General features: G+C 32.7%; 4 protein-coding genes, 2 non-coding genes and 1 pseudogene across 6 annotated transcripts; 2 read left to right on the forward strand and 5 right to left on the reverse strand.

Moving 5' to 3' along the window:
• Nucleotides 1–3254: 3254 nt before the first annotated feature.
• On the reverse strand, nucleotides 3255–3996 carry LOC115227922 (2',5'-phosphodiesterase 12-like). The gene is made up of 2 exons (XM_029798627.1): nucleotides 3699–3996; nucleotides 3255–3668 (listed from the first exon to the last, which is right to left on the reverse strand). Exons 1-2 carry the CDS (start codon nucleotides 3936–3938, stop codon nucleotides 3255–3257), a joined length of 654 nt encoding a protein of 217 aa, XP_029654487.1. The 5' UTR covers nucleotides 3939–3996.
• A 5124-nt stretch (nucleotides 3997–9120) lies between these two features.
• On the reverse strand, nucleotides 9121–9897 carry LOC118761115 (protein FAM98A-like). Its single transcript, XM_036498787.1, has 2 exons — nucleotides 9711–9897; nucleotides 9121–9680 (listed from the first exon to the last, which is right to left on the reverse strand). Exons 1-2 carry the CDS (start codon nucleotides 9861–9863, stop codon nucleotides 9171–9173), a joined length of 663 nt encoding a protein of 220 aa, XP_036354680.1. The 5' UTR covers nucleotides 9864–9897; the 3' UTR covers nucleotides 9121–9170.
• A 10540-nt stretch (nucleotides 9898–20437) lies between these two features.
• On the reverse strand, nucleotides 20438–21802 carry LOC115227924 (craniofacial development protein 2-like). Its single transcript, XM_029798628.1, has one exon. It carries the CDS (start codon nucleotides 21800–21802, stop codon nucleotides 20438–20440), a length of 1365 nt encoding a protein of 454 aa, XP_029654488.1.
• Nucleotides 21803–28228: 6426 nt separating this feature from the next.
• On the reverse strand, nucleotides 28229–30482 carry LOC115227925 (annotated as a pseudogene).
• A 1402-nt stretch (nucleotides 30483–31884) lies between these two features.
• LOC115227947 lies at nucleotides 31885–31953 on the forward strand. Its single transcript, XR_003883178.1, has one exon. It is a non-coding gene; the product is annotated as a small nucleolar RNA SNORD36 (small nucleolar RNA).
• An 18571-nt stretch (nucleotides 31954–50524) lies between these two features.
• LOC115227926 lies at nucleotides 50525–51607 on the reverse strand. Its single transcript, XM_029798630.1, has one exon. The coding sequence runs from the start codon at nucleotides 51605–51607 to the stop codon at nucleotides 50525–50527; it is 1083 nt and encodes a 360-aa protein (XP_029654490.1).
• Nucleotides 51608–55467: 3860 nt separating this feature from the next.
• Trnal-aag lies at nucleotides 55468–55548 on the forward strand. Its single transcript has one exon. It is a non-coding gene; the product is annotated as a tRNA-Leu (tRNA).
• Nucleotides 55549–72089: the final 16541 nt, after the last annotated feature.

Genomic DNA, 72089 nt, shown 5'->3' on the forward strand with positions numbered 1-72089 from the left:
TTCTACTTCTTCTGAATTTGTTATATGTCCAATTAAGGAAATAAAGTTGAATAATTTGTCCTTTCACAATTTCTGAAATACACGACATCCAACAACAACAAAAATGACAACAATTTCAAATTTTGAGAATAAAAGACTCAATAATTAAAAAAACCGAGTTTTTTTTGCGCATTTTAAAATTAAATTCAAGATATCTCTATGAAAAATAAAAAAATACTTAAAATTAAAAACATACTCGATTTACATTTCAAAATGATACTAAATTAAAAAAAAATAATATAAAATTTATATTGAAAAATTCGAAAAATAAGAAAACCGGATTTTTTTTGCGCCCACTGTATGTTTTTTAAGGTCAGTTATCAATAATTCGATGGCTAAGATAATAGAAGCGACAATATTAACAGGTAAATATAAAGTTGATTATGTTTATATCGCAACGAATTTCAATTATTTATGATGAATGACCGTTTAGATTTAAAGGCTGAAACTTCCGTAGGAAATCAGTTTTGCGATGACAATAAACTAGCCACAGCGACAGTCGTTAAAGATAGTTGGCTTAGTTTTAGAGAGCGAGTGCTTTTTCAATGTTCAAGGGTAGGTAGAAGAGAAAATTTATTCATATATGCCAAAGAAGGACGAACAACAAACATCGTTTATCAACAGCCATTAGAATAGAGCTACATCAAACTAAGTCGTTTAATATATTTACATAAACTTATAATTGTTTAATGAAACAGTCCCTCCGCAAATTATAAATAAATATTTTTTCAAACTCGTTTTTCAAACAAATATTATTAGTGATTAAAGACAAATATTAAATAACATTTTTATGCCTTTTTATAATTCGGGACAAATCCATATTGAGGAGGAGGCCCATCACCCATTGTAACAGAATTATTAACCACCCCCGGATAAGGAGGACAAGAATCATAAACATACAACGAATCAGCAGGCGGAGCACTAGGAAAAACCCCATACGGCACAAAATTATAAATCGACTCTCCAATTGGTGGAGAATACTGATATTCATAGGCTGAATTGTACCCCCCATACATGCCAGGACTATAAACTGGAGGTCCTTCAGGATCAAGACCAGGGTACAAAGAATAATCAACATTTCTGGCCACTAATTATACAAAGATCAAAGAATACCGCTTTGTGAAGCAATTCTTAAAGCCCTTGCTAAATCTATGGCCCCTCCATGTTTGAAAGTCAATTTAAAGCTCATGGAAATTGGCGGGTTTTGTTGTCCAAGTCTTAACCACGTTTTTCCTTTGATATAATTGGCACCAAATATTGGCTGTTCGATAGAAACGTTTTTTAAGTGGAAAAATGGAATAGAAAGTGTTCTTAAATCGTTTTTTGGATTAGAATGACGAAAAATTATCTTTAATTAATAAATTTTATTACTCTGTGTGAGGTGAGGTAAATTTCTCCGTCGAGGGGGTTGTTAAAATAGTGGAGATAACTTCCATGTGTGATGAACTTGCCTTGTACTCCACTGCTGTAGAGGAGTTGTCTAGTTATTGGCTGTTGGAGTAGTAATACCGCTCATCCCTGAATAAAATGACGCCCTGTTCATGAAAACAGTCATTAATTGACATCACAACAAACAAATTTAATTTTGATATATTTATTTGCTAAATAAATGATTTTTATATTACAAAATAAAATAAGTTTCTTTTTTCTTTAAATTTTAGTCAACAGTTATTTTCCTAAATAATTCTGAACAACCAAGAAAATCCAATAAAAATTCATTTTTCTGACGACTAAAAAATATTTTTAATTTCTATGACCAAAAATATACTTCGTAATCAAATCAAAGCCTCTTTCGGATGCGAAAACACGATAGTCCAGATCTATTATCCATAGCTAAATCTTCAGCCGAAGAACGTGTAAAGTAGACATGAATGATTTACCACATGTCGATTCTTTGATATGAACAACGCCTTAATTTGTGTCTTTAATTTATAACAATATTTCCGAGCACATTAAGATACTGTCTGTAGGAACATAATCAAAGTTATAATCTCACACGTGTAACAAGCGAGGCAATCTTCTGAACCATTTTAGTCCAGCCACTTTTGTTATGGGCGGGAGGCAGTGGGGAATCCAGGTCGTCTTGTTTTGTAATTTTTTACCAAAGGAATTGAGATTCTCTCCCAAAACTCCCGGGAGAATAAATCTCGATCTTCCACGGTATTTTTCGCTATACTCCATGAAGTATTTGTGCATTGAGAGATTAGCGGGAATGACTGGGTTCAGTCTCAAAATATGCCTGAATAGTTTCCAACGATCTGCCACAATTTCTGCAGACAGAGGTGTAGTGTTTATAGAGTGACTGATAATTGAAGTTCGTGTAGAAGGCGCAGCTGCTTGCTGTGGAAGGTGTCTATAATTTTTAGCTCAGTATTCGAGATTTCCCATTTCGAGGAATTGTAAAGTAGGACAGATTTCACAAAGGCGTTGTAAAGCCTTGACCTGAGTTGCTGATTGACAGGCCGGGTTTGGAGCCATGTTTTACGTATTCTGTGCTGCGGTACTCAGAAATTTTCTACGGGTAATGTTTTCACTGTCTCAAAGCAGAGAGCCGAGTTTCTTCACATTCCTCCAAGTTTCACCAATTTGTGTGTTTATGCGTTTGATCTCAGTTAATTCGGTTTTAGAAGTGTTGATTATGAGGAACCACTTGTTAAGTGTCCTTGGAGAATTGTTTAGAAGATCGATTAGAGCATCTTTGTTGTCCAAAATAAAGTCAAAATCGTGGGAAAATTTCAGTGATAGAGTCATCGTAGAAAGTTCTCAGATCTTTCAGGGCGACTTCCAGATAGATGACAAACAGTAGAAGCGAGAGATAATCTCCTTGGGGCGTGAGTCCGAGCACATTATATATGAAATTACAAAAATATTCCCAAAAGTCCACACCCATCGTTCTCCTTTCACTATTTTTCTAATTTCGAAGTTGTTTTATTTATCGTCTACAATGGTAGAATTTTGGATATTTTTGAACCCTTTCATTTAAAATTTTAGCATAGTGAGACATATTTTTGAAACCATATTTGTAATCTACAATTTTTTAAACCAATTTTCCTGTATATATCTTTGACACTTTCTATAATCTTAAGAAGGTCCATGTATATTTTTGCAAATGTAAAGACAATCCCATCACAAGTAAATATAATCTGTACAAAAATTTTACTTACATAAAATATACGCCTAGTAGAGAAAACATTAAAGATTTAATTTTCCAAGCATCATTTAATTAAATCATGTTTTGCCGAGAAATCGGCAACCAAAGAAATATGGTCTGAAGGGAAACAAACACTTGGTAGGGCAACATTTTCCTTGACAACTTCGTCATCCGGAAGAGATAGATATGAATCCACTTTGAGCTTATTTTTATCATAGAAAATGTAGTCGATACATCCCGAGAATTTAGAAACAAAATGAGTATAATCGGGTGTTCCAACAGCAGAAGCCAAACTCAAATAATGACTGAGATCCATTCCCGCCATTCTGTCAACGTGTGTAGTCTTGTGTCCCCCAGTTCCACTAACTTCCCAAGAAGAATCATTATATCTGATAAACTCTCCAACTGCAAAACGATAGGCACCCGAATCCGGAAGACTGTTGAAATCACCACACAAAATCGGAATCGAATCAAACCCCTAATTTGCAAAAAACTTAAAAACAAAAACCCGAGAGTTTAGTTCATTCAGAACTGCGGTCATTTCGTTAATACAAATTGTTGTCTGAAGTAATCTAATTCCATCTGCGAAAGGATGGCTGTAAAGATGTGTATTTCCGATGCACAAAGCTCGAGGCTGTTTTCCATAAATTGAGTTATTAAAGCCCAGAACAGTGCATTGCATCACATTTTTTCTTGAGAAAAACAATTTGAATATTTCAGGGGAAGAAGATTCTAACATTCGTCGCATTTGTTCATAATGATAAGAATGTTGGCCAACTTGGGAAAAATGAACACAAAATTCAGTAATTACACTAAAAAATCAAAATATAATACACTCACTGGAATTTATCTTGTCTAAAAATTGTAGTTAAATTAAACTGCGAAGATCTCCGATATTTCCTCTCCGGATAAACCGACTCCAATGAACCGAGACCTATCTCCATATCATCCTCTTGCAGACATATTATATCAGCATTGTGACCTACCAAAATACACAACAAAAATAAAAACCAATAATTTCTTCGTTTAAAACAACTCTTCTATATTTCGGGTCCAAATATTCTGGTTTGCAGTACACGTACAAATCATTTTTTGCATAGGAATCGACCGTGCATGAGGCAGCCAGTACATTGTAACTTACAAACCGAAAAGATCTTTAAATATTTGTATTGATTAAATGTTAAATAATTATAAAAATAATCAATAAATAAATATTGATTTTTAAATTAAATATAAATAAAAAATAACTCACAATTCACTACTATTGGTCTTGTTGGGCATCTTTGTGCACGTTTTGAGAGTCCTAATGGGCAATTGAGGCGACTCTTCCAAAATCCCTCCTCCCACATGTTCAAATCCATGAATATTTTCACTACAAGGAATAATAACCGCCCTCAATTCATGTCCGACATATTCTTTCCCCAGTAATATACTTTTCGAACCATTTCCGACCAGTTTAAAAGCCTTTTCCGTAATATTGGACGTGGACATGGAATATAAAATATCCTTCTTTCTGGGGTGTCTGCTGACATACCACTGGATTGAATATTCAGAGCAATTCAAGAGAGAAATCAACGGATAAATACTAAACCCACAAAAAAGTGAATTCGGAAGTTGAAAATTTTGAATTTCTGGTAAATTTTCGATAATTTTGTAGCATTCTTTATTAATCGACAAGGAACGGCCATCTCTGAAAGCCTGAGAATAAAATTTAATATTAAAATACCAAAAATGTGGATATTTCTGAGCCTAAAATGTTTCCGCATTTTTCTTTGATGAGGACTTTAATTTCGGAGGGCGAATTCTGGTCGAAATTGTTGAAACTTTGGAGGCGGGAGGACATTGAGGAAAGAGTGTGATTCAAAGGAGCTGAGGTTAGTGGATTAAATGTGAATATTCTGCAATGGCCGGTGGAAATTCGGGAATATTTGAATTTTATGAGAAGTTTGTTGGAATTTGATTGTTTCATGACAGAACATATTCTTTCTGTTATTGTCAGTGAGTGCCTCAGGGAGTCAACTATGGACATCTTCGCCTTTGAGGCAACAATTAGATTGAGTACAACAGCGGATAACTGGAGACTTATTTTAATATTATTTGATTTTTGAATTAAAATGATTTTTATAGTGTATAATTTAAATATTAAATAAGAGAAAATTATTTTTCTGACTTGATTTTTATATAGTAAATTTTCGATTGAAAATATTGCAATAAACAGTTACAGTAATTAGTAGGCCAATCATAGAATTAATTTGAAAAAACAAAAATTGAAGTGTTAAAATTCAACTAAGTTCATTTAAAAATACAAAATTTAACTAAAATATAGACCTAAAACAGACAAAAATTTTTAGAAAAATAAATTATAAAGAATCTTAAAAAATGTCCACATTGCAAAATCTCCAAAGACAGTCGACTAGTTGGCAACTCAAGGCAAAAAAATGCTTAATTTTGATTACACAAGGCACACAACGAAACTGTTAAAGTCGTAAAAATGCACATATGCAGAAATTTTAGATTCAAAAAATCAATTACCAACGATCATGCTGAAATACGAGTATATAGTACTATTCGCGACCCACGCTGGCGACCATAAGTTTGAAGGTGATTTAAGAAATGGTTTAAACCGGAAAAAAATTCATTTTAAGAAATGGTTTTTTTTAGCGTCATTTTAGAAAAAAAATATGTTTCTCTCAAAAGATGTTAGCATGAAAAAAACGACTCAATTTATCATTATTAATGATCGGTATATTTGCGACTCCTAACTCAAGTCTTTATCTAAAGGACGAGAATAACCAAAAACACAAATTGGTCATTTGTCTGGACAATGAAATCGAGATGAGGACACTAGCATTCGCCATTCACCAAGAATCCCACTGAAAAGCTTAAAGAAAAAGTAAGTGAATTCTATTTCACTGAAACGTCTAATCATCGAACAAAATTATAAAAGACTGCGAAATTTGTAAAATTGCCCTACCATTGAAAGTACTTGAAAAAAATATACCTAGGTGTCGGATTCTAATTACCATGTAATGCAGGAAAACCCAATGAAGATTATTATAGGCGGATCTTATTGATGTTAGAGAAGATATAAAGAGTTTAACGATGGATCTAATTGGATACTGACAATTATTGACATCTACAGCAAATTTGTTGTCTCCAATGTTTAAAATTAAAACTGCTTCTGGTAATAAGACTTGAAATTTAATTGAAGAAGTGGTGAATAAAATTCCAAAAATTGTTTATCAAATTGGATATTGTCAGATCTTGCAAACGGACAACGGGTTGGAATTCAAAAGCCAAACTTATGGCTCAACTATGCGAAGAATAAATTGAAATAAATTAGGTGTAATTGAGCGCTTTAACTAAAAGTAACTTTTTTCTGATAATACGACAAACCACTCGGCGATTAATGAGACCCCTTCAAAAGTTTAGGGGTATTTGGAATTGACACGTGATTCATGAAATACCAGGTTTAATCTTATTTATTTTAGATGAAAATAACGAGGCATCGTTTGTCTAGATGAACTTAATGGAAATTTACGATGTATTTATTTTAGAAACGAATAATAAAAGATTGTGGGACGAATTTGTCATTGAAGCTACACAGATTTGAATCCCCATATGAAGAAAAGGGAAAAGTAAAAAATATAATGTCTAAATACAGATTAATGGTTAGTTGTCTTTCCTAACAAACATTTAGTTCGAATTACGAAATAGTTACTATGAATAAGATAAAAAATGTTAAGTTTTTTGATTTTTAGCAATTATCTTTAGTCAGTAATAGTGTCAAACTACGTAGGTCGCCCTGTCAATCTTGTCAACAATGAAGGTCGCTCTGGTCGCCAGCGTGATTCCTATCAAATCAAAAATTCAATATAACAAGCCGGAGATTTTCCTATACGACAAAAAATAAACCAGATATGGCTAATAGAGATTGGAGTGACTTATTTAGATAATTTAAAAGCAGTTAGTTGAAGTTGAAAAACTTCATAAATGTGATATTCCGGCAAGTGAATTATAAATAATTTACAATAAAATAAAAGAACATATGTGACATGGGCAGTTGGATACGTACGAGCGACCAGTTACATTTTACCTTGAAAAATTTTAATTTAACCTTGAACAAGTCATCCTAATTTAATCATTAAAGATTAATGTATTTTAACAAAAAGATTAAAATTAATCATTTTTTCAGTCTTTCCATCGGTACTGTCCATATCTCTCCTTTAGCATATTTTATCTATTATCTAAAAATGATTGATTTACCTCGAGTCGATTATTTTATAAAATGTTAATTATTAAGCGGCCGGATAGAATGGAGACTCAAATTTATCCAACCGCAACGAAGGGTTTGTTCCATAATCTTTTTGAACTCGAACCTATCTATAATTTTTTATCTAAACTTTATCCAAAATCCATTTGTAATTATTATTTAAGACTGAAAACTTTTTAGATCTACAAAATCTAGCTGAAACCTTTCATTCGGAGAAGTATTTTAATTAAAATGACAGTCAACTTAATTCCAACAAAATTTTTAACGTCCATATAAGAATAAATATCATGTTTGGTCAACAAAATAATTGTTTATAACAAATCAAAGTAAGGAAACAAACAACTAAAGAATAAGTTTGCAGAGTCTGGCACTGGATTTTCTCTGAAGAGCATCCTCATTGGGCTACCCATAAGCACGTAATCATACCTCATAGGATATCTTAATCTCTGGTGGAATGCCGAGCATTTCCTTGAGCTGCATACTGAATATATATAAAATAAAACAACCCGATATTTTTGACGATTTCTACCGACTTTTGGCAGCTTGTCCACAAAGTCAATTTGTTGGCTTGACGTCGGACATTCATGGTGATTCCGTTAATGCTGTCCGTCAGTTCGTCAAACGAGTCCCGAATAAGTTCCATGGTCTTAAATCACACCGTGAAATCACCAGCAATTCCCAGAGCTTGTCGCTCTTTGTGTTGTCGGTGTCCTTACTGACGATGATACTCCAGAAGCCCCCCTTTGAGTTGGCGCTGTGTTCCCACAATGGAGGGATCCCTGTCTAATCTTATCACAGTACTAAGATTGCCTTGAAAAGACAAATATCACTTCCCAATGTCATTTCCGACACCCGTTTTAGATTGTTAAATGCCCTAACAGGTCATCAGGTTAGCCAACATCCAATATTCCTCGACCGACTCAAAAGTGCAGAGAATTTTCATTCGGTCTTTGTAGTCCATGCGGCGATCTGCGTCTATTAACCAGAATGTCCAGCTCGTGTTAAGTTTGTGATAATCTTCAGAATCAGACTACCATTAAGGGACCACAGCACACCATTCAAAAACACGATGACAATTAATTTAGGTCAAATTTAACATGGCCTTTAATTTTTTATTTCTACACAATGTTAAGAATAATGATTAAAATATTGATTATACAACCAACGGATTAATTGAAGGTTAAACCTGTTGTTCATTAATCATGTGATTATAACTGAGATTTTGGACTGAACAAAAGACATACTTTACATACTTGTCTTTCATTTTTTATTTCATTTTTTCTATGTAAACAAAATATAGTCTATCGTTTCTAGCTGATTAAATTTCGGAAAAGGAATAAATCGGAAAGGTTAAATTCAAAATACGAATCTGAATCCATATAAAAATCTAAACTCTGTTAGAGAAAATGAATCGAAAGACTTTTTTGACAATTTTGTTGTAAACTGATAATTTTAAGTCCATTAAACTGAATCGAGACATCACCATAATGAAATTAAAAAATTATGGCTATAATTGGTTCATAAAATAAGTCAGAATAAAACCAAGTGTTAATCATAGTTTTAAGCTAAAATGTGAAAGAACTGCTAAAAAAAGAAATAACGAATTATTATTGACACGAATAAGTTCTATCTTCGTCGACTTGGACCTGACCACCCACCATAACCACCTGCAGAGTCACTACCTCCATAAAAATCTAAAAAAGAATATTAAAAACAACTTTTCTTATTGTTAGATCTTTGTTTTCCAAATGAAGGGTCTCGGGGATCTCCAGAATTGTCAGAATTACGGTTCCTAGAAGGCCGAAACTCAGCATAAATTGGTTCCCGGCTCTGAAAATTAAGAGATTGCTGCTGATAATATTCTTGTTGATATCTCCTTTGGGGATGCCCATGATCTTGTCTTTTATATTGATTTCTTGGTTCCTTAAGCTGATTTTGCTGTTGAGAAAAAGTCTCAGGGGTTGGTGGATGACTGGTCTCCCACATCCTTCCACCTCTATCCGGCACGTCATTAATTTGAACTTTATTGACATCACATTGTACTCTATCCACCCCAAAACTGACCCTTTCATAAGCCAATAATTCTAAAAATAACGTAATTAGTCTACTTTTTGTTGATGAAAGTAAATCTGGAATTCCAATTTTAGAATTATAACATTTTTCTTCCACAAGAGTCCTTAGTGGCTCTACAAAAGCATCAATTTCGTTATTTTTTGACTAAAGTCGAATTTTAAATAAATCAATAACTTTTATGTTCGGAGATTGCAACATGGAGTCTATAGTGAAGTCCAGTCTTTTTAGAAGCAGTTCTTTTCTATTTTGATAGTCCATTTGAAGAAGTTTAGTCAATCTTCTTACTGTCTTCCATTGTTTTTTATTCATGTTACTCCGAATTAACATTTCATTCACAAATGGATTTGATTCGGATATATTCAGGACATTTTTCAACTTGAAATTAAAACAAATTAAAAACATTTTCAGTTAAAAACTCAAAAAACTCTTCTGTGGGGAGTTTTATGGGTGGATTGGTTATTCCTAATAATTCACAGATAAATTTTAGTTCAGAAATATAATCATCGTCGCACTTTTAATGTATGAATTGAGAATTACTGGTTTAGAGCTATTTTCGGTTTTAAATTGAGTTAATTTAACAGCTTCAAGTTCGTGACATAAATATTCTTAATAATTAAAATATATAATTTAACCACATATTTGAAAAGGATTATTTTTTATGTTTTTAATAACACTTTGACAATTCCACTCCACTTCGTATGGACAACCTAATAAATAAACATTAATTAAATACCAAATTCGTTAAGAAAAACTCCCAACTTTTCATAAAAAGTGTTAAATTGATCTATAAATTATTAAAGTGGTAAACCATATTTAGAATGTTTAAAATCGAGATTATAATTTTTTGATAAATTTTCGACAAGCCAAAAAATGGTATTTATAAAATTTTGATCTTTAGGTATCAGGGAGACGTCAATATTATCGAATTCAGAGAGTTTGTTATAACTTAAATGTTACATTTATTTTACTAACTTCAATAACTCTAAACAATCACGTACAACATGCATAACGATATAACTAAATTTTAATTATATTTTAAATTTCAATATAATGATAAAGTATTTAAACTATCTTTAAATGTATTTTTATTGTCAAAGATTGCATTTATGACAAGATTCTATTTATTATGAAGAATTATTTTATACTAAAGAAAAACAGTAAATTTGAATTACAAACTAGACTTGTAGTAAAAAAATGCTTTAAATTAAACAATATTAGAACAAATAAACTAAAAATAAGCAAATTATTATAGCACTATCGGAAAATCATAAATTTAATTAAGTTATCCTTGTGCCACAGCCAGTATCTTCACACACATCCGTTTCCATGCCCCCCCTGTTCTTTGCTATAGTACGTAATGAATCGAGATCGTCCCCACTTTTCAGTCTTTTGTTTACTCTTTAAGTCTTCGTTTAACGCGGTAGGTAGAGTGACTCTAGGTCTTTTACGGAAAGCTTCTTTGGATTGGCAAAATAGTTTTCCATGGAGATATTCGGCGGAGCGAGGTGTCCAGTCTGTGCCCAAAAAGTCTCCATCTGGATTCAGGAATAAAAAAATACGTATGTAGATGGTAGAGCACAGTCTAAAACATTAATTTGATTTCTTTGTTTCCAAGTTTGATATTTTTCAATTTTCCTTTACATTAAAGAACAAAAATAGTTTGAAATTAGTTAATTTAAATTTCCGAAATGAAAAATTATAATTAAATAAATCTTTTAGGAATTCTTCTTGATTTATCTAATAAAACATTAGAAAATTAAATATAAAATTACATATATTGAATTAATTGATGATTCTGCAATTCCAAAATAGAGTTCATGTATCGAACTAAAGTTCCTCTCCAAAAGAACAAGGTGGTTAATAATAACAGACCCAAGACTATAGAAATTATTATCATCAATGTCATCTTCCAAGGACTCATGAGGCAATGATTTTTGGTTATTGAACCAGAAATGTCCGGCAATTTTTAAATTGAAGGAGTAAACGTCAATTCATTCTCAGATAAATGAACTATTAAATCAACCAAAGTTAATTTATGGAAAAAATCTACTGTAATAAAAACAATTTATAATACCTATGATTCTAAAATTGAATACAACAATAACCCACGAATCTTTTTGTTTTTTGATATGTATTATTTTAGAATTGATTTGGTCAATTTTTATCCGTGTGTGATTCCTTGTCGCATTTTACTTTAAAGATGTAACCTAGAACGAAAACAGTAGTATATCTAAAATCCAAAATCGTTAATAACGAATAAAATTTTTTTTATCTGTAAAATATTTTTTCAAGAAGGAGACCTGGATATGATACATCTTGAAATAAGTAGACATAACACTGGTTCTCATATTTTATGTTTTTATCTATTAAATCCTGGTCATTAAAGTGCTGTAAAATGAAAACCATCAATTTTTACATTTTTGTTATCAACATTAAATTCATTTGAGTTTAAACGAGTAACAAGTGAAATAGATGGAATCTCACTAACAAGCCTCTCTTTAAAATCAAAGGTTTGATGTAATAAATTTGAGGTATAAATAAAAAAACAACCGTAATATAAATAAAAAGACAGTTAAACTAATAAATGGCCTCACGAGAGACCCGGCCAGCCTCGCGAATGGCGAAGCCGTTCCCTCGGATCACAGCAATTGACAGGCTCTTATTAGAGAACTAATATTTATATAATTAAATTTAAACACTAATTTGATTCAAATGAAAAACTAATAAATTTTCAATTTTCAAATATTTTAGTCGATTTATGTGTTCTATTACTCCATTTAGATGTTTCATTTTTATCAATCACTTTGCAAATCATATAACACTTATGAGAATCTCTATAAATTTCTTTGATAAAACGAATAATTTGAATTTATCAGGTAATTATGAACTTCGTATCAATAAAACATTGTATTTTAAAAACCAAGGTTAATATATTTATAACATAAAATAATTTTCATAAAAAACTATGCTTAAGATGAAACTCAAACACAGAATACAATAAATCTTGCAATAAAGAAGAAGAATTTTTCGAAGAATGAAAAAAATGAGATTTTAAATGACCTAGAAATTAATCATTTACCTAAAGTAATATGATTTATAAATTGCAATATAATAGAGATTTAACAAATTGGCCGAATTTTCTCAAGTTTATAATCACTCCAAAGAAAAATTACAAAATAAAAATTTTAGTGAATTTGATTTCCCCAAATCATTTAATTGGGTTTATAAAAGTGTTGTCACAAGAGTTAAAAACCAAAGGGAATGTCAAGCCTGTTATGTATTCGGAGCAGTTAATAAATAATTATCAATTTTAAGTTAGGATCTTTGGAAGGACAATATGCATTGAAATATGGAAAATTGGTTAGCTTTAGTGAACAGAATGTAATTGATTGTATTGGATATGATGGTTGTGCGAGTGGGTTAGAAGAAGATGTTTTTAATTATATCATAAGAAATGGTGGGATAAACACCGAAGAGCAATATCCCTACGAATCTAAAGTTCGTTGTCGTATTTATAATTAGAGTAATTTTTGTAGATATAGAAAAAATCCTTTAAAAGTAGTAAAATATGTAACAATAACAAATAAATCTGAATACGAAATGATGAAAACTTTGGTAAACATTGGTCCAATCACTGCTGCAATTAATGGTAGAAGTAAGTCTTTTTACTTTTACCGAACAGGTAGGGATGAATATATAATATGTAGGAGTTCATGACAATCCTAACTGCAGTCAAGAATTCACGCATTCAGTGACTGTTGTTGGATATGGCGTCGAAAATAATAACGACTATTGGCTCATTAAAAATAGGTTAAAGCATTAAAAATATTTAGTTGGGGTATTTATTTCGGAAATAAAGGTTATATAAAAATGTCAAGAAATAAAAATAACCAATGCGGAATTGGGTTATTCTTAATCTATCCTGTTCTCGGTTAATTAATTTGGTTAGAACTTTAGCATAAATAATTTTTTAATCGTTAAATTTCAGAAAATAAAACTCTTAATTATACCTAAATGATAAATTTATATTAAAATTTTAAATAATTTATTTCATTAATTGACAATGGTTGTTATTTTCATTAATCTATTCCTAGTTTAAAACCTATGATTTGGACACCAGTCACGAAGATATAATAGTTAGATTATTTTAAACAAATAATTAGCATGATGTTCAAGTTAATATTACAAGTACTCGTATGGCAACTTGTTCTTCTGACTATTCGGTTAAAATTTATTCATTAAAGGAAGGAAAAGACCCTACTCTATACTCAGATCTGAGAAAGTAATGAACATGTGTAATCAATTAGACATCGTGGCCCAGTTTATAAACTATCCTGGTCCCACCCGAAATTTGGGTCTCTTCTTGCAAGTTGCAGTTTTGATCATAAAGTGATCATTTGGGCTGAAGAAAATGGTGAATGGACTTGTTTGAAAAGTTTTGAGCTCGATTTCCCGGGTGTTTTATTTTTTATATTTTGTAAGTAAATTCCGTGATTTGGGGACCTTATATTCACGGATGTTGTCTTGCGGCTGTCTGTTCTGACGGAACAGTGTCTGTTTTTGATTTGAAGGACAACAATGACTGGAAGGCCGTCCATTTCAACAGCGAACAGGGAGGCTGTATGGCTGTAAGTTGGTCCAGTCCATATTCCTATGAAAAAACGAATAAAGTCGTTATTTTACGTAAACTTGCAACTGCTGGATATGACGGAACTGTAAAGATTTGGAGGTTGAATTATTTTATTTTATTTTTAGTCACGGAGAAGATGGGAGATGGAATTTTGAGGTTTCTTTAATGTGCGAAAGTGGGGTTATTGTGCGTGATGTGGCATGGTCTTCTATTATTGGAATGTCGTTTAATATGATTGCTGCATGTTCGGTTGGTTTGGATTGCATTTTTTAGGGACGTGTTGTTTATATATTTAAGTATACTAATAAGTGGGATTCTTATATTTTGATGGAAGCAGAGGATGTTGTTTGGAGTGTTTCCTGGTCTTTCTTTTCGGCGGATTTGGCTATTTCAATTGGTGATAATAAAGTTGAGGTTTGGAGAGAAGTTAATGGGAATTGGATACGTTCTGATTCTGTTTGATTTCATTGAAAAATATTGTTTTGCTGTTCTTACACATATTCTCGATTTTATGATACAAATATGTTTTGCTAGAAAGAAACGTAGAGTCATTCTTTAAAGAATTTCCCTGAGAAACAACAGCCAAGGATTTTAAAGGTGCGTAGTCAGTCTGAACTAAGTAAATTATTATAAATGCAATTTTCATATTTTATCAAATAGAGTATTTATTGGTTGAAAAGTCTTTTCACATGAGTTTATTATATCACATGGGTTACACTCACTGCCCATTTTCGACCTCGGATTAAAACTCTGATTATTGAATTTCTATTTTTATGGTGAAAAAATTAAATCTATTGCTTAATAGGTAGAGTTTGAGTTTTTTAATATCTATTCATGGAGGGTATATGAATGAATAAGAAATAAATTTAAAAGCCCGAATGTTCATAAAAAAGAATAAACGGTCTTCTTCATTTTTCGTACAAGCTCATGGTAGAACCAAAAAACCTACGAATAAGGTTATAGAACTCATATATAAAACCGGGATTCATTTACAATTCGGGTACAGGGAGAGTCACAGGGTTGGAACTGAAGAAAATGGATATATTTCATCGAAAGCTATTACGCAATTTACTCGGCCTAGATTGCCTAAAAAGAAGTTTTCAAACAAGAAGTTGTACTCTATGAGGCAATCGGCTCGGTTTCAGTTGAAATCAATGTCAATCATTGTCAAAAAATAAAATGTTTGATTGTTTAAAAAAACATTAACTGTCAGTGTCATGACACCTGCCATGGTTTCACTCTCAGCTCAGTTTCACTTTTGCCTCGCGACATAATACATCGAGCATCGAATATATCGAAATATTGGTTTTGTTCATCTTTTTGTGGAAAACCTTAGAAAGAATGCAAGCCGAAACAATGCACGGGTTATCGATGCCTGCTAAAGAGGTAGCCCCTAAATCTACAGCTTTTGGTATCAAATATCCAAACTGTGATCTCAAAGGTCATTTTTGTGGTTTCTAATATCGGAACTGAGATATCAAACGTCATTACTGTAGTTTCTAATATCCGAACTGAGATTTTAAACGTCATTACTGTGGTTTCTAATTTGTAGACTGCGCGTTGACATGAATCTACCCATCCGTGCGCTAAACGTGGGCTCTAAGAGGGTGAGGTTGATGGGATAAAACACTACAAATAACGAAAACGGAATAACTATTAATTATAATTCAACTATATCCATCTTGTAGAGCTTTTTAATATTTTAAGTATCATTACATCACAAAGTATCTGAAATGTACAGTGTTTAAGTCAAAGGTAAAGTTTTCAGGAAACTGAGTTTAGGGCTCGCATTTTTGATTAGGTCGTAAAGATATGTCAAAAAGATAGTCTAGTGATTGCTGTAAGTCGTTAAGAATTATTTTTTAGTTTATTGAACAAGAATAATATTTTAAATCAGTAACAATATTAAATAATAAACTAATGATTAAATGTATACTAACCAATAAAATCACAACAAATAACACTTATATTTTTTAACACAATTGTAACAAAACACGAATTTTTGTTATGAGTCATAACAAAGTTATGACTTAATTATGTAAGTTATTTAATTAAGAATCCAGATCGTCAGTGATTTCTCTTCTTCGCTTGGAAAAGAGTTTGCCACAAAATTCCCTTCATTTTCTATTTCTGGGTCAAAGTAATTGTTCAGCTGAGTGTCCTCACGGCATGCCAACTCCGAAAGTTGATTGGCAGCAGAGGCGTATTCTTCATTGTCTACTTTCACTCCGTATCTGTGTTCAATGAGTATACTCTCCAGCGTCCTCTTCAGCACAACCGACTGGATGTATGTATTAGTTCCTTCTTCAATGGATAATTTATCCATGTGACTTTTAAATAACTTTGGGACAACAACTCCATCCCATGTCAAGATAACTGGAATAATCTTTACTTGTGCTTCATATAAGATTGACAGTTCGTTTACAAGCAGATCGTATTTGTGAAATTTCTCCTCTTCAATTTGCTTTAGACGATCTTGTGAGGTAATCCTCACGTCGATTAAATTTATTTCTTTTTTCCTTTTGTAATACACAAAAATATCAGGTTTATTGAATTGGACTTTTGTTTCAGTCATAATTGACGTGTCAACTCTGATTTTGACAGTTTAGGTAAACATTATTGACACAACCGAATGTCCTTTCAAGTTCCTGCTTCGTTTAATTCCATACATTCGATATAAGTGAAGATGGATACACTTAACCACTTCATTACTTCTTCTGAGATAATTACTGTTTAGGATCTTACCACATCGCGTGGCTAGATGGTCAACTCGTGCATTTTAGAAAGAATTCCTTCACTTAAGCGTACGATGTTACTCAATCAACGTCTTAGTTACTTGCGAGACAAGTACAATCTCTCCTTATTTCTTGCCAACACTTCGACGTGATCGGAGTACTGTTCGGATAATAAGGTCCAATTCATCACACTCATTGGCTCAGATCAACGTAGTAGTTATCAGTGAGATCGCATACCTTTTTAAGGCATTGAATAGGTTCCGTGCATCGAGGCTAGTTTTTTTTTATAGAATTGCAGCCATACTTGCAAACACTCTACTGGACACTTTATCTTTTTGAGCATAAGGCTGGACTTTTTTTATTTTTTATTTAACCTAAGAATCACCAACAGTTAATTAGGGTAATTAATTAGGTGATTCCAACAATCCTCAAAATCTTCTCAGCTTTTCCCGATGTTGGACTCTAGACCCAACGCAAGTGCGGGACGGGCGGGAGCAGTTTTTGTGAGGAATTGAATCAAGGACTGTCAACCTTACTCCAAGACTCAGACTAGATCACAACATACCATGGTGTAGTCGTGTCCATTACAGCTGCAACAAATTTGATAAAGGAAACTTGAGCCTACGGTCGCACTCAATGAGGTACAGTGGGGCAAAAAAGTCATGGAACGCTTGCATATTTTAACTAAATTTAATCAATCTCCTCAAAAATAATATTAACTACTGAAATTAGGAATATAAGACATTTTAGATTACTTTTTAAAAAAAATTTACTAACCAATCTTTTTTTTGTAAGGATAAATAAGCTTCTAACATTCAAATGGAGTAATGTTTTCCCATTCTTCATTGCAAATTGTTTTCAATTCTTGAATATTTTTCGGTTTCCTTAAACCAACTTTCATTTTTAAAATTTTCCATAAATGTTCGATTGGCTTGAGGTTGGTGATTGACAGGGCCATTGAAAAGCATTTATTTTGTTCCTCAGTAACTATTCAACAGTCATTTTTTACTTATGTTTGGGTCGTTGTCATGCTAGAATGTCCATTGTCGTGTTAAAGAACAAACAAGGAGTTGATTTCGCAATATTTGATCGAATTCATTATTACATCTATTAAAAATAATTCAACGACTCCTGTTGATGAAAAACAGCCCCACAGCATGATACCTCCTTCCCCGTGCTTTCTGGTGGGTATGGTGTATTTTGGGTTATACGCCTGATTAAATTTACGCCAAATTGAAGGCGTGTAGTTCAGTCCGAAAAGTTTTATTTTTGATTCATCCAACCATTAAATATTGTTTATAAATTAATTTTCTTTATTTAAAAGATATTTGGCATATTTAATTCGTGCAAAAATGTGTATTTTCTTTAATAACGGAACACGACGGGGCCTTCGTTTATTGACACTTTCATTGCGTAGTTTAGAAGTAATTTTACAAAGGGATACTAATGTTCCTGTATTCTTTAAATCATCAGCCAATTCTTTTCGAGTAGTTCTTGGATTTTTTACCGACTATTCTTTTCATTAATGAGCAAGAACGTTTGTTATATTTTTGGATCACCTGATCTTGGTCGATTAATGACAGTTCGGTCATGTTTCGATCGGATAATAATATTCCAAACAGTACTTTTTGGTAATATCAGCAATTTGGAAATCTCTCCATAGCTTTTATCTCTTTGATAGGCCGTTACAACTTGTAGTTTTGGGTCAAAAATGATCTTTTTTGTCTGCATGATAATTTTCATATTGGGGGAAAACGAAAGTTTATTTATACAAATCAGAATCTATTAATCAATTATATTGAAATTACGGCTAATAAATCATTTCAAAGAAAAAGAAGCTACCCAAAGATAATCATTCATATCTTATTGCAGAAAAAAATCCATATTTCTTTGATAGTTTCATCACTTTTTTATTATTATTATTATTATTATTTGCAACATACGTAGAATCATATTAGTTATAATTTTACTCGTGCAGCATTAAAAACAATCCTTTGAACCAGCCTCCTCCAACCTCCTCTGTCGTGAGCGAGTTTCCTCAGCTCGTCCAGATCCTCACCACTCCTTAGCCTTTTCTTCACACATTTCAGGTCTCCGTCAAGTGTTTCCGGCAGCGTAACACGTGGACGTCCACGGAAGCTCGATCCCTCTTTCAGGAAGTAGCCCTCCATTGCTATGTTAGCTGGGGCAAGCATGTCCATTCGTAGAATATGGCCAAATAACCTCCACCGCATATTGACGATTTCCACACTCAGAGGGCCAGTTCTGCATCTATTGTATAGCGATTCCTGGTTGATTCTTATAGGCCAGTTCAATCCCAGTAGGGATCTAAGTTGCCTGCGGTGAAAAGAATCGAGTCCACGTTGTTCAGTACTAGACATTCCCCAGGTCGCCGAATTATATGTCAGGATTGGTTTGACAAAGGCTTCATACATCCTCAGACGAAGTGACGTACAGAGTCGTCGTTTGCCGATCCACTCTTTCTTTATCTTGTTCATCGTGGCCCAAGCGAGAGCCTTTCTTCTGACAATATCATGGCCGTCCCCAAGTAGAGAACCGAGTTTGTTCGTTTTGCGCCAGGCTTCACTTGAGCTGCTCTCCATCCTCATGATTTCAACGATGTCGGTTTTTCCAACGTTCATTTTAAGGAACCATCTGTTCAGCTCAGCAGGTGCCACTTCAAGGAGTCGAAGTAAGGCCGATTTGTCGTCTGACACGAAGTCGACGTCATCTGCATATACAATTTCGACGATATTGCCAGCATAGAATTTTCGAAGGTCTCGTAGTGCCGTCTCCAGATAGATCACGAATAGCAACGGCGAGAGGGCGTCTCCCTGAGGGGTACCGACGTTGCACGTGAATTCACGGGAAAACGCCGTGCCGACCCGCACCTTGAGCTTTGTGTTCGATAGTAGTACTCTTATCATATTGACAGAGTCAGGGTCCAGGAATTGTTCCAGTATTTTGAGGAGTAGACCACGGCGTACCGTGTCAAAGGCCCTAGACAGGTCTATTCCCAGGACTGTTGTTGCACTTTTGTATCTCTGGGTGATAGCGCAGTACCACTTGTGGGCCCAGACAGCATCGGCGGTGGATCTTCCTGTCCTAAATCCACTATGACTCGGGGATAGATAGTTGTCCACTTGTTCTCTTATTCGGTTCAGTGTAACTAATCCCAAAAGTTTCCGTAAGGTGTTTAGCAAGATTATAGGGCGTAGATTTTCGACAGGCCCAGCCTGCTTGTTAGGCTTTTGGATCGGTATTAATAATCCGGAATCAAGACCGAGGAATTCCTTTTTCATAAACATACCATTGAGTAGCTCCGCCAGTTTGTCTGTTAGTGCAGGCGGTCCGTATTTAAACAGTTCTGAATTTATTCCATCCGGTCCAGAGGAGCGGCCATTTTTAAGTTTGGCTATTGCAGTTGATACTTCACCGGTGGTGATAGGTAGGCTGAGAGAGTGGTGTATCCGCTGGTGTAATCGGATATTTCTCCGTGAGCGGTTAATATACTCTCGAAATACGAGGCTATATATTCAGCTGCTCTTTGGGATTTGTGATGAATCTTCATCCTTGCTGTCATGGATTTTGAGTTTGTTAGTTTGTTTTTTCCTGTTGAGTAGGCGGATTGCCGTAAACATTTTTGAAGAGTCCTTTAGCTGTTCAATTCCTGCAGCTATTAAGTCGAGTTTGTTAGTGAAGTTTGTCTTGTTCAACATTTTGATTTTTTTCTGGGTAGATGAACGTCTATTCTGTAAGATTTGTTTCTTCTTCGGATCAGATGTGTTTTCCAGTTGTAGTCTTAGCTCCTTTTGTTCTTTGATGAGGGCAGGGAGATCAGAGTGTATACCTTTGTTGCATAGTACTTGCGACCGAAGGCCAATTGCCTCGTCGGCTGCCAAGAGGATCCCTTTCATTGTCTCCGCCCAGGCACCTCCTGGAGAAAGTTCGGCATTTATGTTTCCAAGAGATTTCATGATTGACAGTTGGTAGTTGTCTCTGACCAGCGTAGATGAGCACAGTTGTTCGATTTTATGCCTTATCCTTACATCAGCGTTGGGCCCCCTTCGTCGTAGGTCAATTGATGTCTTCATAGCAAACTTGGCAGAGACAATTTTATGATCACTGTAAGTAGCTGCACCTCCATAAGACCTTGAGTCTCGGAGAAGCGATTTTTCCCCGGCTCGACAGACGATGTAGTCAATTTGGTTGAAAATGTTGACGGACCCTGCGGTCGGTGAGGGTCGTTGGCCAGTCCACGTCGTTTTGTGACGCGCGGGATGCTGGAAACCGATGTTGCATAGGAATAGGTCAAAGACCCGACAGAATTCAGCTAGAACAGTTCCTGGATAGTTTCTGATTCCTCTTCCGTGATGGCCAATAAAACTTTCGTTTCCCTTACGGGTTCCAACTTTCGCATTCCAGTCCCCGGCAACAAACAGAAAGTACGAAGAGCCGAGGTCTGTTAATGTCCTTCCTAATTCCTCATAGAAGATATCAAGTTCTTCTGGATTTTTTTGAATACGTCCACTGTGTGGCGCGTAGACATTGACAATTGACGTGAGTCTCCTCGACTTGCTGCTTGAGATTGTACGTAGTTGTAAGACGCTGATCCTATCGCTGACTTTCCAATATCGATATAGTCTGGAGGTGTGGTTCTTGTGTATTGCGAATCCTTGTCCATAATGTATAGATTCTGAGGGAAGCAGTATTAGGCGATAATTTCCGTGTATTTCGTCAAGTCCGTGTTTTACTTTAGTCTCCTGAAGACAGCATATAGAGCCCTGGTATTTTTCGAGATCAGTACATAGAAGGTGCCTCTTAGCCACGGTTTTCAGACCTCTGACATTGAAGGTAAGGATTGTTAGTTCATTAGATTGTTTCGAATGCTTAATAGACATTAGTGCAAGAGAGGCACGTCACCACCTCAACCTCAATAAAATTTGACATTTTTTCAATTAAAGTGCAGTTTCAATGATATTTATTTGAAATTTGTGAAAATAATTAATAGAAAATAGGTTAAAAAGAATACACGATTTCCTTATAAAAGTTATAAAAGCTATCAAAAATAGAAAAGTTATAAAAGCGTTTCATGACTTATTTGCCCCAATGTAGAATATGGTCAACCGAGGCCTTCTTTACATCCACCCATGTCGACACTAGTGAGTTTCGTTAGACTCTTGCAAAGCATATGTTGTCCAATGCTGCTCCTTTGCGCTTTGGCAATTGTTCTGAATACATAATTGATTTTTAGAAAGACCAATCTGGACTGCCCAGACACGACAACAGGATGTCTAGCCCACCCACGAAATGGCATGCACTCTACACTATATTCTACACGGTTACACTCAGAGAGGGAGAAAACACAACCGTTCAACTTAAATATCACAAAACGCAGAAAGATGAAGTTGGAGGGAAATTATATATGGTTTTCCGTGCAAAAGCAAATATGCACCTTCTGTGCGGGTTGTGGGGAATCTGTACCTAGCATACCAAAATGGTTTTAGTTTGATTTCCGTGAAAAATGTGTCAAAATTGAATATCGCATTGCAAAATTTGAACATTGCTTTGTCAAAATTAACATAAAAAACGTCAGGATTAAACTTAAAATGGTGTAGTAACCATCGACTTAACAAATTTCATAATCTATTCATGTAAACCAGATTTATTCAAATTTGTAAAGAAAGTTGTGATCTACTAAACAAAGTCTTTTTACATTGATCATCACAGAATCCAGTTTGTGATCAGTTTGTGATAACCTCTGTATATAAAACCTAAAGAATTTAGGTTAATAGGGCTAAAGGCACTGTCACATATTAGTAATTAATAATTATGACCTTAAAATGATTCAAATATGACCTTAAAATATGACTTTTTTGACCTTATAATTAAAAAATATAATCTTATTGGTTAGAAAATATGACGTTATGGCCAGATAAATTGAGCAATCTTTTGGCCCTTTTTCGGAGGCAGGAACCAAAAATCGGGACTAAAATTTATAAATAACCAGATTTTTAGTAAAAAACCTTATTTTTAAATTTTTTGGACTTGTAGTTATCTAAATTAAAATAGTCAAAAATTCAAAATTTTAAATAAAATTTTCCAAGAGGCTAGGATTTTACCCACAACCACGTACTTCCCAAAAAACATGGTTAATAAATCATTTACCTTACGTCAGTTCTAGTGGAACTTATATATCATTAAGAATTAAAATTTATTAAAATAACACATTAAATAAGGTTTAATATTTTCATCGTTCATCATCGTTCAGGCCGATTTCTTTCCTCTTGGTAATCTGAAAAATCGTTGAAAGAGTTATTCTTTGTTTAATCAAACAGAGATAGAAGAAAAGCGTTAAGTCCAAGCGTCAAGGACGCAGTGTGCGTTCCTTTGTTTAAAAAAAAGTTTAATCAAACACAAATTCAATCTATCCAAATCTCAACATGACTTTCGCCCACAACAGTCAACAATCATTCGCCTCATAAATCTAACAAATTACAATAAAATCTCTCAAATCCGCCGATTTTTTAGCCTGTACACAAATCAGCGACAATTTAAAATTTAAATGTGAATTTTTACATTATTAAATAAAAAAAAATTCCAAGTTAAATAATCAATTTTAACTAAAAATTACAATCTTTAAAATCTATACAATCTTTAAAATTTCATTTTTTCAAAGGAATCATAAATTTTATCTTTTTTATTCGATTTTCTAAGCAGTTCGCGAATTTTCATAATATTTTCGTGATCGTCAATATTTAAATTTTTGATTTGAGAAATGTAAGTTTTAATAGTTCCGAGTGCTCTGAAAGCTTTCGATGGCTCAACTTTTTTTAACATAATCCTTTTCGTTACTTGTTTCATAATTTTAGTCATTAAATAAAATCAAGTACTGATTGAAATTTTTCATCTTCTCTGGATTTCCCTTCCAACAAGAATAACGAGCTGTTAAACGAGCCGTCACTAATTTTTAATGAAAAATCAATCAATTTCTGAGATATCAAATTGTACCATCTAATTTTCTGAAGGTGAAACGAAATTTTATAAGAACTGCATCATTATCCAGACTAATAGACTCTTCGCCGGAGCAACTATTTTTTGTAAAACAAGTTGAATTTTATTGCATGTGTTCGCTGTGAAAGAAGATGAACAAAAAAAATATTTATTAAAAATGTACACCTAAAAAATAGACACCCTGGTAGTGATAGACTTCTTCCTTTTTAACAAATCTAGTTTATGGATCTTGCAAACATGAAGTCATGGTTGTTTTTAGGTTTTGTCCTTAATGTCTTGCAAAACGTCTTATGAAGAGTCGCCAGACTTTAACATCTATCAGATGATAGTGTGATTCAAGAAAATTGTTAATTGAATTTGTTAATTGATATTGAGTTTAGATTTTTTTAGAGGCTCGTATTCGACCGTATGTTTTTCTCAACCGGTCACATTTAATGAGCATCTGTCGTCACATTATCGAATAACTACCAAGGAATTCAAAATTGCGATAATTTTTGTAGCTTTTTGTTAAGAAAAGAAACTGGAGGAGTATTAATTCGCTTTTGAAAGAAATTGAAACAAGTCCTCTAACAAGCGTTTTGCGATCCAAATACAACCTCTCCTTATTTGCAGGCTGAACATGTAACTTGAGAGTCGTAAGCAATCGGCGTATTTGTTGGTCAATTTCGTCAAATTCGTGTGGTTTGATATTAATTAGCCCGATATAATAAATATATAGGAATAATGCATATTGATTGATGCCACGAAACAAATTCACAGCATTCAGGTTTGTTTTTGACAACATGGTTATCCTTTTTTTGACATTCTCCAGTATTGAGTCCATAACTTTATTCTTGAGAACATTACTTCCCCCGTCTTAAAGTGCACCAAAGTACCGATATCCGTTGATTCCATCCACAGTCTCACAGCATGATAATGATCCCACATTAGATGCTGATCTTCAGGAATTCATTAACAGCCTCCATCATTTTGACTATCACATCTTCTTTGAAAGCAACTATTTAAAAATCTTCAATAAAGAAGAAATGATTTGTGGAGTATATCAATATATTGGGATCTTCCTGACTAATTTGGAGTTTAGGAAACATGGAGTTAAGTATCCTGCTTAAGGGATCCATCGCCATAACAAATAGCAACGGGGACAATGAATCTCCTTAGAGTATTCCCCGGCCTAACTTCACCTTCCCAATTCTTTTCCCATCAATATGTAAGTTTACTGTTCACTTTTTGACTATGCTCTTCACAAAGTTGACGATCCAATGTGAAATTCCAGAGCAATCCAATACGTGGAACAAAAACTCGTGATCAACTGAGTCAAATTACTCCTTATTTAAAAATTGGTTAATGGGGAACTTCCATTTGGCGCCTTTAAATTGCTTCCTCGTTCTAAGCTGATAATCTAAATCAGCGATTTTCAACCTTCTTTACTCAGGGGCCGCAAATTAAAAAAAATTATAGGGACCGCAAATAATTTTTAACATTTATTTATTAACTAAATAAACAAAATTAGGTTTAATTTTAATAGTTAAAAAACGTAACAAATCACTTAGATGATTATCAGTCAATCTGCTGCGAAACTTTGTTTTAATTCAAACAAGTTTACTAAATGTCGATTCGCAGACATATGTTGATCCAAACATCGCTAAATTTTTATTTGCATTATTGACTAGATTCGGAAATCGGTTCTCTGTAATTCTCGAATCTTCAATTAATTTTAAATATTTATCAGTTGAGCCACTTTCAGAATTTTTCGACAAATAAGGAAAATGTGTGTAATCATTATTTGCGCTTTCCATAAACTTAATTTCGTAGCAAAAGTCATTGATATATCTATAAATTTGGTAATTTAGCTTATTTTCCTCATGTAGTTCGACATTTAGGGCAGAGAGATGCACCGATAGATCCAAATAAAATGCTAGCTCTGCTACCCATACATTCTCTTTCAATAATGCATTGTCCACTTTATTTTCAGTGAATAAAATAATTTCAGGAAGAAGTTGATAAAATCTACATATAAAAATAAAAGAAATTAACCTTTTGAGACAAGAGCTACAACTTAACACTCTTACTACTGAAAAAGGATATCGCCATAATCCGAATCGATTTTAGTTAAAAATGTTTTAAATTTTCGGTGATTCAAGGCGTTCGCCCGAATCCAATTGACAATTTTTATCACTACTTCAGAAACATTTTCCATTTTGATATTTTTGGAAATTAGGTTTTCCTGATGAATAATGCAATGATGCCATAATACTGAAGTCCAGTTATTATCACACCTCCATTTATTCATAAGTCCACGAAAACCAGTTTTTTAGTTTCTCAGTGAAGTGAATACAATAAAAAAATTCTTCGTATATTCGAAAGTAAGATGTTACTTCCCTTACAAACACCACTAATTGTTCGATATCTGAAATATCTTTGGAACAATCAAGCGCTAAAGAATAATATTGAAAATCTTTACTAATTCTAAAAATGACGAAACAATTTGCATACTGTAAAAGTTTGTTAATCAGATTATCAGATATATCACTGACTCTTCTAGTAATAGTATCATTACTTAGAGGTTTGTGTGGAATATCGAAAACAGCGGGCGAACAACATTCCGATGCAAATATTTCGATTGCCGTTTTATATAATTCTCTATCAGAATAAGACTTCATATTTTTAGCCAATAGGTAACTAATTTTGTATGATGTCAGGTTAATATTAGACGAATATGTGCAACTTTAAATAATCTTCTTTCATTTGTTTTAGTTTTTTCGTCCGAGAAACACCAGTGAATTTGTCATAAAGAATAGAGTCGTTCGATTGTATACGTTTTTAAAGTTACAATAATAGAATTGCATATTAGGCAAAGAGCCTTTCCATTGACCTTAATAATGAAATATTTTTCCTTCCAGATGTGTTCAAAAATCCTATTTTCCTCGGAAATTTATCGATAACGTTTAGAATTCGACATGAAAACAAATAAAAAAACGTGACAATTTTTTATTCATAAAATTTAAAAATATTAAATCAAAAAATAAAATATTTATAGAAACATAAACCCCTCAATAATGAACTCTACAGAATCACCCATACATCCGAGATTGCAAAGAAAGTGATGTTCACGAAGTGGCTGCTCTTTGGACATGTCCTAAGAGCCTCGGAAATGACGCCGGCCAATCAGAGCATGGAATCCTACTTCTGCTCATTAAATAAAACGGCGTGGGGAGCGTGGGTACGACTAACAGAGCGTATCCTGAGTCGGATGGCAAAAGTGGAATCTTAATTAACTTTTTGATTCCGCGAGATTGCTTTAATAATAATAAACCCCTCAATTAAATCCTAGGGGCCGCACTTAAAAATCACTGATCTAAATTAAGCCAAATCCCTCGACGAAATCGGCAAGTTTATCATTTACACATTTGATGACAAGTTTGTACAAAGTTGACATACACGTTATAGGGCGTAAGTCCATCGGAGTCTCACAATCACGTTTTTTAGGGATCAAATAAGTTACCCCAGTGTAAAACCAGTTATCAGGCATGTACTCTCCGTTAATTATTCTGACTATTTCTTTACACAGAAAAAGTTATACGTTCCGTTACATCTAGTCAGGTGCATATTTGAGCATATCCATAATAAAATTACTTGCAAGTTGAGGTCGCATGGTTTCACTTTCAGTAGACCTCACATCCACAAAATCATAAAATACGGCTTCCATATTTTTCTTGCTCCAGACATCTTCTCAAAATCACAAGCATTCCCCATCACTAAACCCATATAGGGTGGCCTCATTGGTCGAAGATAAATTTCGGTAAAATCTTCTGAATCCTTCTTCGAGGTATGAATGGATATCTCTTTCTGTTTCATTCCAATTTGATTTTTCAATATTTAAATTCAATAATATTTTTCACCATTTTCTATCCCTATATATGCTATTAAATTACCCTAATTTTAAACACTTTTTTTCACAAACTTATGTCCAAAAGTACGACATCCAATTCAATATCTCTAATTAAACAAATGTCTTAGCTTAGACAAATTTTTTAAATTTTATTTATTCTAATATATTTAAAAATGATATTTTTCACTAAGTGACAACTACCGTTCTTGATAAAAAATTGTTTAAAACAAACAAAACCATAAAGCCACAATTAAAAATATTCAAAATCAAATTCATTACAAAACACTTAAAATCACAACAATTTCAAAGGAGTAATAGCCAGAAGCACCCTTTTAACACAGTCATCTACAGATGAACGCAATCCATCATCCTCAGAAATCACATCCTAATTAATTTATAAAAACAAAATACTTTCGAAGCCACATTAACAAAAGCCCTCGAATCGTCCACATTGACAACAATTATATTCGACTCCGCACAAGAGTCAACACAATCAGAACCAAACATATCCGACAACGTTCGACTAAGACACTTCTTCATCTCATTGGTGTCAATTTCCACTTTCTCCTCCACCAAGGACTCAACATCAGGTTCACCTGCAGAATTTTCGTGAGCTTTGAGTATAATAGACAGCACTACGTCCGCATATAAATCCGACCCAGGACTAGATGACCACTATTGATCATCACATAAACAAACCTCCATAATTACATAATCTTTAAAAAAAGTGACACCCACTTTGTCAGCAACTACAATCTTGGAGGATTTCGTGTCCTCTGTAATAGATTCCGTCATTTGTCTCAACATTGTCTTAACCTGGGCCATCGACCCCGAATAAGGAATTGTCTGCCTTTGTAGAATGGATCCCCTTATTAGTTTTGTATAATCTATCAACAAATGTATAATAATTGTACCAACCAGTGACTTGGGAGGGGTCCATAATACGGTAATTGAAATTCCGTTTAACAACAACCCCCGAAATTCTATCTCCTGCCCCAAGTCGTTTACCTGCAGCCAATTTTCCAACAATCTGATTTATAAGCCCGAGATATTACTTTGGCTGTTCTTTCCCCTTTAAAAGACAATTCTACAATTTCCGTATTGGCTGGGTCGTGTAGGTCAATATTATAGTGAAGATCGTCCTCATATTCTCTTATTAAAGCACCCTTCAGTCTCCCCATCACCGACCGCTCTCCATGCACTAAAATCTGCCCTCAATACAAAATTCTAAACAATATGAGAGGGTTTTATAGTGCGGATAAATTCGCTCGTCTGCTTATAATCTGTGTGGGCAGAAAATGAAATGTACTCCACAGAACATTTCAAAGGCAGAGACCCTCCCTGAGAGGTCGGAACAGTCTCTGGCGACCTCAAAATTGCCTACATTGACATAACACTAAAAAACTCGCGCAAGTGTCCCTTCGACACAATATCCGGCAATAATCACTCCATTTTTGGGATCTGTACACCACATTTCAAAAAGGTCTCTACTAAGTCCACTCTGCATCATTCCGGGAGAGGCAAGCACCACGGAAGGACCAATATCATCAAACTCGTCCAAACTCTATTTTTACACAAATATATATACACGAATATTTGAAATATGCTTAAACATAAACGGGTTGGAAATCGATATTTGTTTCCGTATTTTCTCGTTCATGGAATCCACAAAAGTCTGGAAGACACTCATACATTTCCTGGCCAACTGGGAGGCGTAGTATATCGGTATTCCGTGAAGACTCGGATTCTGTTCCCAGAACTCGTCTAAATATCAATTTTCCGCTATTTTTGACCAACCGAGTATAAGCAACAGTTCCTGAGCTCGTCCGAGGGCGAATACTGGAATTAAACACCGTCCACCGCGGGAAACAATTTCCTGAACTCGACTAGTGAATCGATGTTCTCTGTTTTCCTGTGATTCGTGGATATTAGTCCCATAAGTTGATTCCTGCAGTCAAAACGAATAAAAATCACAATTATGAGCACATCCGGTTTAGTTTTGGGGATTTCCGCGGCCATTAAATGTCGATCCTCCTCACATGAAAAGTCCCCGGTATATAAGACTTTAACTCCCGCAATTTCAACAAGAAACATGGCAGCCCCGAGGACATGTCCTGCGGAGGTGCATGAAAATTTTATTCCGTCGACAATCATTTCCTGGTGGTAATCAATGGTCTCAATCTTGGCCATGCTGTCGGCTATGTCTGTTAGGGTGTATAGAGGACGGTCGGTGTTGGCAAAACTATTTATTTTTTATTATTTATTTTATTATTATTTATTTTATTATTATTTTTGAATAAAAAATATAAAAAATGAGTTCTTACCAAACTTTGGCGTAATCAGTCAGAAGCCAGCGATAAATAGCTTTTGTTGCATGTGTCATGAAACAACGTCCACGGAATGTAGTTTTTTGTAATAAATACGGCAACGAACCACAATGATCAAGGTGGAAACTATTTTTTAGTATAAATAATTTACTGGCTTATTAAAAGAAGGTCAATTTTATCCAAATCTACAGAATCAAAAAATGGGAGAGAGTCCAGACCATATCTGCCTGGATGTATTCCGCAGTCTAACTATTTGTATTAAAATTGATTTAATTTTACCATCACTACTTTGTTTTTGAATTCGAGAATTATACAAGAACGACCAACTTCCTGGCCGGCTCCTCTAGTCATTAGAACTCATAAAAATACAGTGGATAGACTGAGAGTTTCTCAAAATCACCTAACTCAACAACACCTGACATTTGATTTAAATTTAAAACTACAAATTTATATTTATGAATGAATCAAGATTATTTATTTTATTAATATTTCGTAAAATATCACAATATCAAGCATATTTATTATAGCACTATATTTATTGCGAAATTTTTAATAGGCCAGACCTACGTGATTTTGTTGATTTTCAAAAGCGCTTGAAAATTAGCTGCAAAAAAGTACAAGTCATTAAATGAAGTCAATAATACGGTAAACATGACCATTTTTATTTTGATAAGCAAAAAAACGAGTTCGGAACTGTCAAAGCTTCACCCAATTTAATATTTAAAATCAAGAAACCGACCAACAATTTTTTTAATACTACTTTAGTAGATTATTTGTTTATAAGAGTTTGGAAATTAATTTTCTCAAAAAAAGTTAAGGATAATTTACGATTATGTGACTCAGAAATTTGATTTTATTTATTATTAAGCATCCCTGAAAAATCATAATTATGTTTTCTTTGTATCTTATATTAAATTTTTCCACATAACTTTTTTTTACGTTTTCTTGTTTTTTATTAATCGTAATTGAGTGTGCATGATTTTACCAAAATGTTGTCATCTTGAGCTGAGAATATTTATTGACAGCCATTTCGAACCTCATATTTTTTATAGCTGTAAGTTTGATAGTAATTTTAGGATATATTTTATAGTTTCTTTCAACTTGATTCGGTTTAAAATGTTAAGTTCTAACGTGATAATTTATTGTTAAAAATGGCGAAATTATAATTTTGTGTGCAAAAAATATCGAAAAATCTTCAACCAATCAACTGTCGATGATTATGTTAACTCGACAAAATCAAAAGTTGTTTCAAATTATTTAATAGCTGAAGTGTGCTAATAAGTGAATTTACAAAAATTGGAGCATTTTGTAGCATTGCTGACCCAAAAATTTTACAAAATCAATAAAACATAAAGAAGTTAAGTAGATATATTAATTAAAGGAATTCCAAAAATTGATGAAGCGATATTTTGAGATAATTCAATATTTTTAGTTGGATTTGTGCGTGTTATTTGCTTATCTTGCTGTCTGTGCAACTATCGTTCCAGAGATCCTAGAAATTATATTCTTTATTCAGTTGATTTTGCTGGCTGTTTTACTAGGAATTGTCTCTCAATCTTGCGACCCGGTACTGTGTTTTTAATAAATAAAGATACAGTTCCAAATATTGTTAATAAATTTATAATTTTTATTATTGTTAAATATTATTTTTAGTTTAACCCTAAAATTATAAAATTCAAAAGTTAGTTAGCGTGTTCATTATCGCTTTGTTGCTTTCTTTATTTTACAATTATAATTTACTTTTTTGATTACATTTTGGTGATGATTCTTTTGCTCTGATATATATTGATGTTATAAAACGAGCTTTTCAAATCTGAAAAATGATAATCTAGTGTAATTTATTATTTTAATTTATAAGAGAAAAACTTGTGTCTTTTACTTATATTAAATACCATATCAAATTATTGTTTACCGTATAGGTAGCCATACTTTTTGCAGGCTTTTTGATTGGATTAATTTTTAAGACGAAAGTGATTGCCCACAAATATAGATTGATTCAAAAATTCGGGAAATAGTAAACTATACTGTTTCTCTTATAAATTTTTGGAAAAAATAGAATCTGTAATTGAATTTCGGTTTATGTTAAACATTCTTGTAGCTGTGGAAGTAAAATAAATTATGAATTCTTGGTTTGCAAAAAGAGCGCTGGTCTTTTTCCCGTAACTTGAAATTCAACAAAACTATTTATTCGATTTTTTATTAGAGCCCTGGGTTTGAACAGAGTGACAGAAAATGCTTAAATATCACGACACTTGTCTCATTTTAGAGAGGAAAGTGCATAGTCTAAAACTTCACGTAGGGGGAACGCCTTAGAGAAGTGAATTTTTAATTTTTTGATGACTTTTATTCAAAAATAGGCAAGAGTCGTTCTCGAATTCGACCAAAACAAAAAATGATGATTCGACAGTGTTGGATATAGATTTGAAAGATTAAGTAAAAAAAGCTTTAAATGTAATTTAACAGGTAAATAAATGCTCATAATTTATAGAAACAAATATCTGCGATAGTATTGATTGTGTCTCTGAAAGAATATTTTGTGAATTTTTTTTTGATAATGAAACATTAATTTTAAATTTAATAAATAATAGACGTAGAATCCCACTGTCATCACTCCGAATGAAGGTTCCATGCATCTAATATGCAACCCGGATTTACAAGTAACGCCGTCATCAGTAATCTCACTGCGGAACCGGATGTCTTAATCAGCCACACTACAAAAATAAAAAAGGGGGACAAGATGGAGCAGAAACACATGCCTATGTTTGAATTAGTTATTTTATATGTAACATGTTTTCTTTCTTTCTTGATCTTTACAAAAAAAATGTGGCCGGCCTGAACGAGATGTCAACGTATCGTTTACATCTTGCGGCAGGGCTAAAAAATTAACTTAAAACAATTTATCTTCACAATTTTAAATTACCAGCACATAAGATGGCCTGGATGTTCCCCCGAAGATCGGCAACGAGACTCTTTAGAGAAGATCAAATGTCTCGTTGTTTTTACTTTTTTGTGAATTATGAACAAAATTGACAATAGTTAAATTTGGCAATTTTATTATTAATTATGGTATTAAATTTCTATTTTAGTTATTTAGATATTTGTTGATAAATTAGTATTTTATAACTTTTATCCATTTTTAATTATAAATATAAATTACGCTCTTAAATATTTTTGCTGATTATGTCTTTTGTTATTTCTTTTATTCTAATAATCAACTCATTAATTTTTTTGGTATTTTCAACTTATAATGTTTTAGACCTTCACAGGCATTGCAGTTTACGTTGGATCAGTCCTTTTAATATACTTCAAACACACTATTAGTACTTTAAACAGTCCAAAACCATTTTATACTGCCATTGCTATTGCCTTTTCAATTGGATTTCTAACCCTCCTTTCCGCAATTTCTGGTTTTATAGCACCCGTCAAAAGATCGAAATGTCAAAGATATTTTGTAATCGATTAAGTTTTTATTTATTAGTTCATGAGTTTCCTGTGGATTTTGTTTTTTGCGATTTTTACCTTCTTAATATTTCTAGTGATAAAAGATAAGCAAATTATACCCATAGTTCCTAAACGGATTGATGAAATGGTTCAGGAATACAACTTTTATGCAGTTCCTGTCGATTTTATACAACAAATTGTGAGTTATTTTTAACGAATTTTTAGTTTAAATGTTGTGGAGGATGGGGAGGACCGTCGGATTATTCAAATAAGACTTTACCCCGTTCTTGTTGTCCAATTTCAGCAACCAATTGTACTTCCCCGATGGGATATAATGAGGGATGCAGTACTTTGATTTCATATTATTTTACCGAGTATTTCAAGGTCATTGTCGGGTTTACTGCCGCGGTTTTGTCTTTCCAGGTTTTCTAATTTTTTAATCATTTTTAGATTATTGGAATAATATCGGTCTGTTATTTGCTTAAGACAGATAGTCACGAATATTTTGAATATAAAAATTATTAGTTATTATTATTCCTTGATTTTCTTTGTTTGATGTTAATTTTGTCTTTTTTATTTTAACAGTTTTTTAACACATTATCAAAAGGTTAAAACATTTGGCAGTTTCAGCGCATTTCGCTTGCGATATGTTAGTCAAGATTTCTTAATAAAAAAAACATTTTAATCGATTTAACTTGTATAATTCTTAATTTAGTTACTTATTAGTTGGTAATTAAATAAATTCTTTAAGACTAACTATTTCATTGATATTGGTAGTTAATTCAAAATGTTGATTTAATTTTTTAATTATTGCGGTCATTTTAGATCGATGGGTGTTATAGACGTAGTTTTTTATTTGATCAATACAAAAATCTAATTTATTCCGAATTTAAGCGAAAATTGATCTTTTACGTTATTATGTTCAAAATTAAATTTTATTCGACGGCTTTGAACAGACGGTAAAAGGTATTTTGTTTTCGGTAAGTTAATAATAATTATTATTGATTGAGCATCAAAGACTGGTTACATGTACCTTGATAAATCAATTAATTTTCTGATAATCAAAATTTTCGATATGTTAAATAAAATTAAATGCAATGTTCTGATTTTTATCTGATTATCCATTTTTATGATGGCAGCCTACATTTTTATTGTGATTTATTAGAACAAAATAAAATACTTTTTGACTATTTTTAATAAATTTTCTAATTAAAATTGGACTAAGATACATGATAACCACGCCTTACAAAGTGATGATTTCCCGTCGGTTTTGAGATTCACTGGATCAACAAGTGTGATAAAAACGGGATGACGGCAACCTATAGCGGCCTGTCCATGTCGCATATTATAAAGGCCTTTTTATTAGTGCGTGAACAGTATCTCTTGCTGGAATGCACATTCGAGGAAGATCAACGTGTGTTTCATAGAGGTCCCCGGGGTTCCAAAGAGTTGGGTATTCATATATTATCAAACTAATATTCAAAATATCTCTCTCGCCCAGTAAAGCAGCACCCCCTTTTAATTCATTAATATAATTAACAGTTACGTCAAAATTATTAAGTTAAAGCAAAAAAATATATGATTCCAAAATGAATGAGACGACAAAATTCCATATTTTGGAACGCTGGTCAAATCAACTCCGAAATTGTAACTAATTTGTTTAATAAATATTTTTGCTAATTAAAAAAATTTTTGGGTTCGCCACTTACTTGTGACATTTTATTTCTCCCTAACAAAAGAATCGTTTATTTTTAAGAAACTATGTTCAAAAAAACATTTCCAACTTATCCATTTAAATTAACTATTTTTGAATATTCATTTGTTTAATTGATAAGTGTAAAAACCAGATTTATTTTAATGGCGTTTTGTATTTATGTCTTAATTAAAAATAAAATTCTATATTTTTCCTATTTTTAAGACTCATTATTTTAGTTGTTTGAATCTACAAGTAAATATGAACAAAAGGATAATATTTTAGTTCATTTATTGCAACCAATTGTCAAAATTGCCGTTTACTCAAGCCTTGTAGCTACATCCTATTTTGTGATTATTAAAAATTATTTTCATTCTAATAATACAAGATTTAAAACTTCCCAGTCGAATCTTCCCAGTCGCTATCATGGTCAAACTAGACGTCTCAACGCTTTCAACTCCATCAGACGTGACCACCTGCTGGAGTGCTGTCGCGAACTGGTTCCGTTCGCTTATCCCCTTGTACATCTCTCATACGCTTCTCCGAGTATCCTCATGTTCGACGATGTTCCCATCTCTTCGGCCACCGGGGTCCAACAGGGAGATCCCCTGGGTCCTGTCCTTTTTGCCTTGGCGTTAACAGTATCGCTCACTCTGTTCGATCCCCAGTTAACATATGGTATCTGGATGACGCAACCATTTGCGGTCCCCCCGACGCTGTTTTCGACGACCTTCGTTCTATCCTCCCTTCCCTCTCGGACATCGGCCTATCTATAAACGCCAATAAATCCGAAATCGTGAACATTGCCTTAAATCCGAGTGACTTCACTGCTTCATTTCCACGTGCCGAGGCATTCTCTCAGACGTCCGGATTACGGACAAATCAAATCTTACGATTCTCGGTGCCCCCATGGGGCCTTCTGCCCTCGAATGCTCACTCGCTGGAAAAATTTCCCACTTATCCAAAATGATCGACAAGCTTAAAGTCATCGAGCCTCATGTGGCTTTTTTCCTCCTCCGAAACCACTTTTCCGTCCCTAAGATCCTTTACACCCAAGATGTGCACCCTGCTTTCAAAGAGGCGACCTTCTTTCCGACCTTGACAATATCCTCAGGCTCGGTACGAGCTCTCTTTGCAATCTGGCTTTCGACGATCCAGGCTGGACTCAGGCATCCCTGCCTGTGCGCTGGGGTGGCCTTGGCTTGAGATCCTATTCCGATCTTGCCCCCCGGCATTCCTATCCGCTCATCACGCTTCTCGTACTCTCTCAGACATCGTTCTTAGAAACCTCCCCGAACGGAAATTGTCTGAAGTTTACTCTGCAGCCCGTGGTCGGTGGGAGGCTCGGTTTGGTTCGAAGCTGCCCAACTCTCAATCTGTACAGCGCCAATGGGACGAAATCTCTTGTCAGGCAATCTTCGAAGGCCTGCTTCCTGTCTCCAATCAACACCGTGTCGCTTGCCTCCGTGCAGGTCGCTGTGAAAGCAGCGGTGTCTGGTTAAAGGCTCTCCCTCTCCCTTCCATCGGGAACCTGTTGGACAAGGAATGCCTAAGAATTGCAATCTCCCTCCGTGGTCGGGCTGAAATCTGCCAGTCGCACAAATGCCGTTGTGGGGGAACTGTTGACGAGTACGGTTTGCATCCCCTCGCTTGCCGGCGGAGTGCCGGTCGTGCCCCCCGTCACAGTGAACTCAACTCAGTCGTACAGAGAGCCCTCGCCTCAGCAGGCATCCCGTCTATCCTTGAACCTGTTGGATTGGATAGAGGGGATGGCAAACGCCCTGACGGCATGTCCACCTTCCCCTACGAGCAGGGGAAATCCCTTATTTGGGATTCTACCTGCTCGGACACGTTCTCGCTGGGAAATCTCGCGCTGTCCGCCGCCAATCCTGGGCACGCTTCCAGGCAGGCCGAGGAGCGAAAGATTCTCAAGTACGGCCACCTGTCCAACTCGCTGCTCTTTACTCCAATTGCCTTGGAGTCCTCCGGGATCTTCGTCCCAAGACACTCCGCTTCCTTCGCTCGCTCGGTCGACGGATTTCAAGGACTAGTCACGATCCAAGAGAGTTTTCTTGGCTCCTGGAACGTCTGTCGATTGCTGTGATCCGAGGGAACGTCTTCGCCATTCGCGCGGCTGGTCGGGTGTCTCGTGAGGCCTTTAACTAACTTAGCTATCTGTAATTTTTGTCTTGTTTGTATAAATTAAATTTAGATTTAAAACTATGTTTGAATTGTTCAACAAATATTGAACGTCGGCTCGTTTTAAAAGTCATCCCTTGTCTGAGAAGGCAGTCCTGTCCACGACTCGACACAGAGAGATGAGGAAATTATTTAGTGAAAGAAATTTTATCACCGAATTAAACAATATTCTACCAGTTTTTATATAATCATCTTTTCTGAAAATGTAGAAAAAGGTTGATATTGTAATACTTTATGGACAATGCGTATTATCACAATTATGGACAATTATAACCCACATGCGTATTATTACAACTTCTTTTAAAGGACACCTAGTTTATAAGAGATGTGGAAAAAAATTGTCAGAATGAACACACTCACTTTTTAGTTGTGATGTGAATTTGAGTTATTATAAACTAAAGAGAGTAACATTGTTAGGACTCTTCCTGTCCAGAAACTTCCTAAGAATAAATTCATGGACATTAACCAGGATTGAGGAGGCCAGAATGAATTCAGATTCTAGGACAATAGTGTAAATAATACTTCGTTTCATGGCAGCATCGGCGGTGAGGTCGATTCTATTTTCGCGGACTATTTTTCCACCTTTTTTGGATGGCTTTAGCGACCTCCGTGTGACCCGTGATTGTCCTGACACGAATGTACCTGAAGTGTATCCTCTGGATATCTCCATCAGCCTAGCCTCGTCCAAAATAACTGGGGCGTGGTCTACATAGTACCGACAATGCTTTTTCTCGACACTCTGAGGAATGAGTCCTTAGAGCACCTCTTTGTAGTACTTTTTGAGGAGAGTGACAATAATTTTATTCTTTTTAAACTTGGAAGAGCTGTTTATGGACACGTTGTTGAGTATCTGGATCATGTCTTTATCAAGCACTCCTTTGGGGTCCCTGCTCTGGTCAATGACTGAGTGGATGTAGCGGGAGATCATTCTCCACTTGTGAAAGTTGACTAGCCCGTCGGTGAACGAATCGTTGCCACTTTCAAAGCAGTATAAATCTTTTTGAATTATTGCAAAAAATGGAATCTGCATTTTGAATGAGTGTGGTTAACCACTGGTGGATTTCTAGAATCCTCTAGCAACTTTGTCCGGTAATTGGCCATATTTCGACGGGGATTCATAATATCTTTCAACATGGTGTATGTTTTGAGAGAACTGGAGGGGATGACGTCCCACAGTTTGTGCATCCGAGCCACAGCTGGGTGCATAAGTGCTGAGATGAGAGTAAGACAGGCATTGTAGTTCTTGCTCATTTCTAGCAGCTCTAAAATAATAGGCGTATTTAAACGGGCTATCATTATGAATTTATTCAGAGTCTTTGCCCGTTTGTCGCTCTCCGTTTGGAGACAAATCTCGGTGACTACCCACATCATCTGCTTGTTGCTGAACTGAGAATGAAATAGAAGATGACCTCAATGTACTGATTAATGATGTTGTTCTCCATTGGGTACAACTGGGACATTTTAGCCATGTAGTGGTAGTTCCCAATCGAGTTCATGTATTTAACGTCCTTCTCGTGAATCGCGTCGGCCAAATACTTGTCCTGCAAGTTCAACAAATCGCAGTTGTTTGTAAATTGGGTGGGGTCAATTTGAGTGATTAGAGATTGGAATTCTGCATTTGAATGAATATAATATCTGCAAACAATCAGGACAAAAACCTACCGTCCATTGAGAGGGAGAATTGCCACGAGATTCCGCACTGAGAGAGGAAGTTTATGGGCTGTCAGCGAGTCGTCCATAATTACTTGAAAGAGAGAGTAGTCCCTAAAAATAGACACATCAAAATAACGTTGAAATTCCTTTCAAATTAAGTTCATATTGGGCAGCCAGAATCACATCCCCGGCAGCCATTTCCTAAAATTTGACCAACCATTTATACTATCGTGACAGGCAATATACGACTCCCCACACTCACGTGGTAGATCTTCAGAAAGTCTAAAATGCCGTCTTCTGGGGAGTAGGTTTCCAACTGCCTGAAGCATGCGTAGTACTTTTCGATGCTATAAATCTGTCCCATCCTTTTCAAGCTCTTATAACTTCTCATGTCTCCACTTTTCTTGTTGGATTTCCTCGACTATTGGCAGCCCACTACCTCGTTTTGAAAAATTTGAAAATTGAGGATTTCTTTTTGCTTCTTTCCCTTGAAGAATGACAATTCCACAAATCTCTTGGCATACTCGACCTGTTGCATACGAAGCTACCCAATGTGCCTAGGATAGATCAAATGAGAGACCACCGTCAATGTCGGGGGTCACTCTGATCACGTAGTCATCCAATATTTGTTCCAAAAGAAGAGTGACATCACTCACTTGTAATCCCACGACCGACATTCCGTTGATTTTCGTCAACTGAATATTCGAGAAGGCAATCAACCATGTCGTGCTGCCTTAGACTGTCTGTATGTTCCAATGTTTTTTCAGAGAATTTCAGTCGAGTTTCCAATTCGAGGAAAGTGCCACTCTTTATAAGAACATCCCTTCCCCATCTCCGAGTGTTGCAAACCTCGTAAATCTCCTGGAAAGCATCAAAGTCCTGTCGAGTCAAAAGACAGTCTCACGTGATCAACAATATGACGGGCCACTTTTAGGAGAAATTGCCACAAATGCGGATCATTAACAAAGTCAAAGTGGCTGTACTTGATCCAATATTTGATGACCCTGATAACCTACAGTCTCACCACTCCTCTTACTCTCCATTCCTCATTCTCCACCCACTCATTCACCTTCTCCGGCAGAAAGTCCTTCGCAAACATTCGATAAGTCAAGAAAAAATCAGCAAAGTACTCTTTTGGGGCATCCAATAGCTCATCCACGAGGACTTCGGGGGCGGCCTGAAATGTTACAAGTCCCTCACTGCCCTTATAATTACCAAGTCCATTTGATCCCCCACTTTCTGCCACTCCTTCACACAAACCACGTTCTTTTCATTGTCCCGTGTTCTTATCACGTTCTTCTCAAACTAGAGGTAAGTCTCAAATCTTGCCTCCTCCAACACGCGGGAGTACTCTGCCTGTCCGATTATCACGAATTGTGCATCCGGCTGGGTCGTTACCATCGTCCCTTCGAAGTATTGTTTGTCCAACGTGGGAGTTACCCCAAAACTACTATAAGACTGACCAATACCAATCTCCCACTCCCATTTCTATCACTTGTCCGTCTTTTTGTGTGCTCACAGTCCCGTTGATGATAACACACCAACTGTCCAGTTCTTCCCCCTGACTCAGCATGGTCACCCCCTCATCATCCACTTGAGCGTACATCATCACTTCACATAACTTTCTTTTGGTCATGTCAGTCAGATTTGAAAATCCCTATCTTTAACCATCCAACAACTCACTTTCATATGTCGCACAAATTCGAACAGCACTCCCACGTCATTCTCAGAACGCAGCTCAGGCTCTTCCTCCAAAATGTCGTACAAGTCCTTCATTGTCTTGACTTTTGTCACATCCATTATTCCTTCATTAATATTCGCATAATTAATTAGGGATTTTTAAACTTATGGCTATCAATTTGTCCTTTTAAAATAAGTATAATGGATATATACAGTCAAAAATAGCAAAAAATAGATTCTTCGAATTTATTTTTGGACATTCAACAAAAACATGACAGGGTTTTTCAACGACAATTGACCTCCTCGCCATTTGTGTCCAATGAACGCTAAAATGTTTGCTTACTACTTCTCTAAAGAAAAGTACTTATTTTTTTGTTAGTCACATTCAAGTAACACAACTTTATATTCCAAGATATCTTGGATGGATTCAAATTATCTACTCTTTTAAAAGTAGCATTCAAAAAATTGTGAATGATATTTGTCAATAAAATAGCAAGTGCTCTTCTTTATCTAAAATTAGTCAAAACGATTAGTGAAGACCAAACCAGAGAGATATAAAAATGATTAAAATAACAAAACGAAAAAACGATGAGGATAGGCCATCAAAAAAAGATTTTGTACTTCTACGTACAAATAATGACATCAATCGGCCAAGATATCTGTTATATGAAAACGTCCTGATGGGATCACAATTTTCCCATTTGAAGAGGGGAAACCCCTAGTCTGGGACGCAACCTGTTTGGACACTCTCTGCCCGTCCAACATTGCCGGGAGCGCAGTGGACAGACTGTATGCCGCGGAAAAAACGATGAGGGCAAAGGAGAGAAAATATGAAGCGCTGCGAGATCGATTCGTGTTCTGTCCGAAATCGCTTCGCTTCCTAAAGAAGCTTGGACGCTTAGCCACATTAAAAAGCCACGACACACGTGAGACCCGGTGGCTTCTCCAGTTGATCTCCGTTGCTATCGTGAGAGGCAACGCAACGTCAATTATGTTGGCGGGGTCCATTTCGAATAGATGGCTTTGTTAACTTCTAGTAAATTACAATTAAAATTTAAATGACACATATTTGTAATTTTATCAAAAAAAGTTAAAAAAGTACAAAATGTAAAAATATTAAAATCTCTTTTTTAAGCTAAGTATTTTGAATTTTTTCAATTTTGCTTTTCAAATCTACAAAAAATAATAATTATTTTATAATATATAAAAATTTATGGTAAAAATATTTTACTTTTCATAAGTATATCCATAGAATTCTCATCATTAGTTTTTTTCTGTACACTTTCTTTCCGATTTTTAGTATTTTTCCGAGGCTATTAAAATCAATTAAAATAATAAACTACCTCTTTGAGGCATCGATTAATGCTTAATTCATGTTTTGCTTTTGCTATCTAATGCTTGATATATAAATTAGAATAACCTTATACATTCGAATGAAATTGTCCAAAATCGAAAAAATGGAAATCAGCTCTGTCTTATTAGGAAGTTCTCCAAAATATAAAATTAGTTTCTTCGACATTTCCTAAATTGGATCCATTTAAAAAATACAAACATTTAGCTCGGAAACCTTTTCTTTTAAAGATTTGATTTCATTGTCGTATATTTTTATGAATTTGTTTAGGTTATCTGAAGCCGACTTTTGGTTTATGGAACTTTGATTTTTTATGATATTGTAAGATTTTTCAAGTTCTCCGAATTTAAATGAAATATCTTCAATTGACGCTAAAGTAAAATAGTAATAAGTACAGCCAGTATTTATGATTTCTGTCAAGTCTGGAAAATCTTCATAGAAAGAATATGCGTGATTAAACGATTTGTGAACAATTTTTACTAAATAGTCCAAAAGAGAATCTTGACGATCGAAAGACTTTATTGTGTACAACTAAATTTAAAATATATTAATTACAACCTTGTCCAAAGATTTCATACGAAATCCAGATTGAAATGACTTTTTTCCGAAATTCATGAAATTTCCAATACATAGTATAATCTGAATTGAATTAAAAATTATTACTTTCATAATTTCTGCTAAATTATGTGATTTTCCGATTTGATTTATATTCTTTTTCATGTTGGAGATGCTCTAAAAAGATATAATTATGTTATTTTACTTTTAATAAAGTTTTAGAACTATCTTCAAAACTAGACATAAAAAGTATAGATTTTATTTTTATCTCCAAATTGTTTACTTGAACAAACTAGAAAATATTTTATTACATAAATTAAAAAAACCTTAATAAAAAACTTTTCCTGGTCAGAAAGTTTAGAAATAGTAGAAGGATTCTCGATATAGGATTCAAATAAAGATTTCTTAAAATAAAAACAGAATCTAACCTCTTCATCAGTTGGTATAAGTTGGGGTATGACTTCAAGGTGGTCCATTTTGATGTAATTCCAATCAAAACTTTAATTAAAATAATAAGAAAAAACTTATTAATCGCTTTAAAGTCTTCCTCCAACTGATTCGAAAGAGTCCTTTTTGCAATTTCTTTAAAAATAGATAGGAATTTATTAACCAATGTTCCGAAGTCTATCTTTCGGAAGTATAGTACTTTTTACGATATTTGTATCCTTCTTTAATTCTGTCTTGATTTCACTAGCATCTTGAGCATAAAACAAATCGGTAAGGCGATTCAAATCTATTTTCTACAAAGAAGTAATTTACAATCCAAAATATACTTTATAAAATGAACTTTCGTCGATTTTCCCAAATATTGTAACAACATTCTCTTCATTAGTGATATCATCCCAATGAAATGGTTTCATTGATTTTGATGGTTTAGGTACTTTATCATTAATTATTATTTCTTTAGGAGTTGGAATTGTTTTTAATGGATCTGGTGGCAAAGGGACTCCAGGGACACAACTCATTTTTGGAGGAGGTGGAGGAATAGGTATGGTTCCATTTTCGTTAGAAGAATTTGGAAGTTTTGTTTGAAGTGGCGGGGGAGGAGGTGGAACAGGAGAATCTGGCGCTTTGGAAGAATCTGGCGCCTTTACAACAAAGGGGGGTGGGGGAGGTGGAACAAAGGCGTCGTTCTTTGAGTCAAAAGAAACGATTGATTTCATCATTGATTTTGATGAGCATGTAGATAAAGTATTAATATAATCACTAGCACGTGAACTTTTTTCTGAGGACGGGGCGGGGGGAGGTATTTTTTTACTGAAGATAACATTCGACATTTTTTCAGCATTTGATGCTAAATTATTATATTTTAAGCGTTCAATACCAAAAGCAGGTCTTTGCTCTTGTTGACGTTGTTCTACTTGATGTGATCTGCGGAGAGTTCCAGACTGAAAATGTTTTGATTTCATCGTTGTGTTTTGTAAATTTTGATTTGAAGGTAATATTTTGGGCTGTTTTAAATGTTTATTTAAAATTTGATCTAAACAAAGTTAAATCAATTATAACCTTTAAATTCGTCAATTACTATTAAACACTAAAATAAAATAAAATTCATATGTATTTACTTTCAAATATTCTCTGTCCATGTTAGATATTTGTTCTTTTAGATTACTGACTTTCACTTGGTTTTTCGCAATGTATTCCCTTCTTTTATTATATTTAATGACATATGTCCTGAGACTGCTCCCTGATAGAGCAGCCATACTCTAAATTATTTTTAGAAACAGCTTTTATACGTTTATTTGTTTTTCAAATTCATTTATCCTTGTATAATATTGAATTTTGATTCTAGTAGAAAATAAAGCCTGCTCGTTCAATATTAAATCTGCAAATTTGATCAATTTTTTCTAAATTGACTTTATTTTTAACATCACATACAATATGATCAATTTCACCATGTTTTAAAACGTGACATATCACATCAAATCGAAATGAATCCAAATCAGCCTATATATTTAAATTACTTATTTTTAACTTCGTATAATTTAATGATTGTTGATGTTACAAAATTTGTTGCTTTCTGTTTTTTGCAAAGTGTTGTCAATATTTGTACCATAGATGCTGTTATCCTAGAACTTTAAAGAATAATCATATAAACCTTATGTTTCCTACCATCGTAAACTTAATAAAATTTTCAATTAAATTTGGCACATCTAAGATTTCCAACACATTTGACTATTAATTTAAAAATCTATTTAAAAATTACAGTTTTATTAAATATTTCTTCTAGTGAATCTACGAGAATGCATATGCAATCAACGATTTTTTGATTTTTTGAATTTAAATTGCTGTTCAGAATATTAATATTTTTTTCCAGTAGATACTTTTGTGATTTGTTTGTTTGAGAAGCTTTTCTAATTTTATTTAAGCATTTATAGATACAATTGACCAATTAGAAAAACGAGAGTTTGTAATAATAGTTCGAATCCGTTAGCCTCTGAAAATTCCTGGACCAATCTAAACATTTTTGAATCATTAGATTATATTATACGTTTCGATTTTGTTCCCAATAAGTTGTTTAAAAGCCATTAAGTTGTTGTAGAGTTTATCAAACGCAGATTTCTATTATTTAATTTTATCCGAGCCAATACTTTTTTAATCAAAATTGGTGAAATTTCGTCAATTATAAGGCCAAGTGGAATTTTGAATGAAAATTCCTTCTAATAAATTATAATTTAAAATCATTCACGAACCCGAATATTTGTATGCCTTTGCTCAATATGTGAAAAACCATGGTTTATTGTTGAGTTAAATGTCTAATAGAGTAACATAAAGTCATATTTAAATTACTGATGGGTTTTTATTCAAGGAATTAAATGAATTTAGAGAAATTCCACTCTTCAAAGAATTTCCTATAGAAGACATGTGGAAATCCGCTCACATCTGGTAATTTAAATCTTAAAATTGCGCATTAAATTTTTCTATAAAAGACGACATTTTATAATTTGAGTTTTCTGCTAATTTTAAACAAACGAGTCTTTTGACACACAATTTAGTATAATTAGGTATCTTTTTGCATTCATTATTAAAAATTCTCATTTAGTTATTTTTAGACTATGAGTTGCTATTGAATGTAGGAACTGTATTAAAAAACTGAGGAAGTAATTAATGGAAGTATTATATATCATCAGGATTTGGTATTTTGATTTTGTGTTTAAAAATAAGTTTAAAATTAATTTTCTTAATTATGTTGTATTACATTCTGAATAAAATACACGCTGAATAATTGCATTCTTTAATTTTATTGAAATCAAAAATGTACACAACAAAATATTTAATTATTTAAACCAACCATACTCAATTTATGCTGTTGGGGTATACGTTTGAATTTTGTTATTTCGTTTTAGGTTAGGCTAAAAGTTGCTCCATTTCCCCTTCATCGATTCTTCAATAATTTTCAACAAGATCAGAATAAAATGTATTATTGCAACTAAATTGAAACAAGTAACTCACAAATTAATCAAGGAATCTGTTTTAGAAACTTAACTCTTTAATTTATGGTCACGGCAAATTTTTCATTAATGATTGACTCGCGAAAATTGACGACAATTTTGAATTTTATTTTTTAATACAAATTAAAAAAATAAAAATTTAGTTAACACATGTCTCCCAGTTTCTCTCGTCGATTCTATAATCGGCTTACTTTAAAGAAAAAAATGAAATTGTTAAAGAACAAAATTTTGTGGCAGCGATTAGGTGCAAGATTCTCAAGCATATTCCAAAATACAATATCAAGAATAACAATAATAATCTTTTACTTAAGATGAACTGTATTTTAAAAGATTCTAAAAATTTTAACCTTCTTTTAAAACTGCGCATTTTATGTCTACTGTAGCATGAAGTTAATGTTTTTATATTTAAGCTATAGAGGATACGAGTTCAAGTGACAAAAGCATTTGAGTTTTGTTGATTACATGCAAAACGTCGATGAAAGTCATCTGTGGATCACAAACTGCTAGCAAAGCACGGATCTCCCGGTAACCCAATGGGTCATATGAGCTATTATTTAACAAGGAGGAGAACTTTCAATTTTCAGAACGATTGGGACCAAACACAGCCCCGAAGAATTTGTGGACATTCGATTTAGATGGTCATTCCTATCAATGCCGAGTTCATTGTCGGAAAATCTTGTACTGGGCTAGAGATTGTTATCTGGCAAAAATCCTGTCGAGTGTAATCTGCTTCTTATGTGAGGGGGTATACATGAATCGGAAAAATGTCGAACCGGAACGGAAGTTAATCGGGATAACAGGTGAGCACCAAAAATGGCAGGCAAATGAGTATTTCGAAAGCTCGTTAAGTTCGAGGGAGGAAAATGGAACTGATCAATGACTCTCGATTTGGACTGCAAACAAATCCGATTTGTGTGTCACAGAATGTGAGCACAGTGAAGGAGTCTCAGTACGGAAAACTGTCAAAAGAATGCCGATTTCAAATGAAACCCGCATGAGAAACAAGCTTTTAAAATGACTGGAAAGCCTATCATTAATGGGTCTCCTTTATCCAAAATGTCGACGCTCCCAAGTGAGGTCAGTCGCCGAATGCAAAAGGATTTATTGTACTATGATCTGGATCGTCTTAAGAAAAAAATTTATGCTTGATTACTATATTTGGGTTAGCACTGAATGATACACTTTAGCCTTTTGTTTTTATCCCTCCGTAAACAATTCTTTCTTGTTCTTTGAGATTTTGGGTTTTTTGGGCAATTAAATTTAAAGCAATTTAATTGAGAAATTACGCATAAACTTAAGTTCCCAAAGCTTGAAAAGAAATTGGTTAAATGAATGGAGGTAATGAAGTTTAAAAATACTCTCAGAGAAATCAATTTTTAGGTGGTCTATGAATGATGCTTTAATATCTACAAAGGTAGCATTTTTGCGGATGATTTACAACTTAGTAATTCCATAAATTCTAATGGATAATTTCATAAATTCTTTATCATATTTCTTAGAATAAAAATAATTTTTTAATTTTTGTTCATCTAATGTTAATTTTTGGATGGCCATCAAGTTTATGAAGTGTGAAAAATTTTAGTTGCGGTTTATCGCTTCGAAGAATATTTGATCATTTTGGTGTATTAATTTTTTAATTGAATATAAAATTTTTTTAATCGTGAATTTTTATTAGCAAGATGTTCAAGGCTGTTATTAAAACTATATTAATAAGCATTAATCTGCTTCTTTTGGGGGTAGTTGAGTTTCAATAACAAATTAGGTAATTTCTGTTGTAAGCTTGTATATTGGAATTTCCAATATATATCAAACATTTAATAATCATTATTTAAGAACTGTAAAATTTGTTGCATTAACTATTGGTCTTATATCAATCGTTGGATTAATTTCCGGAATCATATATTCAGTCAAAAAGAAAGGATTTCTTGCTAGACTTTTGGTAATAATTGAATATATTAAAATAGTTCATATCATCACTTTTTATCATTTTCCTCATGATATTTGGAACAACCGTCGCATATTGCGCTGAAGAAAAGACAGTTATTATTTTACACATTATTCTTAGTTTTTAAATGCATTAAAAAATCAATTTCTAACAGCAGTAAAAACATATCCAAAAAATAAGAATATGGTTGACTCCTATCAATATATGCTTAAATGCTGTGGTTCTTCATCTGCATCAGATTTTAATGGAAATTTGCCAAATAGTTGCTGTTTAAATGCTCCTTGTACTATTATCAATTCATATCAAGTTGTTACATGTTCTAGTACTAAGCTTTAGGGATGCAATAAAAAAATAGAATCTCAATCGAAACAATATAAAATTTATTTGATTTTAGGAACTATTACGATTTGTCTAATAACGGTTAGTCATTTTGATTATTTTTTAGGTGGCTGGAATGTTTTCAAAACACACAAAAGCTAATAAATAGTCGAAAATCTTTCACTAATTAATATAATTCTAATTCACTTTACTAACATAGTTTTCGAATTTTTAGGAAATTGTTATAGTCGTTTGATTTTAAATGAATAAAATTATACTTTATGACGAAATAACTAGGAGATAAACTAAATTTTTTTTAAGCTTTCTTGGATTAAAAATTAAAAATTTTTATTTTCGTTAACTAAGTTTAACTCAGGCATTGATTAAAAATTCAACTCGTTCTAAGAAATACTCAGACTTCATCTTTATTATTAATTTAAAATAAAATAACGTAGATTTTAAATGCACTGTAACATTTAATGTTTGAAATTAGAAAATAACAATTATGCTCTACAGCACTTATTGTATTGACAGTGATAAGAATTTAAAGATTTTCATTTTAATTATCTTTATTAGTATTATAATACTTCTTGGAATAAAAATAATTTTTAAATTTTTGTTATTTAAAATGTGTGCTCTTATAGTTGCTCCTTCTGGTGGTCCTATACCGACTAATGCCGTAAGATATTCTGACGAAGAAATTTATAAAATTCAACAAAAATATATTTCAAACAAACAAATATTTTCGGAAATGTAATTTTTCTTATAATATAAATAGATGGCCTTTTAAAATAGGGAATTACATGGCTGCAGGAATGGCTGGTTTATCCGGGCTATATTTGACTGATTATATCAAAAGATTTTTCAGGTATAATCACAGATTTGAGAGGTTTTAAATAGAATTGAAAGACGATATACATTTATGATTAGTTATCTCAGTTCCTCATTAATTCCAGCTACTATTGCATATGTATTTTACACCGAAAATACCAAAAAACAATTAATCGGTCGTCTTTCGTGCAAATCCTGTGGATTATTAAAAGTCAGTATTTCTCAATTTGGATTTGGAATTGCTTATCCTCTTATCATGTCACATATTACTGGATTTTTTGCTCTTCGGAAACATATTTTGCCAACTTTGCCTTCATTTGGAAATTTTCGGGAATTTTACGGATTTATGTTTCAGCCTTATCGAGCAAATTATTTATTTATAATTGCATTGGCAGTTGCTCAAATTGCGTTAATATCGTTTATTTTTAATCGACAATACGTCTGTTGGGAAAAGACACTTATTCCTTCTATTTGCAAGAATTTATGACTATTTTGGATTTCTTAATTTGTTTTAATTAATATTTTTATTATTTAATGTAAGGTTTGGTTTATTTAAACTAAAAATATTTGTAGCTATGTCGCGAGCGCAGCGCGCGACCGAGCGCTAGACGCGACTTTGACACCTAACAAGCCTATCATCAACAAATATATTTATTAATTATTTAAAATTTTAACATGATTTAAAATTAAAATTGAAATAACTTAAGTTTTCCATTGAATCCCATAAAATAATTATAAGTAGACCTAATAGAAAAAGTAAAATCAATGAATACTGAACGCTAATTTGGTTTAGGTTGTGAGGGGGTAATAATTTGACAGATCTCATTGCTATTTTTTCGTTTTAATCTCTAAAATTAGGTCTTCTAATCAAAAATGAACTGTGCAGACAGGCTTGCTCCTTCAGAAGATTCTTGTTTTGACATTTTTATAAATTATGAAGCATTTAGATTTTTTCTCATTATTCTAAAATATCAATTATAAATGTTAAAATATTATTTTTATTTATGAAATCGGTTTTAAAGCTCATTCTGCTTTGGCATCGATTTTAATTTTTGTTATCGAATATATTTAATCCCAAATACAAGCTTGGGTATTTGTCAATTTATAGATTTTTTGATTGATCGGATCTAGAAATTGAGTGGTCGCTCGCTGCGCTCGGTCGCTCGCTGCGCTCGCGACATAATATAAAATGAATTTTTAAATATTTAATTTAAATTATTAAATATTATTATTATTATTAGCACTGTCATAGGAACATAATGTAATTTAAACTAATTAAGTTCCCACATGTGCCACATATGAGACTATCTTTTCGGTCATAATTTTCCATGATGTGCGGTTGTATGCTATACTCCTGAGAGTATCTAGGTCGTCTCCATTTTTCAGTTGTCTTTTAACGCGTTGTAGTTCTTTTGAGATTACAATAGGTAATGTATTTCGTGGGCGTCCTCGGGACGCAGATCTTTCGTCCTTTGCGTAATATGATTCCATTGCCCAGTTAGCATAGACATCCTGGTCGAGTCTTAGAATGTGGCCCAATAGGCGCCAACGTGCTTCGGTAATGTCCACACTGACGGGTCTGCTGTTGCAGATATTGTATAGGGTGGAGTTCTTGATTTTCTTTGGCCAGTTGATGCCAATAAGAATTCTTAACTGTCTTCTATGGAATGCATCAAGAGATTTTGATTCAGACTCAGATATTCCCCATGTTCCTCCGTTGTACAAAAGTATGGGTTTAATAAAAGCATTGTATAATTTGGCACGTAAGGCCGTTCCAACCTCGCGGTTTCGTAGCCAAGTGGTCCGCAGTTTGTTAAGTGCAACAGTCGATAGCATCTTTCTCCTCATAATGTCTTCACTATCTCCTAAAAGAGTTCCAACTTTTTTCGAGTTTCGCCATTTTTCGTCTGTTCTATTTGCCTCCCGGTTGATTGTTACATATTCGGTTTTTTCTATGTTCACTTTTAAGAACCATTTTTCCAGTGCATGAGGAGCAATGTTCAGCAGTTCTTCGAGTGTCGACTTATCATGAGACAAAAAGTCTACATCGTCGGCATATATCACTTCAGTTATTGAAGTAGTCTTCACTAGTTTTCTCAGATCTCTTAGTGCCGCTTCAAGATAGACAATGAATAGTACAGGTGATATTGAATCACCTTGGGGCGTTCCAATGCTTGTTTTGAAAGATCTTGATTGTACGGGTCCGATCTTCACCGTTAACTCGGTGTCTATAAGTAGTGCTCGAACCATTCTGATCGAGTCATTGTCAAGAATGGTTTTGAGGATCTCCATTAGCTTGTCTCTGCGGATTGTATCAAATGCCCTGCTCATATCAATGCCCAATATTGTGGTCGCCATTTTAAATTTCTGAGATATGGCACAGATCCATCTATGTCCCCATACTACATCTGCAGTTGATCGCCCAGGCCTGAATCCACTTTGGCTAGCCGACAGATATTCATTAACAGGGTCCTTAATACGTTCCAGTGTTACGAGTGAAAAGATTTTCCTTATTATTAAATATAAAAAATTAAATTGTTAGCGATAGTTTTATAAATTTAATAAAAATTTTCGACTAAGGCAGATTTGTTGGAGGATTATAACTTTCACATTTTAATTGTACCTCAGTCTTAAGTTTGCCATAAACCATTCCATCTTCATCGTGAGAATATGCTTTCACAATCTCAATAGGACTTTTATTTGTCTTGATAAGATAATTTCCGGATCCACATGCTCCGACAAGTGTACTGTCATTCCCAATAAAAACTGTTTTTTCTTGAAATTTATATTTTGCCCATTCATTTTCAATAAGACCAGTATAAACAAGTAAATATCGTTGATAATCGTTTAATGTCGTAGCCGTATATTTCCAGCATTCTGAATCAATTATTTCAGTTTTTGTTTTTAGATTTAGGCTTGAAATTTCTAAAATTGCATTTAAAACAAAACATATAAAAAATAAAATACGAAAGCTCTTCATCTTAAAATGAAATTTACGTATCTTTAAATTTGTATTTAAGCAGAAATTAACTAATTTCTTAATTAATATATTTTTAAATATCTCTATTTAGAAATTTTATTTTCATTAATTTTGTGATGCTCACGTAATGGAGAATACTTTCGGAATTGATTTGTTTTTGTTGGCTATCAAAAAAGTGTTATTTTATAGCTACAGTACACTCTTTATTTTATTTCTCTACAAAATACATTTTTCCTTCCTATAGAATACTCTGAGATATTCCGTAAATTAAAAAAAATATTATTAGAAATTTGTATTTTCTTATTAATTTAATTTAGTAAATTATAAATAATACACTTTTTAACACGTTTTCTAGTTTTGGTCTTAGTTGTTCTTATGCTTAGAAATGTCGCTTATGGCGCTTTTTTTAGTATGTTTAAAGGTTTTTATAGGCGTTTTTGGTTGTTAATGTATATATTTAAATTAAGTTTGTATGTCTCTTATACTTGATGAAAATCTGTGCTCAGATTTATATGCTGATTCATTCACGCTGATCTGATATATATTGAGACTTTTAAAATTTAATTTAACTTTTTAAAAATATTAAATCAATTTATTTAAAATTTATTTGTTTTGATTGTTACTCTGTTTCATGTTGCAAAATGGCCCTATAACAGCGATCTCTGTAGTTTCTGATGATTTGAGAACTCCTGACAATTTCATTACAGTTATTATTTATGATTTATATAAAAACAGCTTTTCACCACAAATGGAGGCGAAGATGCCGATATTGGCTGGTCTACCACATTTAAACGAAAAAAACGATATTTAGCTATTTCTAGGGTCTTTTTACATTTTATATTTTAGGAAGAAACAAATTACGTTGTTTCTGACGTGGTAATATTCGACGAAAATTCTCCCACTCCAAATGATTATATTCCCATCACTATGACAAATAATAGTTTTAATTTTATTATTAAATCGAACAGATAAAGACAAGGCATTGAAGAATAAAATAATTTTAGTAAGATATGAACAATCCGCTCGGGCAGAAAATATTCTTGTGGATATTATACTATCAACCACACCTTGCCCTCCTGGAGGATATTTTCTGATTGGGTATTTTTAATATATTAATTAAAATAATTGTTTAATACACTTTTATGTAGTGAGGTGAATAGAATTTCAATTTTTGGTAGGCTACAACAAAAATCTACAACACGGTATTTATTAGATTTATAATTTTCTAAAAGTTTGTCTATTCCGAATGTGGTTCCATTTAAGAAGAGTTTATGCAATGAATCGTATATGTATTTAAATGTGAATTTAGGGTTTTGGACATTAGTAGATTGCTGTTTAAGTTTGACAAATCATTGGAGGAATCTCTCTATAGCGATCAGGTTTTTCTTGTTTGATTGAAAATTATTTAGTCTTGTATTTTAAATGAGACTTGGAATTGGTTTAATGCTTATAAGTTTCTCTTTTGTCTGATTTTTTAGATCAAAAAATTGGTATTTTGATTTTGACTTGGAAAATAACTTTCTTAATTCTTTAACTTAATTTTCTTTTTTAATTTGTATTAATAATATGCGATAATTTATTTTGGTGCCGAAAAATTAGCATGTCTGTCCACTCAATAAATTAGTCTTATAATTATTTTAATATCGAGTAATTAAGTCAAAATATGCGTTGAATATATTGATGGATCTGACAAAAAATTCACTCAAAACAATTTAAAAAGTAGTTAAAAATCATCTCAGCATTTTTCTAATAAATAATTGATAAGTCCATGTTTTCCAAACTTCAAATTAGCCCGGAAGATTTCAATATGTTTACATACTTCACGAATTATCTCTTTTTTATTGACAACGTGAAAATAGTTACTCTCAAAGATGTGCTAGTCAAAATGATGGAGGTTGTTAATAGATTTTTTTTGAATTTAGAAATGAATTCTGAAAAATCACCCTTTAATGTGGTATCTTTCCCATGCTCTGAGACTCTCGGTGAAATCAACTGATATCGGTACTTTAGTCTACGTAACGACAGCAGAATTAATGTTTCCAAGAATTAATAGACTCCATAGTGGAGAGTATCAAGACGAGGATAACTATATTGTCACAAATAAATAGGTAGGAGCAATTTTTGGTAGTTTAGATTGTAAATCTTCGCAAAAAACAATTTATACTAAAAATATTTGAACTTTGGATTTACATAAAATGGAGATTGTACATAGTCACTACCAAGGTGTATTGTATGCAGTAAAATTCTTTCAAATAATAGAATGGCCCCTTCTAAGGTGAATGCTCCCTTCTACTTCTGTGAGGACAGGGAGAAGTAAGAAAGTCAGAATACGAGCCATCCGGCTAGCTCATGGCTTAGGATGGCGAAGGGAGCTTTTAACGCCCAGGAATTGTCCCTCAAAGGCCTCCCTGAGGTCCTAGAGAAGATAATCTTAGCTTGTAGTTAAGAGGTGAGCGTTTGTGCGGGACTGAAAAGGCAGGAATGCCGAAGGTCTTTATCTGCTTTCTACTAACAGCCTCTATTTAAAAAATATTTTTTTCTTCTTCAAACAATTATGTTAGCCTAATGGCCTAAATGAAGATGTTCGTTAAAGATGATGCAGAGTAAAATCTACTGAAATCTGTTTTTGAAGGTCAAGAAGTTAAAAAATTCCGACTAAAAGAGAAAGCTGAAAATTTCATTCTTATTGACAAAAAGCTATATCTGGAAATACTAATACGACTTCAGAAGTTTGTTATAGCTTTAACATGCAAAGAAGAAATGAAAATCATTGCTCAAAAAATCCACGAAACAAATCACTGTGGTCATAATACTTTGCAGAAAGATTTTTTGTAATCAAGCAAAAAAAACATTCGTCAAGTCGTAAGTGAGTGCAATATATGCAAGTTTGCTGTGGCACTAAAACAGTATGACGATTCGAGTCATATTATCGCGGATTTACCTAATGAAAGGTTTGAAGTTTATTAGTTATTATTGTGAATTTTAGAGTCAAAATGATCATTTTTCTAGGTTGATGTCTGTAGTAGACATATATTCAAAATATTTAAAACCATCAAAATAGGTTTAATAAAACTATAGAGTTCAACATTAACATTTAAGAGAGTTGAAGTTTAATTTTTACAGCCAAGTTTAATCTCAATTTTTAAGACCTAGACTAAGAAGTCATTAAATGTTTTAAAGGAACTTTTAACACCTGAGGTGACAAAATGTTATATATTATTAACAAAATTACGATACAGCCAGCATGGCCGAGTGGTTAAGGCGGTAGCTTAAGGTGCTATTACAGTAATGTGCGTGGGTTCGAATCCCACTGCTGGTATTTTATCCTTTTATAAGGTTTTCAACATCAGAAAGTAAAACACGATGTCGAATCTTGATTTTGATATATACATTTATTTCCTTTTGATAATGCATTTAAAAGAAAAGGCTGTTGCTAAAACATTGTTTCAGAAATTAATGACAAAAAATCTAAAATTTTTTTTGATATTATGAAAATTTTAATTTGAGTATTAATATGGAGGGAAAAATTTAGCATTCCTACTGAAGAACAAGCCTAGGTCGTATCAAAAAGTTCATTGCAAAATCACTTACGGCCAAAGAACTGATTATTTTGTACTTTCTCTAAGATAATAAGGCAGGTTTATGGCTGCCTTTGCTGATTGTATTTAAAGTAAATAATTCCTTCGCATAAGCTCTGACAATTTCGGAGCTGCAAAACTCCAAGATTAAGTTTTCAGACTATAGTAATGTTATTCGTGCTTTAGACGTAGATTTGTATCTCGATAAGTCAGCCGGTTTATTCGTGCTTTATCAATCGTACCATTGAGTAAATCAGCCGGTTCGGACTTTTTATCGATTCAGTAAATTAACACGTGTTCAGAAACTGGCTTGAGAGTTGAAAAAATGGCTTAAATTGTGTCAGTTTAATCAAAAATTTAACAAATTTGTTCCTAAGAATAGCTTTCAATGATAAGATAAAATCTCCATTTTTAGCAATAAAAAATTGTTATTTATTAATTATGAATCAACGGAAATTGATTAAATCACAATTCGAATGAATGTTATACGTCCCTTTTTTACTTGGTTGAACGTAATACTTCTCTTTGTATAAAAATATGATTAATTTTTATTTTTATAGTTAATTACAGAAATTTTTGTCTATGCTGGAGCCATGGTGCTCCGGAACTATGTCAAATTGGGAAATCCGTCGATAAAAACTATTCAATATTCAGGGATTTTTTATATAATTATTGCTGTAATGATTTTTATCGGATTAATATGTGGAATTTTATCACTGAAAACAAAAAAGCGTCCTTCTTGCAGAATAATTGTAAACTAATTTTTCCAATAAATTACTATATAGTATGTTATCATTCTTTTTTTCGTTTGTGGATTCGTCTTAACTATCCTGTCCTTATTTTATTTTCATACATCTACCGTATCTTTTAATAGTTATTTCTAGTGTGTTGAAAATTTTAAACGTGTTTTTTTATGGGCCATTAAGAAATATGAAGAAACCAGTCCAGAAGTCGACTTTTGGCAAAAAACCTTCCAATGCTGCGGTGCTTATTCCCCTGACGATTATAATGGAAATATTACATCAAGTTGTTATATTTCTGAAAATCTTTTTAAAATTAACATTTATGAAACTGTTTCTAATTCTTAATGTATTTTAGGGATGCGTACATAAAATAATATCACTAATCGAGGAAAATAAAATTCCATTAACGGCAGTCAGTGGGAGTATTTGTTTAGTCACGGTTTATATTTCATTATTAATATTTATAGTTTCTTGGAATATGTTTTTCGTTTGTAAAATTTTAAATCTTATAGTTAAATTTAACTGATTTTTGATTAAATATCTGGACTATTTATTGTCTTTATTTAATTTTTGAATATTTGCTTTTTTAGTTAAGATAGTTACATGAAACTTGTCCTTTTAATCAGGCAGCAGATGTATTTAAAACCACGAGTATAAAAGACATTTTTATTATAAGAAAAGCCCAACATTCAGCAGAAAATTCCTTTGATTTGAATAATTTTTTATTTTTATTAGAATCTGTAAAATTGAGAGCTTAGTAAGTACATTCAAAACTTTTTCTAATGACTACAAAATTTGATATCGATCCCTGAATTTTGTAAAAACGGTAGTTTAAATACAATTTATACACATGTAAATCAATGATACTTAAAAGTCCCATTTAACAGAAAAATATCAATGAGAATGGTGAGGAATGTCTGTAAATGGGGATGGTTCCATTCTGTCTAAAATATGAGTGAGAATTTTCAAAAAAATAGCTAAAAATGTTAAAAATAGATAAGACAAATCGGATGTTTAGTTTGGATTTGTTAAGTTCAAAACATGACCAATTCGAGTTACTCATGTTAAAATAGTTGAATTTCAACAAGTTCCATTACTTAACACAAGAAAAAAGCAGCCTCGTCTCTACGCGGCCGAATTCACTTCTTGTCAATATTTTCCATCCTACCCTATCAAAAACCCGGTCCTCCTCGATCCAAGACGCCTTTCGTGCCAAACTTTCTGAATATCGTCTCTTACTGAAAATTCCTCGCTGCATTCCCAAATCTCCATCTATCCAAATTCTTGTCCGCTTTTATTATCAACGCTAATTCCTCAAGCACGTGGGTACCCTGGTTTCTCCTTGTCGGCTTCGTACCCCTAGCTCTTGGAATTCCAGACGACGACTTTGAGAAAAACGAAAACTTTCTGCTGACTTTTATTGCCCTGGAGACAAGCGACATTCTCTGAGTAAAAACCTAAGAATTTATTTCCTTGGTGGGCTTTCCAATCTCCAAAAAAAGGTGCGACCCTGTTGGAGAATGTATCTTTAGCTAATGTTCAGGGAATTGCTTGCCGATTCGCAATCCCTAAATGCCCTCGCATCTCTTCTTTGGTTTAATTTCTGTTAATAATTGCTAAAATTGATATACTAATCTTAATATATCTACAACACTTTTTTTTCAAATAGCTTGCTGCCATAGCATGCGACTTTATAGTTATTTTAAATGAAAATTAGTAAATTTTTTTGAAAAACTGAACACGAATTTAATTAGTAGCAGAGGATAAGATGGAATGGCAATTCCCACGCAAGATGCCTATTGATATGCGTTGGAAAAGCCATTTTAAATTATTATGTTAGTGTGTAATTACGTTCATAAAGTGGTTGAATAAATCATTTAGTCAAATATATTTTAGTCTTTATTTACAATAAAAAAGATTCTTGACATTATTTTTATTAATAAAGTTAGAAAGACGGACAATGACACCACAAAACCCCCCAAACAAATTTTAATCAGAATCAAATGGAATGTAGTCGATTATTTCCAATATTTTTAATGCAGTTGATTTATGACTCGTACACATAATGGATCTTCCTAAAATATCTATTTCTCCTCCTAAAATGATAAATACAAATAATTCAACCGTCCTTAGCACTCACTACACATGCTCCTGCTTCTTGAGCAATTACTATTGCAGCAGCAATGTCCCAAACGTGCAAGCCAAACTCGAAATATGCATCAGCCCGACCATCTGCGACATAACAAATATTTAAAGCTGATGAAAAATTCATCCTTATGCTTAAATTATGTGTTATTAAAATTAAAACCCTGCAACGTGTGGTAGCAGTTTTTGATTATTTGACATCTTTGTTTGAACAATGTGATCATTAGGCCATCCACAATATTCAGCAATGACAAGAGATTGATTCAATTCAAAAATAATTTTCAAGTCGGGTTACCAGAAATATTTGATTTTGATATTTTTTGTCCATTTTTGAAAGCACCACGACCATTTATTGCAGTATAAAGTTCTTTGGACATTGGATTAAATACTACTCCTAAAACTGGCTAAAAGTATTTGACCTAATTTTACTTTTTTAAAAATTATAACTCCAATGGAAATTGAAAAATGTGGATATTTATGGACAAAATTAGTAGTCCCGTCAATTGGGTCGACAATCCACGTAATGGCATCTGTTAGATTACATTTTCCACAGGCATCAACAGTTTCTTCGCCTATAAATCTACGAATCGTTTATTTCTATTTCACTTGTGGTCTTTAAAACGCTCATCTGTGTTCAGCAATGTTTTTATTTGTTCTTCAATTATTCTATCTGTTTTTGTGACCACGTCATTGCCAGTTCCTTTTGATTCGACTAAAAGTTCTCCTTTCAGAGCGTTCATCATCATCTTGAAAATATCAGCTCAAACGAATTTATACTTCTCCGGCCTGCTTGGCAAGTAGGACTGCCGCGTGAAGTATCTCTTGTAAATTATCCTAAAGCTAAATGTGATAGTCAAACAGCCATGCTATACAAATAAAATTTATTCACAATTTAACATTCAAAAAATTTTATGTTTATAATAATCAAAAATTAAACTTATGAAAATTTCAAAGGAAAATTAGGACAGTGTATAAACCATTTTTATTTGAAAATTTTTAAGCTTTAAAGATCACTAGAAGACGACTTTTTAAAACACCTCCTTTAGGGCAGATAATCCAAAGATCAAAAAATATTTTTTTATAATTAATTACAGCTTTAATTTCAGAGAAATTCGTTAAATTATTTCATTAGCTGACCGAACATGAATAATCTACTTAACATAAAACATATTGATTTAATACAAATTTTGAAAGTTCCATGCATCCAATATGCTCCTGGATTGACGAGTGAATCGTCATCAGTGTTATCACGGCAGAACCGGATGTCTTAATCGGCCACACAACAAAAATGGGGGGAGAAGATAGAGCAGAAGTCAATGTGTTGGATTACTTTGGAGTGAAATGGTCACGTGTTGTTAGTGTGACTACAGATGGAGCTCCTTCAATTATTGGGGAAAAAACAAGCGTTGCAACTCAATTCAAACATGTGATTTTTGGATAGTTTACTATATTTTGCACCACGAGGTACTCTGCAACAAATTATTAAAAACGGAAATGTAATAAAAGTGTTTATCGGAAAAGCAAATTTTATCCGTGTCAGAGGTCTAAATCAGGGGTTCTCACCCTTTTTAGCTCAAGGGCCAAATCGATAATTAAGATTAGCTTCGCGGGCCGCACAAAAATATTTTATATATTTTTATATTTTCCATTTTACTAAATATTGATTCACATACAGCGATAAAAATAAAAAACGGAAGGGAAATATGAATGGGAATTATATGTAAGTATCTTGGCGGACTATTTTTTGCCTTTTTTGGAGAAAACCGGAATCCGGTCTCCAATTTATCAGCAAGATAATGATCCAAAGCACACATGCAAGGTGGTTAAAGATTTTTTTAATGAACACCGAATTGAGTTATTACAATGGTTTCCTCAAAGTCCCGATTTGAATCCAATCGAGCACGTGTGGGCCTTCATGAAACATAAAATAAAAGGGACTGAATTTAAAAAAAAGAGTGACTTATTTGAGGAATTAAAAAATATTTGGAATGATCTTTCAATAGAATATGCGACATCCCTTGTTGGAACAATGCGGAACAGAATTTTAGACCCAATTAATGCTCAGGGGGGTCATACTAAATTTTGAACTACCATTGTTCTCTTTTTTATTTTGTTTGAAAAAATTTGGTTTAAATACATATTAAAATCTTTGACGTTTGGATTTTTATAAAAGGCAAAAGTTAAGATTATCTTGAAATTCGATTTTTTGTTAAAAGAAATTAAGCATTATATAGAAAGAAATTGAGAAATTGGCTGTTCCGTTTTTATTTGTATCGCTGTAAATATGTAGATTCATATATGCATTGTGTGTTATATTTTTGAATTTGTCTTGAGGATTATTTCGTAAAAATTAATAATGGACGCATTTTTGAACAATGCCGCCAGTTCTATATCATGTTGTAAATTAATGAGTTCTAATTGAAACTTTGCAGGCGCATCCTTAATTTCCACGCTGAATGGAGTTGCGAATATTTTCATTAAAGGAAGGAATTCTTTAGAATTCTAAAAATTAAATTTATATACACCCCTCGACATAAATATTGGTGAATCTTCAACTTACTTCATTCATACAAAGAATGATTTAATTTTTCTTCAGATATATTTCAAAATCTGATAAAATTGATAAAAATTAATTTAATTATTTAAATTTTGAAATTTTGTCTAAGAAATTTGGAAAAAACAACGACTTTCATGGCATAAAATTTGTTATTGTGAGATTAATATGTAGAATAACCTCCTTTTGCCGAATAGATTTCCCAACACCTTTTTTTCATTGACTCAACTAATTTTCAAGTGTTTTTGATGGAATAGAATTCCAAATATCTAATAGATTTTCCTTCAGTGCTTGAATGTTCTCATTTTTTCTTTGCCTAATTTGAACCTTCATATAAGCCCACAAATGCTCTATCGGCTTTAAATCCGGAGATTGCGAAGGCCATTTTAATTTTTTAATATTTTTTTCGCGAAAATATTGAATAATCATTTTTGATGTATGGCAGGGAGCGTTGTCTTGTTGAAAAATATAGTCAACAATCCCCATTTTTGTACAGAAAATGGCAAATTATTGGTGTCAAAATAGATTGATATTTTGCAGAATTAAGCGTTTTGTCTATAAATACCAAATCGCCTACCCCATGATAGGAAAAACACCCCAACCATGACTTTCCCTAATTTTTTATTACATCATAATTTACCTTTTCCAAATTTGACAGTTGGAGTAATATTTTCGAATTTATTCATTTCAAATTTTTTTCTATACACAATTTTTCTTTTTTGGATCGGTAATAATTCAAAAATACATTCATCAGAAAAGATTATTGATCTAAAATCATGGTCTGAAATTTGAAGAAATTTTTGGAATCTGGAAACCATGTGTTTTTTTGTTAGAAGTGGTTTTTCTTTGCAATTCTTCCGAAAATTCTATTTTTATTTAAATTTCGTATTATGGTTCGAGACGAGACACGTGTTCCAGAAAACTTTTCTATTTCATTAGAGAGTTCAGAAGCAGTTAAAGATGAATTTTCCTCTGATGTGCGTACCAAATGATTAATTTGCACATTATTCAAAATTGATAGTCTTCCAGAACCATGTTGGCGGTCATATGATCCAGTTTTATTGTATTTCTTGATAAAATTTACGACTGTTGAATATGGAACACCGGTTTTTTTAGAAATTTTAATATATGACATATTTAAGTCGTATAGCGCAATTATTTTCCCTTTCATAAACGAATCGAGAGTATTATATCTAAAAATATTTTTTTATTAAGATCAATCTCTAAATACTAGCATAATTTGACGGTTTAAATTTTATAACCAATTTTTATGTCACTAACCTAATTGCCGACATGCTTTAAATTTCTTGCAATATTAAAATTTAAATCTATTTTAATTATAAATACAAAATAAATATTATTTTAGAAGATCTAAAGGATCTTAAAGTATGAATTTATTCGTTTTTAAATGAAAAAAAGCAGGAAAGATTAAATAACCAAATTTTTTGTCGAGGGGTGTAAATGTACCCCAAAACGTGCTTCAAATTGGTTAATGAAATCACCAATTATGGATATGTTTAACCTTAAGAATGAATAATTAAATTTAAACATTATTAAAAAATTAAAAAAGTTAGTTACTCTAGAGGGGCCGCAAAAAAAATCCTAGGGGCCACATGCGGCCCCGGGGGCCGCATTTGAGAACCGCTGGTCTAAATCACCCTCAATTCAACAATTTTCTCAGCGATATTATTTTTACTCAGATTTCCACATCATTCCGCAGTAAGGCGGTTACATCGAAGTGTAATATTGGTAGGATTTTTTGAGAAGAAATCAAACACTTTATTTTTGCAACAGCAAGACGTAGGGTTATTGTTTATATAAGCTCTTGTGGCATTATCTAGCCCCAGAGACATCGTTCCTGCATCCACCATATTTTTTTTATAATTTACTTCTGCAGGAGGGCCCATGGGATTCATTTTCTTCTTATCAAGAAAAACGGACATGAACAGCACCACAACAACAACAAATGAATGTTATTACACAATATTTCGAATGAATACAAGCTTTCGCAGTGAAACTTATGTTACGGGAAACACAATTGACAAAGGGAAGCACTGAGCATTTTTCTTATTTAAAAAGTGTAATTTTCATTACATCGAATACTCGTATTGACGATTGTCTGTTCGATCTAATTCAACTGACGTCTGCATCAAAGTATCGTGTGCTTTTCGAAACTTCATAGAACGGATACTCAGTGGATACTAAATGTGTAATGCATATACCCTTTCGGATAGGAGTATCAATTCAGACATTCTCGGTTAAAACAAGACCAGGTTGGTCTGTTTCCACGGAACATTACATTCATTTGATGTTTCTTTGGACACTTTTTTTCTTGAGGAATGCTTCCAACGCCGACTTTACGACCATTTCTCTATGTGAATTTTGTATGCTAAAAATTCAATTTTTGTTCGTAATTGAAAGAATAATTAAAACGTTAAACGATCCACGTAGCTATTTTTATTACGATTACACTATTTTCATAAAAAAATCTTGCCATGTTTTATCAAAAATTACAAAGATTAAAATAATTAAAAATTATATGAAGAGGTCATCTTAATTTATCAAATTTACTTTTTTCGATCCATTTACCAGATATGCCAAGACCCTAAATATTATTTAGTATTAATAATAACTGCGAAAATACAACTGAGGACCACTGCAGTAATAAAATAAATTTGATATTTAGTCGTTCAATTTTGATACACATTCTTTATGAGTATATTCAATTCTGAATTAAAATTTGATAGAAGGTATTGTCTTTTTTAAAACAGATTAAGGGTATACAATAAAAAAATTAACTCCTGAATCTGCACAAAAAACAAAAAAATCCAAGTTCCTGTATACTCACATAACCCACCAATAATCCATGCTTAATGTTATTCAGTATCCCAATTTGTTGTCATCAGTGAAGTCATTAAACAAGGCATTACTATAATCAAACTGACTGCTTGTTTTTAAGTCATTTATATGAGTAATTAGTAAATACTATTTGACCGCAAACTATTTTTAATGTACATAATTTTGTGGAAAATCTTCAAATTATAGAAAACTAACTTTAAACCTTAGATTTAATGAATTGTGGATTATATACTAATTTATATTTTTTGATGCATTCTAGGAGTGAAACATTGGTCGTTCCGGGGAGAGCTAAACCGTTTTTTTGGATCGCCACTGGGATCCTCTAGAAAAACCACTTTGTCTCCGGTTTTGAAATCTTGATTCCAAAATCTTTCAAGATTGTATTTTCATTCTCAACGATGATACCACTAGTCTCGAACCTAAGTACAACAAATATTCTTGAGAATATTCTACAAAAAAGGCGTATTTTTGAGAAGTCTGCAAAAATCTTAGTGCTAAACTCTTTTTCTCACAATTTAGTGTGGAAATTGTTGATGTTCGCGAAACGACTGTGCGAAGCTATTAATCTCTAAAATTTTTTCAACTTTCTCGCCACTTGACTCGAAGGTTATCAAACTAAAATTGAAAATGCCTTAACTCATTATCAAAGACTGTGTTTTAGAAATCTGCATATAACGAGCATTCTTTTTTTTTAATAATGAAATTTGTTTATTACGAAAAAATTTATGTACGAGCATTCTTTATTTATAAATTGATCAATTTGGTCTATCATTAACTTTGATGACTAAATTCACTTTTTTATTTGCTTTTTGATTATTCGATGCTATAAATAGCCTATTTTGATAAGACTTTATCATCAAGCTTATAACTCGAAATTCAAATAGACTAAAATAAAAACATCGGAAATTATAAATGATACACGTTTTAAATCTCAATTTTTAAAATCTCTTTTTAACTCATAAATAACTTTCATAGAGGTAATTAATTTTGTACCAATTATTCACTATTGTAGATAACGCATTAAAGAAAACGTTGTGGTTTTCAGATTTATGATAAGACAATGCGCGGAAAATTTTGAAAAACCATTTACTAATGAATTACATTGGAATCAAAAGGGAACAGTTTCTGAAAGACGAAATGATTCAAAAATTGGTAAACGAATGTGAGGTAATTTTTAAAGGTGTACATTTTATGATATATTACAGATTAAATATATTATGAAAAAAAACATTTCCGAATATGAAAAAATACAAAGTTTCAAACGTGATTGCTCAAAAGGCCAAGTTCCTTTGGTAATTAAGCTCAAAAAATATTTTAAGGTTTTTACAAATTGTGGTGTCTGTATTCACTTTATTAAAGATAGAAGAATACCTCCAGACGACCCTTTGAGCATAGATTTTTGCTTTTTTGATATTTTAACTAATAGGGTAATAAACTTTTAATTATATTTCATTTTAGATTCATCTAACTTCCAGATGCATTCTAAATGGAGTGCCGCTGTTATGTTATGCTTTTATCGACGTGAGCAACACAAGTGGGTTTGGATATGTGCAATTTGATTTTGAGTATTGCCAAAGATGCATAAATGACGAAAAATACTAATAACTAAAACCATTATTTATTAAAAATTTTCAAGTTAAAGTCAGATTTGTTGTATCTATGGATATATTTTCGCGTATAGAAAGCATTTTCTTTCTGAGATGACGAAAGGCCTCTGAATTATATATTAGTTAAATAAAATTAACCAATCGCTTGAAATATTGATGTATAATTATCTCTGGATCTATTAAAATAAATTTCAATTTACACCTGTATAAATGTAGCACTGCGTTTTCTTTAGATTTCCGTTCTCCTTCTAATGCCTTCTGACTTTAAGTTTAAGTTAAAAAGTTTCAAATTTACCTATTTTGCTGAATTTCTTGAAATCTGATATTTATTTTTCCCGTAGAAACAGTTTTTAATAAATTTTTATTTAATTTATTTCCCTGAAAATTATTTTATGCAGAAGCACCTTCACGTCTGAAGGAATAGAGGTCGCTGTGATATCATCTAATTCAGGTCCACCACCAATAAATAATCTTCTTAATTCAGATAAATTACCGCTTCCTATAGGGCGAAAACAGTTGATAGCAAATTCATATATTCCTAAAAGTTTTCCAAATAATTAATACCAGCTTTAAAAGGGATTATTGAAGTTCCGTAACCTTCAGTTCTGATTCTCCCCCAAGTATCAATTGATTGCACCTCAAATAGTATTCTCGGCCATCTTCCATTCACATCTTAATATCAATTAAATTTGTTTGATAACCTTCAATTAAACTTTGGCTAAAACATAATTCAAATTGAAAAGGAGAACTGAAATAAGCTACTTTTTTCTTTATGTATTTAAAACTAAAATAATTACATGATCGGCTGTTTTCTTTGTTTTTGAAATTTGAGTTGATCCACTAAGTGTTGTTGGATCTCTAACACTCCAATCTGGTCATTCAAAAAAAAGATATTACCATCAGTTAGATCAACGACATAATTAACAATAAAATGATCAAATTCAAAGTTTGAAACAGATACTGTAAAATATTTTTATTGGTAACACTGATTACATATTTCTCCACAGCAAAAAATTTTGATCGAATTTTGTTTTGGCTGAAATAATGATAATTAATCATATATACCATTTCGAAATCATAGCCAACCAAAGATGATAAATGTCGAACATGATTGCTATATAACTGATAATATATTTATATTTACGAAATGATACTGATTTATATAATTTCATTTCAAATTCAATTTCTTGCCTTTAAATTAAAAATATAAAAATACTTAGAAGGCTTATTTGATGAGTGTTCAATAATATATGCTAGAACTCCTAGATATTAGACGAAAATAAAAATTAATCAATTTTATATTAATAACCTGATGATCCACAATTCATTTTATACGGAGGTCGATTTCCGTTAAAGTCTGGCTTGATACTTAATAAACCGTCTCCGTAGTATCTAATCTCACATAGTTCCATTTCCTTAAGTTCATCGCTTTTAAATAAAATTAATATATAATAATTACATCTCAACAGACTTTCCACAAGCTAAGTCAATCATAACAAACATATTCGCATAATCATTTGAATATTGTATGTTTTCTTTTGGATCTTTAATTTTGACAAAATCTCTGAATTGTGATAGAGAATTAATACTTTGACAATGTTGGATCAGTTTGACGTTTATTCCTAAAATTGAATACTTGGCTTTCTTTATCAAAAGCCTAAATTTTTCGATGAAAAAATTACTCGCTTGTTCAATGTATAATCGTCGTTTTGAATATAAGTAAATACCACATTAGTCGCCTCAATTCTAATTTACTTAAAATTTACGAATTTACCCCTGCTTTAGTATAATATCGTGATATGTGGTTTCGATCGCATTTGAACAGTTTGTTTTATTTTTGAATTTTTCATATTCTCTCTAAAAATAATAAACAGTAAAAAAAAACTTGGCTAAGAATTTTTCTTTGCCATCCAATTTCTTTATTTCCAATTTCATTTTGAAACAAGCCACTAATAACAGAAAAGTCTTCATTTTTGGCTTTTTGAATTACAGATAAATCCTGAGGTAGTTTGTTGAGATCAGATGCTCCAAAAATTTTGATTCTAGTAATTTTTGAATAATAATAACTTTATTTTTAAATTTTGAATTGGATCATTAGTGGTATAAAATTGTTCACAGGTTGGTGCTTCGACAAATCCGGCCATATATTTTGTTTCTAGGATATAAGAAACCTTTAATCTAATAATTAAATTATACTAAATATATAAAAATTATTATATAAAAGCGATTCACATTATTCGGTGTATGTATTGGCAGATGTTGCCTGTACCGGAAGCTCCGATTGGGTTTAACGAGTGACGCCGTCATAGATATCTCATCACACGCAGATTCCCAATATTAGTTGGATTTCGGATAGGACGTCATGAGCGTCCTAGTTTAGAACAGCCGCACCCCAATGAAAAGAAAACTCAAAGGCAAGATAAACTCACTAATTTCTCAATTCGGATTAATTATAATAGCTAACTTACTTGTTCTCTCTTGCTCTTGAATATTGAAATAAATGCTTTTTTAATAACGCGACGCAAACAAATGTTACACAGTGACTACACTCAAAACCATGGCAAAGTCGTTAGACGGATGAATTTGACTTTATGCAGCCAGTATTATTATTAATAAGCACACCGCAAAATAACGTTAGTAAAGTTATCTCGCTTGTGCAACCCTCTCCTGGATGCGTTTTGTTAATCGCTTCCAAGTGCCTTTGTTCCTTGATAGTTCCCTCAGGTGCTCAAGATCGTCTGCTGATTTCAACCCTTTTCCAATCAAAGTTAGGTCTTGATGCAGAAGGGTTGCTAAAGTAATTCGTGGTCTTCCTCGGAAGGTCGTTCTCGGATGAGGAGCGTTCACTTTGTTCAAACTCTCACTCTTTTCAAACTCCTGCAGCCGGTATAAACTAAAATGTAGTCAGAAACTAAAATTGCATTTGTTTGGTAAAATTTTATACAATTTTTTTAATTAGCAGGCGGAACTAACAAAACAGAAGAAGTACCGGGTCCTGGCAAAGAATCACCAATTCACTGCAGTCGCGGTGGAAACCTCTGGAGTCATCGGCCCGCAGACGCTATCGTTTCTCCGCCGCCTTGGATCTAAGCTCGTGGTTGCCACGAAAGATCCCAACGAGTCGATCAGACTCTTTCAAAGGATCTCATTGGCCATCATGCGCGGGAATTGCCAGTCGATCCGCTGCGCATTTTAACTCTTTTCGTTTGTAAAATAAATAAAATTCACCTATAAAAAAAATTTTTTAATCAGTAAAATAATTCTCAACGATTAACTCTTGTTTACTTATAGATTGATCTACAGAAATTTCAATAATTTTGACAAATAATAAATAACTTTCCCTAAAATACATACAATCAAAGCATTCAGAAATTTTTAAAATTAATTTAAGATTATTTAAATTTTAGCTGCCGTTGTATAAAGAAAAAATTCCGAGAACCTATTTATTTAATTTTAATTAACAAAACTGTTGAAATGAAGATTGCTGTCGCTGCAATAATAAAGTCTGATTCACATTTTTGAATTATTTTATTTAATTTTGGCAAACATTCCTAAATTAAAAATATTATTATTACTTCTGTGTAATATTGAGAGGGCTTACAACCTTTTTCTGGACAGCAACTCACTGAGCGATTATTTCCGAGCATATTTGTGCAGCATTCAAATGTTTTCTGGATTACGTACAAATCTTTATTGAGATTATTATTGTCAATTTTTGTGGATAATTGATGTCTTATCTCATTTAAAATCTAAAAATAGTCATAATCTGATAAACATATGGTTTTTTAATAGTGTAAAAAAGAGTTGCTGGAAGTATAAAAGAAAATATGAGAAGAACACAAATCGAAAACTATTGAATATAAAATCAAAAACATTACATAGAATTTGTTGAATTTTCCAGCTTTTTTAATATAATATAGAATACCCGATATTACTCCTACAAATGCAAGAAATGCTGCCAAGAGTAATAAAATTCCCAATGTTTGTATATAATCAAACTTTATAATCTTATATTGCATTGTATTGTGAAGTATTACGCCACCCGAATAAAAAGACAGGCTAAAAATAATCTAAAAAATAATAATGGCATATATTTTAACCGCGAGTATCACAATATTGATGAGTACTAAACAGTCAGAATAAAGCATACAAACTAGATTTTTGCGTAATTTGTTTTTATACTAAAAAAGCGGAAATCCTAAGCGACAAGACACAAAAATGTCGCCAAAACCACAAAATTGTGATTAATTTTCAAAACATTTTTAATTGCCTAAATTAATTGTTTTCAAAAAAATTGTATGATTTCAAAAATTTATCTATTGAACAACTTTTATCTTTTTAATACAAGAAAATTAAAAAAGAAAATTATAAATATTTACGATGAGATATACACATGAATTATTTTGGCAAAATCATTTTTAATGTATGGTTTACCGCATACTTTGATAAACTTAATGATTTTAAAAAACTAAACAACCCAATTCAGCTGTTTAACTACATTGACATGAAGTTCATTTAAAATTTGTTGAAAAATGTAAGATTAGTTTTGTAACAGGTAAGAATTGAGGGCATTTAGATCTAGCACAGCAAAACTAATATTGTGGAACATGATATAATAACATGGAGAATCTTTATCACGCAGGTGGATATCAAATTCCTAGATCGTTTGCAGATAATAGAATTGGATAAATGGAGGAAGTATGATTAAAAAATGAGCTGGGACTGATGCATCAATTTTTTTGGATTGATAAACTCTTTTATAACATGCAAAATTATTAGAGAAGTTAACTAAATTAAATGAGTCGCCGAGCGGATGGACAGGCAATTTCCACGTAATATCGCGAACGATATCCGCTGAAAAAGCCAGCTCGTTTCACGACTGTCGTGACTCCTCCTCGAGATGATTAAACCAATCTCTGAAAGGAGTTTGAGGGCTTTGGGTCCAATTATCCCACTGGTCTCGAAAGCCAGAGGAATGAAGCGGCAGGTATCGGTTTATGAGAACTCTGTCAAGAATTTTATTTGATGCTCGCCAATCAAATTTTTTCCTGACATTTACTCAACAAAAAAAATATTCAAGATTTCAAACTACTTTCTTATTTACTCATTTTTGTGGAAAAATTTTGAAATAATGAGAACTCTAACCATATGGGTTGTCATTAAAATTAGTTTAAGCAAAAGCTATCAAAAAATAAAATTGAGCCTATTTAGTTTAAAAATGATTTATTATTAACAATTTTTATATTTTGCTATGTTATTTTACAACATATATTTATCCGTATTATTAAATAAATTAAAAATGATGGATGTTGAGGTGGGTTTAATATAAATCATTTTATATAGATTACACAAGCTGCCAAATCAAATAAGAGTGTGGATGACTTTCTTGACAGAAGCATTGAAAAAACAGAATCTCTTATCCTGTATTTTAGTGATTAATGAAATCCAGAAATCTAAATTTTCTTTGCTATTTTAATGAAAAAGTTGTCAAAAATATATACGAAAACGGCGGTTTTGAAATGTCAAAATATTTTAAATAACTTTTAGAGCACTAGAATTACTTGAATCGAAAGATCTTTCTCTTTATGTGCAAATTACAAATTTGATTTTGCATTTTCGCAATCAGGTAAAAATTGACGACGAATTTATCCGAAAAGTAAAGCTTTTTTTGGAAATTATGACCCGCGGTATATTTTCATCATATTATGTAATCAGATTTTTCTAAATTAGCTAATATTGAAAGCCTGAGTGATATGCTGATAATGTTTCGTAACATCATGACCATCTGCCCTTCTGAAATGAAAATTATTTTTGAGGTATTTACTAACAAATTTAATTCCTAATTTTTATATATTTACTATTATTAGGATAGATGTCGTTTGAACAGCTTACTTGAATTAATCAGCAAAACAAATAATATTACACAAGCAATGTGCATTATGGTCCTCAATGATTGCTTAATTCCATCGGTTTGAGACTTTTTAAAACATTTGAAGGAATTCCATAAAGTGAAACAACTTCTTTTAGAATCCGAAATAATAACAATTTTAGCCAAAATGCTAAATTCGTCGAATATTGTCAGATTATAAAAAATTGTATTATAGGAAAAATTGGCTTCTTTAAACATGTTGGATTGCATTTGTTTTTTGGACGCGGATATTGCAGTTATTTTGAACGATGCTCTTTCCCCGTCCTCAATATGCGAGACGTTCTCCAACTTGATTGAAAGTGACAAATTCAAAGACCCGATTCCCAAAATGGCCGTTTGCTGGTTGTTTTAATTAGAAATGTTATTATTAGTTTGATTAATATAATGAATTCTGGGTTCGGCGGAGTTTCTGATAGACTTTTCACCCAGGTTGTCCATTTGTGGT

This window comes from Octopus sinensis, unplaced genomic scaffold (genome assembly GCF_006345805.1).
Source record: "Octopus sinensis unplaced genomic scaffold, ASM634580v1 Contig08735, whole genome shotgun sequence".
Lineage (NCBI taxonomy): Eukaryota > Metazoa > Mollusca > Cephalopoda > Octopoda > Octopodidae > Octopus > Octopus sinensis.

Excerpts from the sequence above, each read along its gene's own strand:
- LOC115227922 (XM_029798627.1), bottom strand. The coding sequence starts at position 3,938 with ATGCGACGAATGTTAGAATCTTCTTCCCCTGAAATATTCAAATTGTTT. Across the intron at positions 3,669-3,698 it reads TGAATGAACTAAACTCTCGG|GGGTTTGATTCGATTCCGAT; the intron begins GTTTTTGTTTTT and ends TTTGCAAATTAG.
- LOC118761115 (XM_036498787.1), bottom strand. The coding sequence starts at position 9,863 with ATGTTAATTCGGAGTAACATGAATAAAAAACAATGGAAGACAGTAAGA. Across the intron at positions 9,681-9,710 it reads TGCAATCTCCGAACATAAAA|TCAAAAAATAACGAAATTGA; the intron begins GTTATTGATTTA and ends ATTCGACTTTAG.
- LOC115227924 (XM_029798628.1), bottom strand. The coding sequence starts at position 21,802 with ATGTCTATTAAGCATTCGAAACAATCTAATGAACTAACAATCCTTACC.
- LOC115227926 (XM_029798630.1), bottom strand. The coding sequence starts at position 51,607 with ATGGCGACCACAATATTGGGCATTGATATGAGCAGGGCATTTGATACA.